General features: G+C 47.3%; 1 protein-coding gene, 1 non-coding gene and 1 pseudogene across 6 annotated transcripts; 2 read left to right on the forward strand and 1 right to left on the reverse strand.

The window, feature by feature from the left end:
- Positions 1–19,300: 19,300 nt before the first annotated feature.
- On the reverse strand, positions 19,301–20,654 carry LOC131505077 (epidermal growth factor-like protein 7; annotated as a pseudogene).
- Positions 20,655–25,801: 5,147 nt separating this feature from the next.
- On the forward strand, positions 25,802–25,908 carry LOC131505791 (U6 spliceosomal RNA). Its single transcript, XR_009258565.1, has one exon. It is a non-coding gene; the product is annotated as a U6 spliceosomal RNA (small nuclear RNA).
- Positions 25,909–29,122: 3,214 nt separating this feature from the next.
- Positions 29,123–55,649, forward strand: RNF19B (ring finger protein 19B). Of its 5 annotated transcripts, XM_058718179.1 has the most exons (12): positions 29,127–29,558; positions 29,635–29,724; positions 30,017–31,122; positions 40,229–40,434; positions 41,827–41,971; positions 43,409–43,571; positions 44,019–44,133; positions 45,173–45,313; positions 46,268–46,475; positions 48,943–49,074; positions 49,881–50,379; positions 51,651–55,649. In XM_058718179.1, exons 3-11 carry the CDS (start codon positions 30,491–30,493, stop codon positions 50,341–50,343), a joined length of 2,205 nt encoding a protein of 734 aa, XP_058574162.1. In that variant the 5' UTR covers positions 29,127–29,558; positions 29,635–29,724; positions 30,017–30,490; the 3' UTR covers positions 50,344–50,379; positions 51,651–55,649. The 5 variants fall into 5 exon arrangements, with proteins under 5 accessions (XP_058574165.1, XP_058574164.1, XP_058574162.1 ...); XM_058718182.1 differs by lacking the exon at positions 51,651–55,649 and having other exon boundaries at positions 29,123–29,558; positions 49,831–49,965; XM_058718178.1 differs by lacking the exon at positions 51,651–55,649 and having other exon boundaries at positions 49,881–50,708.
- Positions 55,650–61,871: the final 6,222 nt, after the last annotated feature.

Raw genomic sequence — 61,871 nt, forward strand, 5'->3', positions numbered from 1 at the left:
AATGAGGGGGCACCTGGCTGGTTTAGTCAGTAGAACATCTATCTGACTCTTGATCTCAGGGTCGTGAGTTCAAACCCCACATTGGGCATGGAGCCTACTTAAAAAATAATAAAATAAAAGCAAAGATTTAAAAAATGAGGCATAAGGCAGCTAAGTACCTTGCTTAACTTTGTAGGTAGGGGAGCCTGGATACGCCCCCTGGCTGGCACACTTTCAGGGCCTGTGCTATTAGTCACTGTGCCACATGGGTTCTTGTTATCACAGTAATAATAACGATGCCACGCTAATGAATGTTGAGTGCATATGACATGCTGGGCTCTGCTCTGTGTACTTCAGACTGTTAACTCAGTTTTAATCGGGTTGGCAAGGAGGACACGGTGCAGCTGAAAGGCCAGGCCCAGAGCCCACAGTCCAGTGGAGACACTGTTCTAGGCCTCGCTGTGTCTGAATCACCCAGTGGGAAGTGGCCTAGTCACCTCCCCAAATTGCTGACAGCCACCTTTTGGCAGGGGCAGCCAGACAGAGCCTCGTGCTACAGTTGGCTGAGAGCCCGGCCAGAAGGGCTGAGCCAGTGTGGAATGAGCAGCTGCAGGGCCTGGGCCCCTGGGGCCTCCGGGCACCCTGGCTTGACGCCCGAACACTGTACGAGGCTGCTACAGCCCAGAGCTGGGGACTGAGCAGCAGGACCCCTGGGTTTGGAGCCGAGCTTGGTCACTGATGTGCTGCGGGATGTTGGGCAAATCCCTACCCCTTCATGAACCTCAGTTTCCTAGCGGGTAAACGAATAAGGTTGCCCTTGTCCTTGGTCCTTGATCTTCTTCCCACATAATGCCTAATGGTGAGGTACTGTAGATACCACAAAGTAGTCTCTCCTGCCAAGAAACCCAGGCCCTGGTTACTCAGGACCTTCCTTGGTGTCAGACCCTGTGCTGCTGTGCACTGGGGCTGCAGTGAGGAGCTGAGCTGATCCCTGCCTTCAAGCATTTCCCAGTCAGTTATGAGGTTGGGGACAGACAGGAAGCCAATCCCAGCCCAGTGTGGTGGGTACTGTACTGCATAGAGAGAAAAATACCCAAGCGGCTCTGGGGCCCAAGGCAGGAGCAGCTAACTCCGCGTGTGGTGGCCTGCAAGGCTTCCGAACAGGAAGAGCACGGAGTCGAACGTGTCTTGCACCTTCCAGGCAGAGAAGGGATGTGCACTGCCATTGAGGGGACAATGTATGCAAAGCCCTGGTGGGGGAACAGACCAGGTCTGTTGAGGAATTCGTGTGCTCCCCATGGCAGATGCTGGTGGGGGAGTGGGTGTCGGCGCAAGGAGACGAGCTGAAGGGGCAGGCGAGAGGCAGCAAGGGGCTGAGTGGAGCACCAGGCGCCAAGCCACATCTGAAGGTTCTTAGACTAGAAAGAGCAGGGCGCCCCCCCCCCCCCACGGGCCTCACAGGCATCTGGGGGCAGCAGGGTGCCAAGCCTCTGGAATCTCAGCTTGCTCACACCACCTCCTCCCTTCCCCCAATGCCAAAGCCATCTTGCCTCCTGGTAAGGGCACTCCCTCCCTCTAGTCTCAGAGAAAGACCTTCACAGGGCAGCCCATCCACCCAGACACTTCACGCTTGGGGCCTCATCCTTGACCTTCTGGGTTTCTCCAGCAGCCCAGTGAGGCAGCTAAGACTCAAAGAACCTGCCACATGATACAGAAATAGTTATTGAACGCCTATGGGTCAGACCCCGTGTCGACCTCTGGAGAACAGGTCAGACAGGATTCCTGCAAGGAGCCCACCGGCTGGCTGGGAGGACAGACACTAAACATGTCAGCATGCCAGTAATGAGCTATTTGTGATTATTTGGGTTGTTTAGAAAAATATAGGTAGCTGGAGAGCTTTATAACAGGAAGCTCACCTCTCTGGGCAGATGGGAGAGGCATTATTCCTAAGGAAGTGATGTTGCAGTTCAACCCTGACATGTGGAGGAGCGACTTCCTCAGTGGAGCAGTGGAGGGGAAGAGTGTTCGCAAGCCCAGGATGATTTGTCCGAGGTCATCTGTCTGTAGGGGGATCTGACTCCCGGCCCATCACCTCACAGCCCCTTCCCGTCAATAATTTTCTCCCATCCTTCAAATGTCAACAGCAAAGAATGTCCATATCTTTGATCTTTTTTTTTTTTTTTAATTTTTTTTTAATGTTTATTTATTTTTGAGACAGAGAGAGACAGAGCATGAACAGGGGAGGGTCAGAGAGAGGGAGACACAGAATCTGAAACAGGCTCCAGGCTCTGAGCTGTCAGCACAGAGCCCGACACGGGGCTCGAACTCACGAGCCTTCGAGCTGTGAGATCATGACCTGAGCCGAAGTCGGCCGCTTAACTGACTGAGCCACCAGGCGCTTCTGCATATCTTTGATCTTACTGGATCCTCTGTGAGGTGGGGCCCACAGTCCCCACTCAAAGGCAAACTGAGACCTTAGGCAGTCCAAATTACTTGCCCATGTCCACACAGCAAGTCAGAACCAGCACCAGAACCCACATTTCTGGACTCTGAGCTACATGGTAAAATCACCACTGTCTTTCTCGGCTTTGCCTTGGGCCAGGCTATCCCTGGGATGACAGACACCCAAGGGACTTTCCTGGAAAAGGACTTCTTGGAGGGACAGAAGAATGGCTCAAGAGAGATTTTTGACTTGGGGACGGCCCTGTGCGGAGCCTGAGGGTGCCTAGGAACCCAAGCAGATTTCCCAGCCTTGCTGGCAGCCCAGAGCTCAGAGCAGATACCTGGACTGTAGTTCTTTTTGGCCTTGAGGGTGCAAAAGCAGGACTGTTATTGAATGAAATGGAGCACGAGCCCCACACAAAGTTCATACAGTCCTCTCCAGGGGATGTGGGCACCACCATTAAAAGGCCTATATACTGTAGGAAGCTCTAAGCCCTTGAACACTGGGCCCTCAAGCCCTGAACTGGGATGGGTCTCTCTGGGTCCTTATGGAGAGGATTTTTGGGTTCTGATGAGCAGGTCTTTGGATACTCTGGCCCCAGGGGAGGGTTTCTCACAATAACAGATGAGTTACGAGAAAGACAGGAAGAGCTAGAGTGTCTGAGTCAATCTGAGTGCACGTATTTCCTGTGTCTGTCAAGTTCCTCGGTGCCACTCCTTCCCCAGAGCACTCACCCCCATGACTATCTTGTGCCCTCCACATTGGCCTTCCAAGCATCACTTTGTGGAGCTAAAGATTAAAGCTGGAGAAGTGAGGAGAGCTGCCCAGGACCGCACAGAGAGGGACACATCTGGAATCAGATCTGACCCTCTCCTCTGGTCTCTATCTGCCCTTGTACCCTCTGCTAGCCCACCCTCCCCAATCCAGCCTTGCCTTTCTAGCCTGTGCTGAGCTGCAAGCCTGAGAAGCCAGAGAACCAACCCCTGCTCTCCTCCCCCCACCTACCCGCCCCCATCCAAGTTTTCCTTTCTGAAAAAGCCCTGTCTGGGAATGAACTGGGGGCTCTTATCCTGGCTCTGCCTCCTTCCCCATGTTGCTGTGAGTTTCAGTGAAATCGTGCATCTATAAAAGTACTTCATAAACTGAAAAACACTGCAGCAACTCAAAGGGAAGCCACCCTTTCATGCACAGAGACAAGAAGCTCACAGTCTGTGGAGACAGACATGCAGACCCACAACCCCAACATGGCACGAATAATGCTACAGCCCAGAGGTGTGCCAGGCACCGCAAGACAACTCCTAAGGGAGTCAGGGAAGGCCCTGAGAGGACGCCTCAGAGATGGCCCCTGAGGGATGTGTGGGAGTTTACCAGGTAGATAAAAGATGAGACAAGGCATGTGTTCCACAGGACGGAGCAGCAGCTGGTGCAAAGACGGGGTGGAAAGGGAACGGTGTCCGGCCAGCGCTTCCAGTTGGTGGTGGGGACACGCGTCTTGGCAAGGCAGCCCAGGGCAGGGTGGAGGAGAGCGTGGACATGCTTGCAAAGAAGATTCGGAGCTGTTCTCCACAAACAGTGGGACTTCTAGAGGAAGGAGTGGTACTTGTGCAAGGAATCGTGGCTTCCATTTTTTACAGATTTCAAAACAGAGGCTCAGAGCGAGCCAGCAAACTGCCCAAAGCCTCTGTATTCGCATAGGGCCAGTCCAAGTCTGGGTTCCCTGTGAGCCGGTCAAGTTGACACATAAAATTAACTATAGCAGCCTCATGGCTAAAAAGTGGCAGGGCTGGGGTTCGAACCCAGGCCTGGGACTTATGAACACTGCTGCAGCAGGCACTGGGCACAGAGAGATCCAGGCTCTCCTTTCCTAGCCTGGGCTCCAGCCCCATGCCAGCTGGAGAGAAGCAGACAGTCACCAGCCAGGGTAGGCTGTGGGCCAGTCAGATAGACCAGCAGGGCTTCGGGAGGAACCAACCAGCAGCTTCTCTGTTGTAGGCCAAGCTTTACAACGGCTTTACAACACCTTGGGAGGAGAGGTGAGGGCAAGGGAGCGGGGCCTCCAAGAAAATGCCTGGCAGGAGCAGGGAAAGCCTCCTCAGTCAGGCATCTGAGCAGCCCGCCTCTGTCTCCCTCATCCTCCTATGGCCTGGCCTGGAGAGTTGTCGCTTCCAAGATTGTTGGAACTAGAAAAGCCCCCAGCCATGCTTTTTTCGAATCAATTCCACACCGTTAAGCAAATGACAAAACACAGGTCCAGAAAGGGAGAAGGCTTCCCCAGGGTCACGCAGCCAGTCCGGTTCTCTTCGACCCATGTTTGTAGGCCTCACTATGTTCTACTGGGTAGGGGGCTTAAAACGTAAAGAAATTGAATAGTTGACTCCAGGAGTGTGGTTATGTGACCCTCTCCCCACCAGCCAGGGGGCCCTAAGGATAGACTGACCTACCTCCGTGCCTCCAATGACAACACAGGGCCCAGCATAGGGAAGGTGTGTGCCTATTCAGTAATGTCCCCACATGTTCCACAAGGTCCTGGGGTACATAGGATGGACTCCCAGAGAACAGAGTCTTCATGACGTGGGCTAGTATAAATGTGGTGGTGAGGAAAAGGAGGATAATATGCCCCAGGTTCCAGGCTTCCGCTCCTGGGTATGTGGGGATAGCCTTGTCTAATTTCGAGAACAGTAAGAAGAGCAGATCTTGATAACAAATACAGTTGGGACCCTGAAATCACAAGTAAAGGGCTGGGGGAGGAAGGTTTGCTTGAGGAAGTTATTGGTGTATGTTGGAGAGTGAGGAGAATTAGATCTGAGCAGGAGAGGGTTTTGAATGGAGCCTGAGGTTGGTGCTTGATCCCATCTGGGCAGAGAGCCCCTGGAGGTCTTTCAGGGGCATGGATCCCAAAGGTCACTTCCAGCCAGCACCATGGGAACAGCACACCCCAGATTCAAGGTGTGCTTTACAACGGCTGTAAAGGAGGTGGGGGGAGATGAAGTTGGGCTGTGCCTCCATCTGTCCTGTTCACCCCATTTGAACTCAGTAACCCTGAGAGTGGGGAGGGCTAAACAGCCCATTAGCAGAAGGAGAAACTAAAACGTTTCTTCTTTTTTTTTTTTTTTTTTCTTTAATGTTTTATTTATGGGGCTCCTGGGTGGCTCAGTCGGTTAAGCGTCCGACTTTGGCTCAGGTCGCGATCTCACGGTCCGTGAGTTCGAGCCCCGCGTCGGGCTCTGGGCTGATGGCTCAGAGCCTGGAGCCTGCTTCCGATTCTGCGTCTCCCTCTCTCTCTGCCCCTCCCCCATTCATGCTCTGTCTCAAAAATAAAATAAACTTAATGTTTTATTTATTTTTGAGAGACAGAGACAGACTGTGAGCGAGGGAGGGGCAGAGAGAAAGGGAGACACAGAACCCTAAGCAGGCTCAAAGGCTCCGAGCTGTCAGCACAGAGCCAGACAAGGGGCTAGAACCCATAAGCTGTGAGATCATGACCTGAGCTGAAGCTGGACATTTAACCGACTGAGACACCCAGGCATCCCGAAATGAAGACGTTTCTAAGATGGGGAGGTGAAGTGGCTTGCCCAGGGTCACAGCTAGGAAGCAGAATCACAGTACCCAAGATGCTTGGAGCCCATCCCCCTCCTGTTTTATAGAGAAGGAACGAGAGACCTAAAAGGGAATGTCCCCGTTCTGCTGATGAGGAAGTAGAAACACAGGAAGGCCAGGTCTTCTCCAAGCTGTTCAGTGAATAGTGATCAAGCCCTCCAACTATCCTGGGTGTCTTTTCATCTGTCCACGGGGCTGGGCCTTTCTACTGTCCCCAACCCCAGAGTTGACAAAAATACTTGGCCACAGGATCTTGGGTTCACGATCACGCCACTGCAGAACCAGATACGACCCACTGTCGCTCAGCACTGAGATCCAGAGAGGGGAAACAACCTCCCATGTCACCGCACAAGCCCGGATCTAACTCCCAAGGCCATTTCCCTGGGCCGTCTTTGGAGGAGCACAATAGAGGCGTGGCTAGTGGGCCAGCCTCTAGGAGACCCTGGGAAACTGCTCTGAAGAGAGAGAGGCTCTGAGGCCCAGAGAAGGCAAGTGGGCTGGGCTGCGGCTCCTCAAGCTGAGGCTTTGCTGCCGCCCCATGAAGCACCGGGGGAACACCTGGTACTTTCTGACCGCGGTGGGGGCCGGCTGGGGTCACAGCGCCCGCCACAAGAACGCACCCAGCTCAGGGAGCTTTTTCAGCCGATCCCCACGAAGTTGCGCCACCACCCCCCGTCTCACCACAAGCATTTCCTTCTCTAAAAACTCCCTTCTCGGCAGGCCTGAGGCCAGCACGGAGGACGCACACTAGCTTCTTGGTGTGGCTGGCACACCAGCTCAGGAATGTCCCCGGGGGCCCTCTTACCCCGCCTCGCCACAATTCAAGGGCTGGGGGGCAAGGGGCGGGGTGCTGGCCTCAGGAAGGGCTGGGCTTCCGAGAGTGAGAGTAACCGGCTCCCACCGCTTGCAAGCAGTTTACATGCAACGGCGCCCTGGGCCCTCATTGCGGTCCTGGGGGCGTGACACGGTTACGGTGGACAGCCGCCGGCTTACAAATAAGGAAATTGAAGGCAGGGAAGGAGCCAGGGGCAAGGCGGCTCTTTTCCCCCACGCGTCTGACTCAGCTCTCCGCTCCTCCTAAGGGTCTATCTACTCAGTGGTGTCAGGTATCAGGTTTCGATTTTGCTTTCGCATTCGGAGATTTTTTTGGAGGGAGGTTGCCTGGGAAAGACTTAAAAGACTAATCACGCCAAAGCGGGAAGGGTTTCCCGGGATGGGGAAACGGGAGCGGGAACGGAGACCTGGGTCGGCGAAGGTTCCACAGCACGTGAACTGGCTGGCTGGGGCAGACTTGGCCCGGCTGCAGCCTCCCACCCACCCCTAAAGCCTCAGTTTCTCAGCCCTCTAGGCTGGGGCTCCTCCAGAGCGCACGCCTCGGGTGGGGCCGCAGAGTGTGGGAGCTGCGTGTGCCGGAACGGGTTTGGCTGTGTGGGTGCACAGATTCCGGCCCCGCCTCCCCCAGCCCCGTCTGCCCCCCCCCCCCGACACCCGCCCCCCCATCTCGAAAGGCCCCGCCCCCAGAGACGCTCCCGCTGTGAGGGGCAGGGTGTCGCCGCAGCCGGGGCCAGGCTGGAGCCCCGCGCCCCACCTGAAGAGACCCACCCAAGAGAAGGGGTTTCGCTCCCCCCTCCGAGAAAAGAGGGTTGGGCTGCTGGACGACGCCTACGGGCTCCTGACTCATTCATACCTTTTTCCATTCACGCGTTCGGCCTCCCCATGTTTATTCATCCATTCTCTAACATTCTTATCCATCCCCTTCTTTTTTTTTTTTTTAATTCTTTGTTTTTTAATTTAATTTGAGAGAGAGAGTGCATGAGCTGGGGGAGAAGGGTAGAGGGAGAGAGAGAATCATAATGTTTATTTTTGAGAGAGAGAGAGAGAGAGAGAGAGCGAGCAGGGGAGGGGCAGAGAGACAGGGGAACACAGAACCCGAAGCAGGGGAACTGACAGTGCGGAGCCTGACCCCAGCTCGAACTCATGAACTCATGTGCAGTGAGATCATGACCTGAGCCAGAATCGGGCGCTTAACCGACTGGGTGCGCTTAACCAACTGTGCCACCCAGGCGCAGAGAGAGAGAGAGAGAGAGAGAGAGAGAGAGAGAGAGAGAGAGAATCTTAAGCAGACTCCATGCTCAGCGCAGAGCCCGAGGTGGGGCTCGATTCAGGGACTGTGGGATCGTGACCTGAGACAAAACCAGGAGTCCCATGCTCAACAGACTGAGCCACCCAGGTGCCCTTTATCCAGCCCCTTCTAATTCTCTCATTTGATGTATCCTGACAGCGACTCTGGGGCATGCCTTCTGCTGGACCCTGCCCTAGGGACACAGAAATGAACAAGGCGAACATAGTCTCTGCCCTGGAGGAGTTTAAGAGTATAGGGAGTACAGCATTGTGTGTCTGACGCTATAGCAGAAGGATGGTCGCGGGACAGCCACAAGACAAAGGGAGTGAGAGGTATGGGAGCTGCGGGGGGAAGACTAGAAAGGAAAGAGGCAACTGACCTGGATCTGGAAGGGAACAGCAGTTGGCCAGGTGAACAGTTAATAATAGTAACAACCCCAATATAAGCTCTTTGCAGGCTCTTACTGTATGCTTTATTTCCATTAATTTTCATGTTGACCACAATCCTGGAGGATAGATATTAATACCTCCATCTTACAGACAAGGAAGCTGAGACTCTAATAGGTTTAATAAATTGTCCAAAGTGATACAACCAATAAATACAGGAGCCAAAATTTGAACCAGGTCTATCTCCAAATCCAATGCTAAGTTTAGACCTAAATTTAAGTTTAAACATACAGGATGTTAACTGTAAAGTCCTGGAGGCTATGCCCCAAATACTAGCAATGGTAGTCTCTGGGAGATGAGTTGGCATTGTTATACACTGACATACGTTTGAATTATATGTTTCTAGCATATATAGACATATCTATATATGCTAGAATTCACAATTATCCCCAGGTACACTAGTTTTGTTTTCTCCAATTCTTTTTCTTCCCCCAGAAATGAAAGTTGCTTAAGTGTGGGGTTTTTTTTCTTGATTGCAAAAATATAGGATCATTTTAAAAAATCAGTCCATATTTGGGGCGTCTGGGTGGCTCAGTCAGTTAACCATCTGCCTTCGGCTCAGGTCATGATCTCACAGTTCGTGGGTTCGAGCCCCGCGTCGGGCTCTGTGCTGACAGCTCAGCGCCTGGAGCCTGTTTCAGATTCTGTGTCTCCCTCTTTCTCTGCCCCTCCCCTGTTCATGCTCTGTCTCTGTCTCAAGAATAAGTAAACATAAAAAAAAAATTTTTTTTTTAAATCAGTCCATATAAAAATGACCATCACCAGTGATTTTTTTCCCCTTTCTCTTTCCTAAATTACTGCATCAAGGATGTATTATTCCTGTCATTCAAAAGCAAATGTTATTTTTAAGAAATAAACTGCACGTGGGGCACCTGGGTGGCTCAGTCGGTTAAGCGTCTGACTTCGGCTCAGGTCACGATCTCACGCTTCGTGAGTTCGAGCCCCACATCTGTGCTGTCAGCACAGAGCCTGGAGCCTGCTTTGGATTCTGTGTCTCCGTCTCTCTCTGCTCCTCCCCTGCTCTCTGTCTCTTCTCAAAAATAAATAAACATTTAAAAAAATTTTTAAATAAATAAATAAATAAATAAATGAAATTTAAAAATAAAAAAAAAAGAAATAAACTGCACGTGTCAAGGACTGGGGTGACCCAACCAACCAGACCTCAGGCAGTTCCTAAGAAAAAGGCCTGGGGGTTTTGGTCAACCTCAGAGCAGAGTGAGTCAGCAGGGTGAAGTAACTGCCAAAGCTAGACAGACAAGTAGAAACATAGGTTCCATATGGGAGTAGGAAACTTCCCCTGCACCCTCATCTGAGGCTCAGACATGCTAGAGATCCCCTAAGCACCGCTGAGGGGTACCTTGGAGAGGAGACACCCGGAGGAAGGTCTCTACGGCACGTGCACAGTGGGTATGCAGGTATGGGAAGGGCTTGACCAGGCGGCTTAACGTGTCTGGAGAAATAGTGAGCAAGGACAGGCGGGAAGACCGCCTCATTGTAGGGCAGCTGTGTGGGTGATAGGTTGCATTAGGAGACCTCCCTAACACGTACAGTGTTTGTAGGATATGAAGGGGGAGGGATACATGCCCAACTCAACATCTCAGAGGGAACGTGCTGGAACTATCAATAGTAAGCACTGGGTGGCTCAGTCAGTTAAGCTTCTGACTTTGGCTCAGGTCATGATCTCACAGTTCATGGGTTTGAGCCCCACGTCCGGCCCTGTGCTGACAGCTCAGAGCCTGGAGCCTGCTTTGGATTTTGTGTCTTCCTCTCTCTCTGCCCCTCTGCCACTCATGCTCTGTCTCTCTCTCTCCCTCAAAAATAAATAAACATTTGGGGCGCCTGGGTGGCGCAGTCGGTTAAGCGTCCGACTTCAGCCAGGTCACGATCTCGCGGTCCGTGAGTTCGAGCCCCGCGTCGGGCTCTGGGCTGATGGCTCGGAGCCTGGAGCCTGTTTCCGATTCTGTGTCTCCCTCTCTCTCTGCCCCTCCTCCGTTCATGCTCTGTCTCTCTCTGTCCCAAAACTAAAAATAAAAAAAATTAAAAAAAAATAAATAAATAAACATTTAAAAAAAGCAAAAACCAATAATGAGAACCATTTGTTGAGTGCTTATTGTATGCCAGGCTCCTTACACCTAGCACATTATATGTAATACAATATATAGCATATTAACTATGTTAAGTGTATCTATAACATATGGTATGTTATACAGTACATAATATAATTATATATAGACATATATATAGGCAAGGCATAAAGGCATATATATAAATGGCTTTCAAGCTTAAGCTACACTAGAATTCTCTGGAAGGAATGTTGCAACATAGATTTCCGGGCCCCATTTGAAGAGTCTCTGATTCCATATATCAGGGGTGGGTCTAACTGACAGGTAATATTAATGGAGCTCGTCTTGGAACCACACTTTGAAAACCACATTACATTATACATTATCTTATTTATTTGTCACAACTACCTTACAATGGAGGTTCTGTTATTATACCCATTTTACAGATCAAAAAACAAGCAAAACAATATATATCATCTGAGTCTTCTCCCAGAGGTAAAATTACTGGGGTTTTGGGGTGGTTTTTTTATGTTTGTTTGTTTGTTTGTTTGTTTGTTTTTGTGAGAGACAGATCACGAGCAGGAAAAGGGCAGAGAGGGAGACACAGAATCCGAAGCAGGTTCCAGGCTCTGAGTTGTCAGCACAGAACCCGATGTAGGGCTCGAACCCATGAACTGCAAGATCCTGACCTGAGCCCAAGTCAGACACTCAACCAACTGAGCCACCCGGGCACCCCTAAAATTATTGTTGACAGCTAGTAAGTGGCAAAACCTAGGTTTGAATCCAGGCCTTCCAGATTCCAGATAAGTTCATGCTTAACCAAAACAGTTCTTCTGTTCAATTCATTGATAAATAGAAACCAAGATTCTGTCGTTTGGTAACAAACTTATAAACTGTTTATTCATGATATAAAATAAGAATAAAAATTGCGATGCCTGGAAGAGGCTGGAGCAGGAGTTAGCAGTATTCTGGGGGCAGAACAACAGCAATGCCTTGCGGGGGGTGGGGGGGTGATGCCACACTGGAGGGGCTTTGGGCTATACTCTGCCCAGATTTTCTCAGTTCTTGCAGCTCTAGGATCTCATGTGTGGGCTCTCTGCTGGGGCAGTATTCTTCCCTTTCTTATGATGCAATTCACCAAACATGTGTTGAGTGTCTTGCTCAATGGAGCAAGTCAGGCTGAATAACGGCCAACCAAAGATATCAGATCCTAATCCCCAGAACCTGTGAACATGACCTTATATGGCAAAAGTGACTTTGCAGATGTGGTTAAATTAAGGATCTTGAAAATGAGGAGACCACCCTGGATTATCAGGGTGGGGCCGTTGTAATCACAGGGCCCTTGCGAGAGAGAAGGCAATGTGTGACGACAAGCACAGAGAGAGATGTCTGAAGCTGCTGTGCTGCTGGCTTTGATGATGGAGGAAGGGCCAGAGCCAAGGAATGCAGCCCTAGAAGCTAAACAGCCCAGAAAACAGATTCTTCCTAAGGGTCTCCAGAAGAAATGCGAAGCTCTGCCATCACCTTGATTATAGACCCTGTATGACCCGTTTTGGACTTCTGACCTCCACCTGTAAGACAGTGAAACTGTCATTGTTTTAAGCCAGTCAATTTATGGTAGTTTGTTACTGAAGAAATAGGAAATTGATTCAGACGTAATTGCCCCTGGTCTTTGCATAAGTTTCCACACAAATCCACACACATTAACACTCACACTGCTGCTGGCCTTATGTATGCAGGGGAGCGAGTACAAATCGATGTTTAAGTGGCTTCCAGCCTTGGGGAGCATCTATAGTCACCTAGACCCACACAGACCACTGCTGGTCTTATTTCCACAAGTGAGCAAATGTGATTCATTCCCTTGACTGTGCCCAGCATGGTGCTGGATATGGGTACAGAGAGATGGACCCAAACAGATCCTCGTGGGGTTTCTGGTCTAGGAGTGGGAGAGGGGGTTAGAAATCCAATACCCTCTCACATGGTGAGGGTTGTCTCTGAAGGAGGTTTACCTCTATAAAGTCAGCCCTCAGGTGGAAAGGGCATAGCATTCAAAATTATATTTAAAAGCCCTTAAAGTGCCTATAATGCACACTGAATCTTTTGCATACTTGGGTCTGAGACCTGGGCTGAAAGAGGTAATTAAAGCCATCTTGAGATACTGGGACATTAATGCTTCTCTCCCCTTAAGAAAAAGACTCTACCTTTAGGGACGAATTGAGGTGGAGCAGAGAATTCAGGAGTGCTCCTGGCAGCTGCAGGGATGATTCCAATCTGTTTTTCTATTAAGCGTCGTCATCCTAGTGCGTGTTAAAAGATTAGTTTGTGGGGCACCTGGGTGGCTCGGTTAAGCGTCCGCCTTCGGCGCAGGTCATTTCATGGTTTGTGGGTTCGAGCCCCGCACCAGGCTCTGTACTGACAGCTCAGAGCCTGGAACCTGCTTCGGATTCTGTGTCTCCCTCTCTCTCTGCCCCTCCCTGCTCATTCTCTCTCTTTCTCTCAAAAAAAAAGATTAGTTTGCTTTTGTGAGGATAATATCAAATTCTGGAGATGCACCTGGAGGTCAGTGGCTGCAAGGTGAGTTCTGAAGTTGGTGTTAGTTAACTGTGCCTCTGATGCGAGCCCACAGGGCAAACCGGTGTCCGTGCAATTATGGAAAAGAGCTGGACTCACTAGCCTCTATGGTTAGGAGACCGTGGGGGTTCACAGAGCCCTTCCCAGAGGAAGTTACATTAAACTGACATCTGAAGGGCAGGTGGGCATTAACCAGCCAAGGCAGCTGAGAGGGAGAATGTCCTGGGCACACAAACCACCACAGCGAGTGATTAGAGATGACACCTCCACGGTAGGCCCCAGAGAGTGACACAACATGGCCAGACGTCTTGCTGCCTAGAGGAACGCTAGGACGCTCAGCCCTAACCTTGAAGCCTCAGGATATCCTGGTCTTTCAAACCCCAGGCACTGTTCTACTTCCTAGGAAATGCTGGGGATTCCTTAAGATGGGATTTGTTGTTTATGCCTAAGGCACTTTCTGTTTTCTGGAATGGTGAGGTGAAGCTTTGGCGAAAGTGTTCCTAGAATCTGCTCTCATATTGGCTTGCTATGTGACCTTGGGCCAGTCGCCAGTCCAGACCTGTGGCCCTTGATTTGTCCATCTATAAAGTGGGGCTTGGGGCAGGCTGAGCCTTTCCTGCTCCCTCCCCCAGAGGGACTGTGATTCGAACCCCCAGACCATGGCACTGGCTCGGAGCGTGAGTCCCGACTCCGTCATTTACTGGGAACTTGGGCAAGTCATTTCACCTCTCTGAAGCTTCATTTCTTCATCTGTAAAACACAGGCCTTTGTTCCCATCCCCCTTGGACTGCATGAGGATTAAATGAGATCACGGACATAAAGCATGTGTTGCTGGGCTCGGCAACTGCTGTCATTTTTTGTAATGGTTGTGAAATGGAACGTGTTGACTCTGCTGATGGCTGCAAAACACACCACCCTCAGGGTTTACCATCCATGCAATCTCTGCAAACAGCATCAGAAGGTCCTCTGATGGGTGTTCAGGGAAACGCCCAGAGCTGGGTGGCTTCATTTTGGCAGGAACGGAGGAAACTCCCTACTCTGGGTAGGCGGTAGCTTCACTGACTCTGCCTAACTTGCGAGTCCAAAGATGGTTCCCAGACTGAGCTGCAAGAGTGGGCCTGGGATGGAGTCTGGCTGGCCTGAATTTGCTTGGGGCGGGGGAGGGCGGGGAGAAAGGAAACATCCCTTGCCCTCGGCTGGTAACCAGAGCCAGGGCAGGCTAGCACAGGACAGACACTGCTCTCCCCCATGACTGGCCCTGCCATCACTGATTCCAGCTATCTAGCGTCTACTCATATTGTGGCTAACACAGTCTGACCGCTCTTTAAACAAGGGATGGGAAACGGAGTCCCAGAGAGGGGCAGGGACTTGCCCTGCAAGTCAGAACCAGAATCAAGGTCTCCAGGCATCAGATCCAAGAATCTCTGACAGCATCAAGGCAGCCTCCTTGACTGTCAGAGTGAAGGAGTAGCTAGTTGTTGCCTGGCAACTGCAGCAGGCCCAGATGTTTTCCTTCTCCACATTTCCATGGGAATCAGGCCACCCAGTGACAGTTGGGCTCAGACCTCAGAGACAAAATGTTTCTGGCTTTCAGGGCAACAGGGAGGAGGGCTTCTCCTGTTGAAGTACAGACCCAGGCAAGAAACAGTCCCCCTCCAGGTACTGGGACTCCTTCCAGGCAGCCCAGACCTGTCTATCTTTCTGGCTTAGGGACAGACTCCCATCATTCCTTCTGTCTAGGCAGAGCTGAGCCGTGGGCTGTCTTCACAGACAGCAGCAAGTGCTGGAGGAGAAAATCGTGCCAGAGCAATGTGGAGAGAGAGCAGCGTGGAGTCCCACGTGAGCCCTGGCTCTGCCACTCGTTGGCTACGCAACCTTAGTCAAGTCACTTCACCTCTCTGAGTTGGTTCTCTCATCTGCAAAATAGGATTATTAATAACTACCTCTCAGGTCTGTATAAGGAGTGAATGAAATAAGAAAGGTAAAGTACCAGGCATAGAAGTAGGTACTCAATATTGATATCTGTAGCAGTTAGCTTGCTCGATTATAAACAAGAGTCCACTCTAGACTGTCAGGCAGAAAAGGGCCAGAGAATCACTCTGGGAGGCTATACAGCAAGGGACCATTGCTTGAATGCTACTCCACTGAATGCTGCTTCAGTAGAGACAGCACAGATGTGGCAGCATGCACGAGGGATGCTGCAGGCACCCCGTGCGCTTCTCACTCTCCTTTGGGGATCTGGTACAGGAGGAAAGAAGGAGAACACCAATATCCAACACATATATGAGCACTAAACACCTGGTACCGCTTACAAGTCTTGGGGAGAGATACTATTATGATGCCAGTTTCTAGGTTTGGAAACTGAGGCACAGAGAGACTTCCCTAACTTGCCTGAGATCACCCAGCTAGGAAGTAGTGAAACCTGGAATGGCCATGCAGCCCAGCTCCAGAGCCTATGCTCTTAACTATTACCTCTGCCCTACTGTTCTGAACTGGAACTCAGAGTGAGGTATCCCGAGAAATAGTGTTATACGTGATGGGGAGCTTCTATCATAAATATGACTAGGTGGATGGATGAATGGATTTAACTCATTAACTCAACTAGAATTAAGCACCTTTCTATGTTCTCTGTGATGAGCACGGAACAAGACTAACACGTCCTCTGCTTATAAGGAGCTTAGCGCTAGTGAGGAAACAAGAAGTAGGCAAACGCCCAAATAAATAAAACAATCACAAATTAAGAGAGATGATGGGGGTGCCTGGGTGGCTCAGTCAGTTAAGCATCTCTTTGTTTCAGCTCAGGTCATGATCTCACAGTTTGTGAGTTCGAGCCCCAGGTTGGGTTCCACACTGACAGTGTGAAACCTGCTTGAGATTCTCTCTCCCTCTCGCTCTGCTGCTCCCTCGCCCCCCACTTGTGCTCTCTCTCTCTCTCTCTCTCTCAAAATAAATAAACTTTAAAGAAAGAGACGAAGGACACACAAAGCATGGTATGAGGAAGAATGACTGGGGCATTATTGGGGGTATGAGGACTCTCTCCCTGGCTCCTTCTGTTCCAGCCATGTTGGCCTTCATGCCAACCAGAAGGTTTCAACCTTCTTTGAAACCACCAGGCACACTTAGAGCTTTTGCATTGGCCGTGGCTTCTGCTTAGAAAAGATTGTCCCTGGTTATCTACATGGCTAACTCCCTCATCTCCTTAACGCTTTACATAAATCCCATCTTCTCGGTGAGGTCCCTGACACCACTGTTTAACATTGGATCACCTCTCCACCCCTACACCCATCTGCACTTATGCTAACGGTACTTAGCCCTTATACCTTCTAACAAAACTTAACTGTGTTTACAGTTTATCTGCTTCCCCTTGTAGAATATAAGCACTAAGAGAGCAGGGATCCTTCTTCCGTTCACTGAATGGTGTGTGGCACATAGTGTAGTGAGTGTAGGTGCTCAAAAATATTTGTTGAATGAATGTAAATAACACCCCCGAGGTCACGCAGCTGGGAAGCAGCATGGCTGTGATTTGAATCGAATTTTTTTGTTTTGGTTTTTGTTCCAAAGCTATAGAATCTTCTTTCTAGGGCTGTTATGAGGCTCAAGTGAGTTCGCATGTGTCAGTCACTTAGCAGAGTGCCTGGTACAAAGGTCAATGTACCATGAACCTGAGCTATCATCATAATCACCATTATTATTATTATTATTATTATTATTAATGCTCCCCTCTCCTCCTGGGTCATTTTCCTTTTTATTTTTATTTTTTAATGTTTATTTATTTTTTAGGGAGAGAGCAGGGGAGGGGCAGAGAGAGAGAGGGGAACAGAGGATCTGAAGTGGGCTCCATGCTGACAGCAGAGAGCCCCATACAGGGCTCCAACCATGAGATCATGACCTGAGCCCAGGTCTGACACCTAACTGACTGAGTCACTCAGGCACCCACTGGGCTCATTTTTCTAAATTCCATAATAGTTCAGTCAGCTTTTTGGGGTGGAACTTCAGACCTAATTTTGGCAGACACACTGACATGAGCCCCAGGAAAGAAAAACCCCCCACATCTCTTGCCAGCTCAGGTAGCAGGGAGCCAGGCCCCTGCAGGACCCAATCCTCTATGTGGCCCCACCCACTTTGTAACTGACCTGAAATTGTTCTCCCACAAGTGCAAACAACATAGGCTTCCTGTGTTTTAAGAAAGGGGAAGTCCAGTCAGCAATTTACCTTGAGTCATTTGTTTCCAGAAGGAAGCCTCCGCAACTGGCAAAAGGTAGGAGGAGGAGGAGGACTGCCAGAAAAGAGAAAGGAGGCCTGGCTTCTAGGAGTGCACCCACTTCTCAGCTGACTACAATGAGCAAGCCCTCTCTCTGTCCTTAATTTTCTCACATGGAAAATGGGACAATGATCTTCAATTCACCTGCTTCTCTGCACAGTACTAGCATGGATGTGGGAGCACATGTGAGTGTGTGTGTGTGTGTGTGCGCGCACGTGTGAAGCGCTGGGAATATGAAAGCACTATGCCATTGGGAGGGCTTGCAGTGGCCTCTAAGTCCAGAATTAAAAATACACAGATCTGTGTTCAAATCCTGCCTCTATCACTTTCTAGCCGTGTGCCCCTGGGCAAGGAATGGAACCTCTCTGAATCTTGGTTTCTTTTCATATAAAATGGATCCTTGGTTTCCTCAGCTGTAAAACGACAGCTTAACTCCTAATCTGGCTTTGAGGGTTAAATGAACTATGCACATCAAGAGCCAGGAAGGACCTAGGCTCAGAGCAAGCTCTCAGGAACAGTGGTTCTTGTTTTTAATCCTCGATGACCTCTCACTTCCTCCCCTCTGCCCTCTATGCTGTCTTGTTCAGCTCTGGCTGTGCTCAGGACAAAACCCCTTGTCAGATTGCTTCTAATAGACCCTCTCCCACACCTGTGAGGCCACACAGAATTGTTAAAATGGAGGATAATTTTATTTTTATTTTTACTGATTACACAAATAGTCCATGGCAAAAAAAAAAAAAAAAAAAAAAAAAGTTTTAAGCAAATAAGTAAAAAGAAGAAAATAGAGATTACATGTAACTTTACCCAGAGATAATCACTATCAATGGTTGGGCGAAATTTTCTTCCTGATTTCTTTTTAATACATGTATCACAGGATTTTAAATGCAAGTTTCCTGTCACTTTGCATTTAGAGCGGAGGCAACAAATGCCAAGGACCACCCAGACAGGGCATGCCAGAAGGATGGAGAAACTGGTTCTACCCGAATTAACCCATCACCTACCTCTTGTCACCATGGAGTGTGTTTGTGTTAGAGAGAGAGAGAGAGAGAGAAACTGAAATAGACACAGACACAGAGATACAGAGACAGAAGAGAGGCTGGTTGTGGGGGGATTTCTTTTGGACAGGGCTGTTGATTATTGTCTGGTCCCCACTGCAACAATCCCCTCTACCCAGAGAGGAGGGATGAAGGTGTGCCTCCTCCTCACTTTAGGGTGGAGGGATTTAGAGACCGTTTGGCAAGTTTGTGCCTCAGGGGTCCATGGGCCAGAGAAAGGCAAGGCTAAGGCAACAGCCCCTCTTCTATCACCTCCATTCCCCCAGCAGAGAGATGATCATGCTGACTGAATTGTGTCTGCTGAGTTGTCTGCCTCCCCAACTTGACCTGTATCCCCTGCCCCTGCAGGAGGCATAGCACCTAGCTGATGCTTGATAAATGTTCTGGTGAACAGAGGAAAGACTGTTGGAGCCACACAGATCCAAGTTCAAATCCTGCCTCTGCCACTTTCCAGCTGTGCTCCCTTTGGGGAAGTCACATCATCTCTGTAACCTCATTTCCTCACTTGTAAAATGAAAATAACTGAGTGTGTGTTCTTTTTTTTTTTTTTTCAACGTTTTTTATTTATTTTTGGGACAGAGAGAGACAGAGCATGAACGGGGGAGGGGCAGAGAGAGAGGGAGACACAGAATCGGAAACAGGCTCCAGGCTCCGAGCCATCAGCCCAGAGCCCGACGCGGGGCTCGAACTCACGGACCGCGAGATCGTGACCTGGCTGAAGTCGGACGCTTAACCGACTGCGCCACCCAGGCGCCCCCTGAGTGTGTGTTCTTAATAACACAGAGCTTTATTTTCCCCTGAGCCGTCATTTTATTCTGACACAGATCAGAGGTGCCCCCCGACAGGACCTTCGTACCTTCCCTCAGCCATGGGCCCACTGGTGGGGGTGCAGGGGTGCCGGCAAGCACAGTGGGCATGGGCTGTCAGTAGCCAGAGCCGGGGACCTGGGCCAAGCCTGTTCTAGCTCCTTCTTGTGGGAACAGAACCCCATCTGCTCCTCTAGGAAGATCTGTTCACTCAGAGGGTCGATGCGGTCCAGCTGCTGGAAGGGGTGAGCCAGGAAGCTGCTGGGGTCAGGCCACCTGTGCTCCAGGGCCCTCAAGGCCAGGCTGTACAGTGGGGCCAGCAACAGCTATAGCTTCTGCTCCAGCACATCCACCCTTGACCGAAGCCGCCGCACCTCCTCCTCTACCGCACTGTCCGTTCCTGTTGTGGGGTTCAGGGCTACCCTGGGGGTCCCTCTCTTGGGCAAACAGAGCACACCATCTGCTGATGGGCCGTGCCCTTCCCGACACTGGCAGCAGTAACTACCCATGGTGTTGACACACCACGGGGGACAGGTGCCCCCTCCAGCACTGCATTCATCCACGTCTGTCTGGCAGGTGTCGCCCTGCCATCCTGCAGGGCGGTGACAGCAGCCTGGCTGGACACAGTTCCCCCCGTTCTGCCACAGTGGCTGGCATATCGCTGCTCCACGGGCCCTGGGGAGACTGCTGGTCCTCTTCCAGCCAGGGCAGCAGGCATGGCGAAGCCTGGCGGAGGCTGGCCCAGGGCCGCGGTGGTAGGCAGTCCTGTAGATGGTCCAGTAGGTGCTGCAGGCTCAGAACTGTCACAGGTGGTGGGGCGCCTGGGTGGCTCAGTCGGCTAAGCGTCCGACTTCGGCTCAGGTCACGATCTCGCGGTCCGTGAGTTCAAGCCCCGCGTCAGGCTCTGTGCTGACAGCTCGGAGCCTGGAGCCTGTTTCAGATTCTGTGTCTCCCTCTCTCTGACCCTCCCCCGCTCATGCTCTGTCTCTCTCTGTCTCAAAAATAAATAAACATTAAAAAAAAAATTAAAAAAAAAAGAACTGTCACAGGTGGTGAGGAAGGGTTGGTACATTCGCTACACAAAAGTCTCGACTCGGGGCCCTTGGGAGCCCCGATGGCACACACCCTGTGGCCAGGCCGGTAGACATGCTCAGTGCCACCCACTGCCAGCACCGAGAACGACAGCGGAAGTAGCTCCCTGGAGTCACACAGGCCCCATGTTTGCAGGTGGGATGGCCTTCTCCTCAGGGCGGCTGCTCCAGCCAAGAGCACACTGAAAACCAGAGTGTTTATTGAAATGAGATCAAGCATTGGCACATAGTAGGTCTCCCAACAATGATGAACGTATAAAGACACAGCAGTCTTGGAAATTGCACACTGGCAGGCCCTCCTGAGAATTTCCCGTCTGAGCTGATGCAGTGCTGGAACTTCCGGATCTTGGTTTCCTTCCCTGCTCCTTCCTCAGTCACCACCACCATCATCATCATTAGCAGCAGCAACAGCTGCCGGTCGTATGGCAATTTCCAGAAATTCTATGACTTGGTCTCATGTAAATCCACCAATAATCCTGTGAGGTCTGTATATAATTCCTATTCCACAGAAGGCATCTAGGCCTAGAGAGGGTGTATGACTGGCTCAAGGACACAGGGATTTGAGGCTTGAGGGCACTGCTTTTGACCTTCCTTAAATGAACTGATTTACTATGTATTCAGTACCCACTGTGTGCCAGGCACGTCAATTAGCAGCATGGCTCCTGTCCCCTCACAGATGAGTCGAGAGGACAGGCATGCAAGGCAAAATGGTACTTATAACTCTGCACGGCAAGTGCTGCCCATGAAAACCCCAGACAAGAGGACAATTTCTTTTTTTGTGGGGGGGGGGGGCAATCAGTTGGAGAGCAGATCCAGTCCACTTTTTTTTTTTTTTAAATCTCTGTGGCTTTGGGCAAGTCCCTTCACTTCTCTGGGCCTTGATTTCTTCATCTGTAAAATGGGGACTATGAGGAATGCCTCATATAGGAGATTATGACTCTCTCACACAATCACTGCAGAGATAACAGACATAATGCATATGTGTGGCACAGGGGCACAAGCAAGAACTTGGTGAATTGTAGCTGGTTCTTCATTATTGCAACCTAGATGTGAGCCAGGGGCCGCCTGACCCCTTGAGATCCTCACAAGATGAGCCCAAGCACCCACTGCAAAACCCTCTTCAAGATTACTGCAAATTCCTGGGACACTTGATCTCTCCTGACCCAGCGCCTGCTTCAGCCTGTACTGTCTTTGGTCAACATTATACCAAAATAGATGTAAAACTTGGCCCCCTCCACTATTTCCACAACACCCCAATCTAGGCAGCCTCAGTGAGTATGGGAGGCTTTTTTTGAAGGTTTCCAGGGATGGGAGACCGAGAAGGGCATCACATCATAGTTACAAAAAACCTCAGGGTGAACTAAAAATAACTTGGTTCCCTAGATGGCCTCAGCCTTCTCTTATGCTTCCTTTTCCATTGTCCCCAGCCCTTCAGCCTTGGGACAGCTGCCATAGTTTGCCTATTGTCTCCAATTCCCTCTTCCTAAGGAGCTCTCCAATTTCCATTCCGGGCATTATCCCACCGTGGGAAGCCTTAGAGATTGGAAGCCTTGGCTCTCCCTCCTATCTCTCCCTCACCCAGCCACCCACGACACCCCCATGAGTAAAGCACCACAGGGTGCCTTCCCCGCCTTCTCATAGCCCCCACAGGAAGGGAAAAAATGTTTGCAATCATTCCTGGTAGTTGATGCTGGTGGGTGGGTGACCCTGGCTAGCTGCTGGCTGCAGACCTGCCTCCCCCATTTTTAAGACCCAGTCCTCCAGTTTCTGGTAGATTCTCTTGAGTGCTCGGTAGCTTAAAACATCCAGTGTCATTTTAGGAAAAAATTCAAATCCTAGTCCACTTTCTTGTTGCCTCCACGGCAGCTGTGTCTCAGAGCTTCAAGAACAAACTTTCACCTTCAACAGTTTTTCAGTGTTTTCCCAACCAAAGCCATCCTCTTCTCTAGGACAGGAAGTCACATGCTGAGGATCTGTGAGCTGCAACTGGCCTGCAGGGATGTTCTTAAGAAATCAAATCAACACTTAAAAATTCAAAGATTAAACATGAAAATCTGGATTTGTGGCATTTCATGTAAACTCGTAATATCTGTCATCGTAGGACCCACATTCCTCCCAAGGAGCATGTTGGCCTGAATGGAGAGCAGAGTCTCTGCCCTTTAGTCAGGTTTTTCTTGTGCTGTCACCCACTGGCCTTATTTCTCCTGCTTGATCCCTGTAGGCTTTCAACTTTGTGACCTTTGCTAAAGGGCATTTCGGCACCGGTTTCCACCCTCCACTGCGTTATTACAATCAAATTGGGCCTATAAATGTGCTAGGTTCGTAAAGGGTACCCTAGGCAGAAGATACGGCAACAGTGGTCACTTAAGTATGCAATCGGTGACTGTTCCTGGAAGGGCAAGGGGTCCGGAGGAACCGGGTCTCTGGGCTAGGGGGCTGTAAAGGGTTAAACTGGGGCTTGGTTCTGTAGGGCCTTAATGCTCTCTTACAGGACACTGGGAGCCAGTGTGGGGTTTAGAGCAGGGACACAGCATGGGGTGTGCATATGAGAAAAGGGGCTGGGCAGCTCGTGAACGGGATGGACTGAAACCCTCCCATCCCTCTGAATGTCCCCCCAGAAAGCCCAGCGAGAGGCTGAGGCCGTGATCCAGGAGGGCCCGGGACGCTGCGGCCAGGAGCGGCGGTGGGAATGGCTAGGACGATGGCAAGGGAGGGACTCTGGAGACAGCCTTGCGCGGGAACGGGTACGCCTGACCTTGACGGAAAACGCTGCAGGCGCCGCGGCCGCAACGCGTTCGTCTATCCCCCCCTCCCCTCCCCTGCGCCGCAGCGGACTGCGGCGGAATCCCGGCCCCTCGCCTCCGCGCCCTCCCGCGCCGCTGCGGCACGCGAGGGGCGGGGGCGGCGGGGTGGCGGGGATGCCCGTCTTCCCTGGAAGGCCGGAGAAGGGGGTGGGGGAAGGAGGCCGGTCACGTGGCGCCGCCACCAGGCGCAGCCCGATTGGCGGTTCCGCAGCCCTGCCTGCCCGACTGCTCGGATTTCCAGGCACGGAGCAGCCCCTCCTGCGTGTCCGGGCTCGCAGGGGATGCTCTGGCCCAGCGACGAGCAGGGTAGGGCGGGGCCCGGGCTCTCTGTCCTGTTAACCGCTGCCAGGTCCCTGGCTTCTCGCCGAGATCCTCACTGCAGCTTGGGAGGTCTGATTATTGTCTCAGTGAACACATCCCTTCTCTGCGTCTCTCCTGCCTTCCCCTATCTGTCCCTTTTCCTACCGGGCTACCTGGAGGCCAGCTTTGCGAGGACTGGCTGAAGCAGGTTTGTGTTACTTGCCACAATGTTGCAGCTTTGGGCGAATCAGTTAACCTGGCTGGAAGTGGGGAAGATTCAAATAGAAATCCCACAGACACTCTTCCTCTCTCTTTGCTCCTCCCCTGCTCAGGCTTTGTCTCTCTCTCTCTCTCTCAAATAATAAATAAACATTAAAAAAAAATTTTTTTAAAGGGCGTGCCTGGGTTGCTCAGTTGGTTGAGCCTCCGACTTCGGCTCAGGTCATGGTCTCGGGGGTTCGTGAGTTCGATCCCCGCGTCAAGCTCTGTGCTGACAGCCCAGAGCCTGGAGCCTGCTTTGGATTCTGTGTCTTCCTCTCTCTCTCTGCTCCTCCCCTGCTCACGCTTTGTCTCTCTCTCTCTCAAAAATAATAAGGAAACATTAAACAAAAAATTTAGAAATCCCACAGACACCTCAAGTCCCGCACATCTAAACCGACCGCAGTCTCTCCCGAACTGCTCCTTTGTTTCGCCATCTGTTTTAAGCAAAAACCCAATAGCCACATCCATCTTGCTATCCCCCATCAAATTTATGACCGAAACCTATTAAATTTACCTCCAAAATATTTCTTAAACCTCAGAACCGGGTATTTTCCCTTAGGATTTATCCCAGTTTATACTGTATGTTTATTTGTGTGATTGTTGTTGAACAGTAAGCTCCATGAGAACAAGGACCTTGTCGTTTTGCTCATCACTGTATCACCAACACAGTACCGGCACGTACTAGGTGCTTCATAAATTTTTATTAAATGAATAGATGCACGGCAAGTCCCGTGCTAGGTACTAGCCGTGGAAGGGACAACAGAATTTAAGGTGAGACACACAGTTCTATCCTCAAGAAGTCATCTGTGTAACAAACGTGCCCTGGGGCCTTCTCTATGTTAGGCCAGTGCACAAGACGAGTAAGACACCATTTCCACCTTTCATCTAGGGGGACCACACATGACCAACCTAAACAACAATAAGACTCTGGTATTGGAGGGGTCAGGTGTGGTGGTATATAATGACCTCTAGAGTCAGAAAAGTCCAGGGTTTGGAATCTAATGATCTGGCTTCCCAGGCCAGCTTTGTCTCCTTCTGGCTATGTGACCACAAATCTCCTCTCTCTCAAAGGCTCCATCCTTTCATCTTAAAAATGGGGGATAATAATACTATCTAAGAGACATGAACAAGACAAACGAACACGTTAAGTGCCAGGTTTTACAACAATGTCAGGTATGGGTGGGCAACTATACCTCCTACTTTGCCTGAAAGAGACCAGTTGACACCTGTTGAACCAGGGCAGTTAATTAATAACAGCGTTCCTGGGGGCACGTGGGTGGCTCAGTTGGTTGAGCTTCTGACTTTGGCTCAGGTCATGATCTCATGGTTCTTGAGTTGGAGCCCCACGTCAGGCTCTGTGCTAAAATCTCAGAGCCCGGAGGCTGCTTCAGATTCTCTGTCTTCCTCTCTGCCCCTCCCCCACTCACGCTCTGTCTCTCTCAAAAATAATTAAACATTAAAAAAAGTAATAGTAATAGCATTCCTGAGGCTCCTGGGAGGCTCAGTTGGTTAAGTATCTGACTTTGGCTCAGGTCACGATCTCATGGTTTGTGAGTTCAAGCCCCACATCGGGCTGTCTGCTGTCAGCACAGAGTCTGATTCGGATCCTCCGTTCCCCTCTCTCTCTAACCCTCCCTGCCCCTGAGTGCATGCACTCTCTCTCTCAAAAATGAATAAACATTAAATAAGAAAAAATAATAGTGTCCCCGTTCGTTCTCAAAAGTGTCCTGGGCTTGGACAGTAAATTATATGGTCATCCTAGTAACAGGTGTGATACTAGAGTTATCTACACTGTGCCCTGGGGACACAAAGGTGGGAGGGTGGTGGGGCTGACTGTAGAAAGGGGGGCTGTGACCATGGAAATGAGCCTGGAAGTATGCATGCCATTACACCAAGTGAAGAGAGACGGGAAGGGCGTAAGAGGCAGAGGGACCAGCATCTGCAAAGGAAGCAAAACTTGGTAATTCTGGGTATGCCTAGATAGCATCCAGAAGGCCAAATGGTGCTCGTTTTGGCAGCATATATACTAAAATTGGAACGGCACAGAGAAGATTAGATGGCCCCTTGCACAAGGATGTCACACAAATTCGTGAAGCCTCCCATATTTTTAAGGGGCGCTTGGCCGGCTCAGTCGGTAGAGCCTGTGGCTGTTGCTCTCCAGGTTGTGAGTTCCAGCCCCATGTTGGGTGTAGAGATTACTTAGGAAAAAAAGGCCAAATAGCTCAATTCTAAGAGGCATGGAAGGAGATGAGGCTGACAGTGGGAACTGTAGAAGGGACTGGCATGAGTTGGTGGCTTTACAAAAGAGTCTAACTGAGGAGCTGGGGCCAAAGTCCAGACAAGAGAAATAATGAGGCCTGAAGCCAAGAGAGGTTCTAGAAACACTTTAGAGGTTAACTGGACTTGGGGGGTTGGAGGACAGGTCAGGGGCAGGAGAACGTCTAGGGGAATGGAGAGGCCACTCATTGAAGGAGGTGGGGAGGAAGGGCCAGGAAACCCAGGAGACAGGAGGTGACCCAGACTGGACTGCCTAAAGTAGGGGTCATAAGAACTAGGGGTCACTTCTGAGGCGAGGGGAAGGAGCTGGGGCCCAGTTGGTATTCAGGTGACATCTGAATAAAAATTACCTTTCAAAGCAACCTTGAAAGGCAAGAGAAAGCTCAAAAATAGAGGCTCAAGAAAAGAAAGAGCTGATTTTGCAGACCAACCTCATTGTACATATCGCTCTCCTTGATCAAAATGTTCCCACAATGCCCTGCTGCATAACAGAATAAAAGCTGAGGTCCTCAGCCTGGTCTTCAAAGCCTCTAGTGACCTGGCCCCAACCTATCTCTGGTGAACGTTTCATATTTCACCTGGTCACTTTTGGCCCCTCCCTTCTTCTGAAAACAAGAATTGCTCTTCCCCTGGCCTAACATATGGTCCAGGTGGGAACTATCAGTCATGGCATCCCGTTCCCTATGATCAAGGGTGTGAGTGAGCATGTGACCAAGCCTGGTCAGTCAGAATCCTCCTGCAGGATTTTGGGGATTTGGAACAAAGGGAAGAGAATTTCTCATCTCTCTGGTGAGGGAGCTAGAAGGCATGAGCTGGGGATTGCTGTTGGGCACAGTTCCAGCCTAGAGAGGAAAATGGTCTGAAAAGCCACAGTAGGGAGATGAGAGGGTTATTGTTTAATAGGTACAGGGTTTCAGTTGGAGAGATAAAAAAGTTCTGGAGATGCATGGTAACAAAAGTTGCACAAACAATGTGAATATACTTCATGTCACTAACTGCACACAGAAAACTGGTAAAAATGCAGGGCAGCTCGGTGGCTTAGTCCATGAAGTGTCCGACTTTGGCTCAGGTCATGATCTCACGGTTTGAGAGTCCGAGCCCCGCATCGGGCTCTCTGCTGTCATCTTGAAGCCCCCTTCAGATCCTCTGTCTCCCTCTCTCTCTCTTCCCCTCCACCATGCTTGCTTGCTCTCTCTCTCTCAAAAATGAACACTAAAAAAATTGGTAAAAATGACAGATTTTATGTAAGGTATACTTTACCACAGTTAAAAGGAGGAGGAAGAGGAAGAGAAGGAGGGGGAGGAGCTTCCAGGCAGAGAAGCAAAGATGAATGATGGGAGGAGTGCAGGTGGTTCCCTGGCTGCAGTTGGTCCTTGGGCCCCTTTGCTGCAGTGCTTGTCTCAAAGGATTGCCTGAGTCAACCTCCTCTTTTAGGATCAGCTAGTTCATGTTGGGTTTCTCTTCCTTGCATCCAATGGAGTCATAACACAGAGGCTTTCCATTCTCTCTTCTCTCTCGCATCCTTTCAGACATTCTCCACTCTTGTCACATGCTGCTGTCCACACTCGTCAGACTGATCCTGTGTTTGTACTCCTATGCCTTTCCTCCAGACTCCCTCTGCCCTTTCCCCTACTGACAAGTGTCAACTCCCTACTCGTCATTTGAGACCCAGCTCAAAGGGCTCTTCCTCGGAAAGCCATCCCTGACTACCCCGAGCAAGGCTTGCCATTGCCCTCCTCTGGCCTGTCCATGTCTTTGTCACCTAGTATCCCAATGACCTGCTTTCCTGTCTGCAACCCTCATTAGGCTCTGTTTTTCATCTCCATGATCCTAGTGCCTGACAAACAGCCTAGCGCAAGGAATCATAAATGTTTACTGAATGAGTGAAAAATGAGTAAGAATCCTTCTTTCTCTCGTGCCATCCCCCTGAGTCACTACTCAGTCTCCACCAAGTGGAGACACAGGAAAAAAAAAAAAAAAAAAAGTAGGAGGAATTGCTTTAGTCCCTCGATTCAAGGGTGATGGATCCAGGAGGGAAGAAAACCCAGTAGGAAAGGAATGGGGCCATTGCAAAGTTCAATGGCATTTATGAGAGGTCAGCTTTCTGCCAAAGCACTGATGGTGGCAGCTTTGAGCTGAGGCAGAGTTTGTTTGGACGCCAGTGCCAAGACAAGCAAACATTCAGTGTTGAGCTTTTCAGCAAGCTTGGATTCTGACAGCTGTGTGGGGAGAAACAACTAAAAGCCGTCTGGGTCTGCCCGGAATCAGGAGTCCCTGTCTCCTTCAGACACAATCTGACCCAAGGAACAAGGCAGCCTCTTCTCTACCCTTCATCCCCACCACAGGCACACACCTCCTTGAAGGGACCCTGCCACTGATCAGGACATTTGGCACTGAGGACAGAGTAAAAAACAACTCTAGGGAGCTGTGGCTTTGATAATATGGCTTACTAAATAGTCCATGGCTTCCCCCCTACAATTCCCAGCCTGCCTTGCCATTAGATTCGGCTTGTGTGACAAGGTCCGGTTAAGAGTCTGTATGGAAGTAATGAGTGTCATTTCCAGGCTGAAGTCTTTCATTGCCAGTACATTACCTTCTATGTAGCAACCTTTCCCTTATTGAGGCAATCCTGAAAGCCTTGTATTGAGATTGTAGCAGTGGCCTGGTTCTCTGAGTTACCCAGTGGAGCAGAGGATCCATATGCTGGAGAGCACCTTGAGCCACATCAGGCTTTGCATGAGTGACAAAAATAAACCTTTGTTGGGTTAAGCCATTGAGCCATTCGGGTTCTTTGTTACCATAGCAGAGCCTAGCCTATTCTGACGAATATATAGAAATTAATTGTCGTTTTAGCCATCCAGGAGCAAACCTCCTTACTTGAGGAGAAACATGCCCCCTCCTTATGGTATTGGTCACTTCTCTCTTCTTTCCTGACTTCTCAGCAGCAGTTGTCACAATTGACAATCGAAACATTTCCTCTTGGTGTCTGTGACATCACGCCTGTCTGGTTTTTCTCCTCTCACAGTCCCTGCTTCTCAGTTTCCTTTGCTGGCTCCTCTTCCACTGTTTTACCTCAAAACTTTGAAGTTTCTTAGGGCTTATTCCTGGGGACCTTTCTCATGGTTGTAAAGGCCACCCATGAGAAAGACAGCTGGTACCTTCCAGAATTCATTCTACCATTCTCTATCAATCACAGAGCCTCTATTTTTAGCCGGGCACATTGCGCCTAGTTAAAAGGCGACATTTCTCATCGTAGCTCATTATTTTGGCCAATGAGATGCCAGCAAAAATGCGTGGGACTTCCAGCGCAGTCTCTTAAAAAGAAAAGGGTGCACTTTTCCCCCTCTCTCCTGCATGCTTCCAAAGGTGGAGCGCAGTGAGGTAAACTTAAGATTGGAAACCAAGCGCTGAGCGTAGCAGAGCAGCTCAAAACTGCCTACCTTTGGACTTCTTTTTTGTGAAGAAAGAAATCAATTTCTATCGTAAGTTATTATTTTTTTTCTTTTGTCATTTGCAACTGAACCTCATCCTAACTGATTGTTCCTGTCGCTGTCGTAGTTGCATGCTCACATCCCACCAGGAAGCCTGCGTACAGCAGAGGACAGACACCTCCAGGGGGAAAGAAACGCTGGGCCTCCTTCCGCAATTGTAAGTAACCAAGTACCAGGAGGATAGGATGGGAGGCGGGCCTAGGAATACAGTTTATTAGCTCACAGAGAGCACTGAATGCTAGATTAAGGAATTCGGACTTTATTCTGCAAATCCCTTGCGGACAGGACGCCCTGTCTGTCTTATCTAGTAATGCTTCCACTTTGTAGATGCTTAATGAATGACTATATTCTTTATTAATTAATGCTGTTAACTTAAACGACAGAAGAATTGTTGCGAGGTGGACCAGTTGGGAATCACCACCTGATCCACCCCTGTCCGGGTTTTACAGGTGAAGTAACCTAAGTATCTTTTGCTGGAAGTGGCAATCAGCCTATTCGCGACGAAAGGCAAACCGAAAACTCCCATCTCGAGGATGAAGGCGGTAGGGGGTATAGAATTGGGGAACGGGGCCAAGAAAAGCAGTTGGATGTGTGGCTCCTCAAGATGGCTGCCCCGAACCCCATGACCGGGAGGAAGCGGAGCTCCGCCCCAGCGCGCCGGGCCCCACCCCACTCGGCCCCGCCCAGCGCCACCCGCCTCCGGGGGGGGGGCGGTGCGGGTTGTGAGGTGTCTCAGCGAAGCGCCTGCGCAGTGGGCAGCGGCGCGCGGGGCGGAGGCTTTATAATCACTTCGACGCGGCCGCTCGGCTTCTACCTCGGGGAGGGCGGCCAAGGCGGCGGCGGTCGCCGCGCCGGTTGAGGGGGCGCTGAGGCGGGAGCAGTGGTGGCGCTGGGCGCCCCTCGCTCCTGGGCCTCTGGGGGCCATGGGCTCCGAGAAGGACTCCGAGTCGCCGCGCTCTACATCTCTACACGCGGCCGCGCCCGACCCCAAGTGCCGCAGCGGCGGCCGGCGCCGGCGCCTCACCTTCCACAGTGTCTTCTCCGCCTCGGCCCGCGGCCGCCGCGCCCGGGCCAAGCCGCAGGCCGAGCCGCCGCCCCCGGCCGCGCCGCCGCCGCCCGCCCCGGTCCCGGCCGCGGCCCAGGCCCCGCCGCCCGAGGCGCTGCCCGCCGAGCCGGCCGCCGAGGCGGAGGCGGAGGCCGCGGCGGCGGCCGGGCCCGGGTTCGACGATGAGGAGGCGGCGGAGGGCGGCGGCACCGGCCCGGAGGAGGTGGAGTGCCCGCTCTGCCTGGTGCGGCTGCCGCCCGAGCGGGCCCCTCGTCTCCTCAGCTGCCCGCACCGCTCGTGCCGGGACTGCCTCCGCCACTACCTGCGCCTGGAGATCAGCGAGAGCCGGGTGCCCATCAGCTGCCCCGAGTGCAGCGAGCGACTCAACCCTCACGACATCCGCCTGCTGCTCGCCGACCCGCCGCTCATGCACAAGTACGAGGAGTTCATGCTGCGCCGCTACCTGGCCTCGGACCCCGACTGCCGCTGGTGCCCGGCCCCGGACTGCGGGTGAGCGCGGGGGCGTGGCCGCCCGGGCAGGGGCTGCGGCGGAGGGGGACCCGGGGACCGGGCCCCACCCCGCGTGTGGCCGGCCGGGAGAGGCGGTCGGCGGCGCCCAGGGTGCGTGTGTGTGGCCCAGCACCGAGGGAGCGGAGAGGGATGAACAGCGGGAGGAAGGAGAAGGCGGCAACTGCGGCGGGTTGGTAACCGGCCACCATCGGCAAGCCCAAACCCGTGGGGGACGGCACCCACCACCCCGCCCTACCCGAGGGCTTGAGGTGGGGGCTGAGCGGTCCTCGAGGGCAAGGGAGCTGTCCATCAAGTCAGAAGGCCTGGAGAGGCTTTTAGGTCGGGTGAACGCCCCTCCGTCCAGAGGTGTAGGGGGCAAGTCTTAATGAGGGCTGGGAGGGAATGACTGGCAAAGGATGGAATGAGAATATCATTCTGAGGGGCTCGCAGCAGTCGGAGGGGTGTGTCCCTTTGGCCATGGGCAGACTTAGCAGCATTGCAGGAGAAGGTGTGTTCTGACCACCGCTGCTGAAAGTTGGAATGGAGGTGATGGAAATGGCACCAAGGGGGAAAGGACAGCTCACTGGCAGCTCTGGGGCACCCGGGGCATCGTGTGCCTTCTGTGCTAAGCTGTTGGGAGGCCCGCTGTGGTTTTACACTGCTGCCTTGGGCAGAGTGAGGGGTGGACGGGCCCTTTCTTTGTCCAGAGAAGCAACGGGGCACTGGGAAGAAGGATGCCCAGAGGTTGATACGGTAGGAGAAAATGTGTTACCCGGCCCCTCTGATCGTGAGTTCTTGATGACAGTCTTTTTCATGCACCGTATATCCTGAATTTTTAAGGTCAGTGAGAAAATATGCAGTCTTTACAGGGACAGAATTCCAGCAGATTTTGCTATCTAAAGTATTCAGTGGAGACCACTCTCCCCCCCCTCTTGAAAAAAAAAAATCTGTGTGTTACTGTCAGTACAAACCATGAATGGTTGCATGCAGCAAAGAAGAGCTTATCTAAGTGGTTGGGAGTCAGACTGTGCCATTTACCAATTCTGTGACCTTGGGCAGATCATTTTATTCTTGTGTATTATGCTTTGGGGGCAAAAAGATGCTAGGGACTCCTTGCAGTGTGTGAATGTAATGCCAGTAAAAAGCTGCATGGTCCTTTGCTTCAAAGGAGTTAAGAAGGGCTTTTAATTGTAGCCGGTACATCAAGGCTGTTTTAAGATTTCCCCGATGCTATTTGTCTCCTTCGAAAGAAGCTGTCTTAAGAGTGTCTAGAAGAGTTAACTTCTTTCTATTTTGCCAGACTTGTTTAGAGATGGGTGTGTTATTTAACCTCACTGAGATGGAGTTTCTAAATTACTTTGAAGGGTTGTAGTCAGAGGTATGGTGTTTGTCTATGGTAGATCACTTTCGCTTTCAATTAATAAGTGTCGGAGGGAACCTTGTAGGCTCTTATTTCTGGTGGTCTGGTGATCTTAATGGCCTTTAGAAGTTAATATACATATGATATGCAGGCATCATACATACTGTTGATCTATTTTCTGAACTAAAAGAACATTAGGAGAGCATTGCATGGTTAATTTTGGAATAATATATTAAACTACTTTTTTGAAATGTGTTTCCTTGAATTTTAACTGAGAAATGTGGCATCACTGATTATCTTTCTGGAAAAACTCCCTTTTTGTTTTTCTATGAAATCAGTCACTGTCTTTGCTCACATCAATAAAAATGGACAGGAATTAACTTACCATCTTGATGGTAAACTGTAAGCCTTTACTGAAAGCTATTAAGGAATTAAGACCATTTCTTATTTCAGCCAAGTATTGGATTAGTATCATCCAGAGTTTTTTTAATTAGTTAAGAGAATTATAAAAATTATATAACTATATTTTTAAGTGTGTTATGTGTGGGTTTAAAGAAGGTAGAGTTTGGAGAAAGCAAGCAAGCTGGCAGCTGAGTATACATGTGCCAGGCATACATAATTGAATTTGATTCTTACAACATTGTAAGATAGATTTGATCTAGTTTTACAGATGAGAAAAATGAAATTTAAATAAATTGAGTGACTTGTTGAGGGTCATATAACTAGTGGGTGGTGGAACCAAGCTTGAAACACTTAACTCCAACCAAGGCCAATATTCTTTCCTCTTAGCTTTTTTCTTTTCAAAAGCATGAGATTGTTGGCATTATTGGGGATGCTACTGTTTGGATCATTTTGTCAAATGTTGTAGCCTAAGGACAACATTGAAAGAGCCAAGGATGCTAAAATCTAGTTTCTCTTCTGATTCTTTTTGTGAAGAGCCACTTATCTGCTTTTTCTTACCTGAAATAGGCCTAATCCTTTCCTGACTTGAGAGGCTTATTAATTAATGTTTACAAAGTGTTTTGAGGTGTGCAGTTGGAGGTGTGAGATAAATAGAGAGTAACTTTAAAATTCTGTCACTTCCCGGGGCGCCTGGGTGGCTCAGTCGGTTGAGCGTCCGACTTCACTCGGGTCACGATCTCACGGTCCGTGAGTTCGAGCCCCGCATCAGGCTCTGTGCTAACAGCACAGAGCCTACAGCCTGCTTCAGATTCTGTGTCTCCCTCTCTCTCTGGCCCTCCCCCCGTTCATGCTCTGTCTCTCTCTGTCTCAAAAATAAATAAATGTTAAAACAAAATTAAAAAAAAAAAAAATTCTGTCACTTCCCAAACAAGTGTCTGAGTTCCCTGGGGATGTGGCCAATGATTTTGCCACCTCTTTTTATTTTAATTTATTAAAAAAAAATTTTTTTTTAACGTTTATTTATTTTTGAGAGAGAGAGAGCATCAGCGGGAAAAGGGCAGAAGGAGGGAGACAGAGGATCCAAAGCAGACTCTGTGCAGTGAGCACAGAGCCCAATGCAGGGCTTGAACTCACAAACAGTGAGATCATGACCTGAGCCGAAATCAAGAGTCAGGCAGCCACTTAACTGACTGAGCCACCCAGGTGCCCCACCACCTCTTTTTAATGCCAGGAGAAAAATAGCTTATTTTGTTTTGTTTCAATCAAATGGTTCTATTCTTCTATGTCTGTTAAAATTCTTGATGAGCAGTTAGAGAAGCATAATCCCCAGTTCTCTTCTTGAACCTGACCACCTTTACTCATAAATCAACTTCTTGCAGCCAGATTTATCAAGTCCTCCCTTTGCTCTGTGTGTGTATATGTGTGTGTATTTGAAGGAGGCATGTAATTGATCTTACAGAGTTCTGATCGTTAGGTTCACTGTGATTATAATGAGAACACTCTATATTAAAAGATTATTTGTTTACGGGGCGCCTGGCTGACTTCAGTCTGAAGAGCGTGTGACTCTTGGGGTCATGAGTTCGAGCCCCTTGTGGGTTGTGGAGATTACTTAAATAAACCTTAAAAATTATTTGTTTACAAGGTATTTGTAGAGCAGAGCAAAGAGTCATGAATTTTTCTTTTCCCATACTTGAATATGATTTTATTTTAATCATAAATAAGAGGACCAGTTTCAGTGGGGAAACATTTACATTATTATTTAATATTATTAAGTACAGCATTACCAAGTACATTTAAAACATACTTTCTAATAGGTAAAATTAACTCAAAATACAAATAACTGATCTTTTTATAGTTCTTTATGGTAAATTTATTTTATAGAGGAGAAACCAGCCCAGAGAAGTTTAAGTGTGGGCTTCAATGTCTCAGTGCTAATAAGTGGTGCAGTTGATTATAACTGCTTAGAGTCTCTGCTTAAGCATGAGGTCTTTTCAGAAACCCCCACCTCATGTAAATATATAATGTTTTCCTGTCAAGTACTGTGTTGCCAGTCTTCAAACCCTTTCAGAATCTCTGGAAGACTGAGGGGTGAGCAGAGGAGGCAAAGAAAATTCCTGGTGTACAACAGTAGACCTTCTGTACGAATGAATAGGAGATAAGGCTGTCTTGACCTAAATTCTTTGTGCAGGTCCACCACTCCAACCTCTCATTGCTGGTTCTCTCTCAGTCCCCCCTCCTACCTGACCCCAACAGGTAGTATCAGCTGTTGGTCTTCCTGGAGAACTGGACTGGACCATCCTGTAAATAGGAACCTTCTGTTCATCTCTAGCACAATTGTGAGCAAGACAAAATTCTCAGTCAATGAGGGAGGATTTTCTTTTCCTCTCTGCAACCTTCCTGGACATCTTTTATCTCTCTCTTTTGGTCTGTGTGTGTGTGTGTGTGTGTGTGTGTGTGTGTGTGTGTCTTTCTGGTATGACATGTAAAAAACTGAGATAAAGTTGATCTGGACGTTTTCTCTTAATTGATGTCTGTACCTTCTATTTCACAACTCTTAAGTCTCTTAAGCCTCTTAAGCCCCCCATCCCTCGCTTGTCCATCTGCATCATCCTCCAGCTCCATATATCTTTCCCATATTTGCCAAAGTACTCATTCTAAAGTGGAACATCTTATATCACTCCTCTGCTTAGAACTGTTCATACCTGGGGCACCTGGGTGGCTCAGTCGGTTAAGTATCTGACTCTCGGTTTCGATTCAGGTCATGATCTCAAGGTTTCATGGGTTTGAGCCCCAAATTGGGCTCTGTGCTGCCAGCACAGAACCTGCTTGGGATTCTCTATCTCCCTTTCTCTCTGCCCCTCTCCCAGTCACACTATCTCTGTCTCTCTCAAAATAAATAAACTTAAAAAAAAAAAAAAAAAACCTGTTCATACCTGACATATAAGATGACTTCTTATGTCTTTAAGAAGTGATTATTTATATGATCTACCCTTATAATGCAAGCCTCATTATAGTCTTCTGCCATCTTTTCATGTTATTTTCTGTTTTTCACCTACAACAGTATTTTCCAATGTATATTATACGTATTACTGGAAAGGAAAACGTTTTGTGATCAAATAAGCTTGGGAAATACTGGCTTGAGCAAAAAAAAAAAAAAAAAAAAAAATTTCTGAGCTTTCTGGACCCTTTAAACATGCTAATATACACTGTAAATTTTGCTAATGCTAATAAACAGTGTAAATCTTCAATCTGGTGTAATTTCCCCAAACTTAGACCAACAGGAAACTCCTTTAACAGCTACTCTGTCTTCTGTTAGTGTCCTTATTTAACAGTGAATCTTGTACTCTGAATAGATTAAGAGCTCCTCTAGACTAGGATATCTGTATTCCAACTTTTTCCATAACACTGCGAACAAAATTTTTCAGTTAGATCTCAGAACAATGGGATATTGAATTTAGATAGTTGAAGATAGATAAAGATAATGAATAGCACAGTTTTTGGAAAAGAAGCAGATAATGAGGGGGAGGGTAAGAAGAGGACAGATGGTCATTAAGTAGACACTTTTGAGAATTATAAAGTGTTGAACCTTAGGTAAATATTGGGTATTACAAAAAGGACTTAGACATGGTCCTCTTGATAGGGAGTTTGGCCTGTTAGAAGGGATGATAGGTAAGTAGGTAGGTAGGTAGAGAGATAGAAAGAAAGAGGAAAAAAAGGAAAAGGAAGAAAGGAAGAAGAAAGAAAGAAAATGCAGTGTAATACATCCTAAAGAAAATGCAAATCCTCTTAGAGGATAGATGAAAGATTTTGTATGAGGGTGTCAAGAAAGGGGTGCCTAGGTGGCTGACTCAGTTAAGCATCTGACTTCGGCTCAGGTCATGATCTTGCAGTTCATGGGTTTGAGCCCCACATCAGGCTCTGTGTTGATAGTGTGAAACCTGCTTCAGATCCTCTGTCTTCCTCTCTCTCTGCCCCTCCCCTGCTTGTGCTCTCTCTCTCTCTCAAAATATATATAAACATTAAAAATTTTTTATTAAAAAAAAGACTTCGCAGAGCAGGTAATATTTGATCTGGGCCTTGAAGAGTAGGAGTAGTAATTCCTACAAGGCAAATAAAGATGCAAGTAGAGAAAAAAGCATCTTAAATCAGAGGGTTATGAGCAAATACATAGAGGTATAAAAATGCAGTGCTAAGTCTGGAGGCTAGTTTGGTCAGCTTCTGGATGCACAATATGGAGAGCATGATCTGGAAGGTAACTAGAGATCAGTCTGAAAATATAGACTGGATTCAAGTTGATAGCCCTATCTAAGCCGTGCAAAGTTTAGGTTTGAAAGACTTTTTTTCGTTGAAGGATTTTAAGTAAAAGAGTAACATCATGATAGATAACTTTCTGGAATTGGAATTTGGATTGGAGTGGAGAATAAGGAGACTAGATAGTAGACTCTTAGAGTTGTCTGGCCAAGAGGTGACATGAGTTTGAACCAAGGGGGTGGGAATAGAGGGGGGAGAGATAGTAAGAGTACAGCTCATGACAACTTGGTGCATATCTGCTACCCTTACACATGCTCAGGGTCCATTTGTAAATGAAGTTACATGGCCTGGAGCTACAAAGTGCAGACATAATATAGGAACACATTTCTTTAACTACTAGGGTATGTGGAACGTAATCAAATAATAATGGGATTTTTTTTCTCCAGGGCTGAAGTTAGGTAATACTGTGGTCTAGCCTGTCACACATATTTCTGAAGACTTAGGAAGTGAATAAAATTGGTAAATTTGTATGAAATTAAGGAGAGGGAGAAGGATACGTCTGTTTTCTTAGCAGCATGTAATTTCCAACACCTATTTAGCTGCTGCTTCTCCCTCCCCACCCCCCATTTAGCTTCTAATTAGCAAGCCTGAGTGCTTGGTTACTCTAAGAGCAGGGTGGGAGAGAGGCTCCAGTGTGGGACATGGAAGAGAAAGAACAAGATCATCAAGGTGGATTTGGTCTCAAGGATGAAGTTTTTTTCAACTACCTGTGGAAGAAGATTACCTTATTCAGAATTTAGGAGTTTACTCCTAAAATGGGCTTAGACAAAGTTTTAGGACTAAGTTATAGTACCTGGCATATAATAAACCAGTAGATACATGGATAAAGTTTAAAGATTGCTTTAGGACAGAGTAATGGTCCATGAGAAGAGTTAGAATGGCCTGGGGAAAGTAAAGAACTTAAGCAGGAGAGGGTCTCTATCATTCGTTGAACACAAGCATTTTAAGCATGAACCAGTATACTATACCCTGAAGATTAAAAAAAAAAGGATGATACTTTTCCTTGAGTCTAGTCTGGTTGGGGAAGCATATGTATAAACAAATAATTAGAACATAATGTGATAAGTAATATGAAATAATCGTACATAGACATAAAGTAGGCAACCAGCCGCCTAAAGAGATTAAGTGGATTTTATAGGAAGATGAAATTTGAGCCGGTTCTTAAATGGATAAAGTATTTGCCAGGGCAAGAAGAAGAAAGGAAAGAACATTTCTAGGCAGAAGGAGTAGATTATGCAAAGGCTATGAAGTAGGATAAAATGTGCTGTATTTTTATATCATACCTTTCAGGGCAAGATCTCAAATGCAGTTTAAGGGTATGTGTAGTTCCACTTAAATGTGGCAAGCACCTATACCTCCATTTTTGGGGTAGAGGTTAAGGCTTGGAGATTTAAATTAGCTCAGTGTCATGCAGTATGAGTCAGGGACAAGGAGCCCAGACCAGGCGCCCAAAAACAGGAATGCCAAGTCTCGTGCCCTGAGTAATTCTGTGTCATGGTAATAGATTGCTGTGTGTTCGTGAGTATTTGGGGTTATTTTACTTCCTTAGAACCAAATTCTACACCCAAAATTGACATTATCAATCTTGTCAAATGTCCTTTAAAGAAAAAATAAAAGATTCTGTTAATAAATATTTACTCCCACCATGTGAGGTAGGAATGGATCAGGAAATGATCAAGGCTTCCTGACTGTGTAATTTGTATCATCAGAAGTTGACTACTTTTCAGAGGCCATCCAGTACCTTTCCTATAACCCAGAATAGTAAGGAAGTCACTTTCTTCAGGAGAAACATTGTTTATCTGTAGTAGTTATTTTGCAGCGAGGTGGGGTAAATTTGCTCAGAACTCCTACAGGATATGAATCATTTGCATTCATACATTGACCCCTTTGCTGTTTCTGAGAAGAAATTTAATACAGACTATATTATGTAACATAGATGATATGTCATCAATACCTTCAATGTCATTCTCAAATCAACTTGCAGAATCTATAATAAACCTGAGAACTTAAGTTGCTGTTATGAACATCTAATGTACATTCAAATAAACAGTAGAAGAAACCCAAGAAAACTTCTATTAGCCTTCCATAAAAGTTGTTTAAGGTCTTTGGCAATTGGAGGAGAAAGTGGAATAGGGGACAGCAAAGCCCAATGGCAACACTTAAGCCTATAGTCATTGACCTGTTAATATTTTGGATTGTGAGACAGAATTCTTGGAAAATAAACATGAATTATAAGAAACAGTTGATGTTGGTGCAGATAGATTCTGAATTGCCCATCTTTACTCAGAATGTGTATCAGAAGAGAGAAGGAAGGAGAGGGAGATAATAACCTTATTCTGTATTAATTAGTAAGGTAGAAGAATGATATTCTTGGACTCTGGAGCCTGTCAAGGAAGTAGATATTTCAAGGTATAGATTTGAGTAAAAAAAAAAAAGAAGAAGAAGAAGAAGTTTGAAAGATAAAATGAGCTTTCAATAGGAGAAGCTGGTCATGAATCCATCTGTGGCTCTTGTCTCAGGCTGTGTGTGGTCAGACCAGCTTCACTGTGGAACTTAAAAATAAAAAAGTATACTTTAGTTTTTGCTATAGCTTGTTTTACAAATGTTCTGTCCTTTAATGTAAACAAATTCTAATCTCTCTAAATATAGTAAACCATCAAAAGGATATAGTTTTGTACCCTGTAATTTATGAAACTTGCTGTGGGAAACTGCTTTTAAAGCAGCTTGAACTGTGACTGAATATGTGCTAGAATTCAGGCTACCTATGGTATTTTCCCCTATTTTTTCACAAATAAGTGATTTGTGTTTTTTTAGAATCTCAAGAAGAAATTTACTTTCCACACAGAATATGTTTTACAGTTTGTTCGGCATGCTTGTGTGTATATGTCATGTGTTACATGTGAACTCTTTTCTCTCTATATCATGTGTAGTGACGAGGAGAGTCAGTGTTACCCCACTGACACTGATGAATAATGTCTGTCTTGTTCCGATCTTTCTTACCTTACTGATCTCTCTTCCTGTGTCCTTACCCAGTTATGCTGTTATTGCCTATGGCTGTGCCAGCTGCCCAAAGCTGACCTGTGAGAGGGAAGGCTGCCAAACGGAGTTCTGCTACCACTGCAAGCAAATATGGCATCCAAATCAGACATGCGATATGGCCCGTCAGCAGAGGGCACAGACTTTGCGAGTACGGACCAAGCACACTTCAGGTCTCAGTTATGGGCAAGAATCTGGACCAGGTATAAGTTGGCATTTTCTCATTTTTCTCTTTATTTGATATTTCATAACATGAGCCTAAAGCTAGCAGAGATTATCTTAATGTATAACCAAGTGTTTCCTGGGATCAGAGAGCAGAACATATTTGGTAATACCTTCAACGTTGTATTTGATACGTAGCTTCTCTCTCTGATAACTATAGGTTTTCCAACCTATAAATTGGTAAAATTGGAATGCAACAAAATTGAATTCTCTAGTTTCTACCTTCTAAATTTTTTTTTACATTTATTTATTTTTGAGAGACAGAGAGACAGAATACAAGTGGGAGAGGGGCAGAGAGAGAAGGAGACACAGAATCTGAAACAGGCTCCAGGCTCTGAGCTGTCAGCACAGAGCCCGACGCGGGGCTTGAACTCATGAACCACAAGATCGTGACATGAGCAGAAGTCAGACGCTCAACCGACTGAGCCACCCAGGCGCCCCTCTAGTTTCTACCTTCTTAGTAATACGTCTCATATTGGAAAGTAATTAGGTCCTTCTGCTAAGGACTTTTTCGAAACCTTCATTGTAAGCAGAAAGACATTTAATTAGTATTAAACCTCTATTATTTTCCTACCAGCTTTAAATGCACCACTGCTTTTGGAAGTAGGGTACAGAGTTAAGGAAAGGAAATAATATTAGTATGGATTAATGATTAACCTTAAAAGGAGGAACCTTGGCAAGTCAGAGTAAACCTACTTAAAAATTTCACTGGGTTTATTACCTTTTATAAATGTATTTTATTTCACTGATGTCATTTGGGAGAGGCTGGTAGGAAAGATTTTACCATTTACTTTTTCCTGGCACAGCATAATCTCCTAAATTGTCATTTTAATAGGATAGTTCCTAGCTTGCTGTGAAAATTACTAGGTGTGTGCTACATAGCATACCCACTTATATTTAGGTTTTGAATTTGAAAGTATCATGGGAAGGGTCTGTGGGTTGTGTTAACAGCAAATCACAATGATACTTACGGAGACTGAGAAACGAGTTTCTTGAGCTAAAGTTTTTTTGCAGACTGTTCCTCCTGCAGGACTCTGCTTTGAATTCTGCCAGCCTATTGGCTGATGAAATTCCATTTTTCTTGGAACGATCTTTCTCTCTTGGGAAGTATTCTTGCTCAGAGTGTGGCTTAAGTGCTGTGTAAGATGCCAGTTTGGGGGATAGGCAGCTCAATACGAGACAGGATCCATTTTATGAAAATTCCTGAGGTCTAGACATAGCCAGCCTTCCAGTGAAGTGGGTTGCACAATTTGGAATTCTTAGTTGAGAGTTTTTGACTGCCTCCTCACTTTTTATATATATTCCTAGGAATAATAAATCAAACTAGGTTTAACTAGGGATATTTTTCTACCCGATTTTCCTTCCCCTCTTAGCAGATGACATCAAGCCATGCCCACGATGCAGTGCTTACATTATCAAGATGAATGATGGGAGCTGTAATCATATGACCTGTGCAGTGTGTGGCTGTGAATTCTGTTGGCTTTGTATGAAAGAGATCTCAGACTTGCATTACCTCAGGTGAGAAGGCAAATGTGTCCATTGCTTTATAATCTTGTTCTTTTACTGATTGAGGGGAAAAAGGAGGTCAAAGAGACATAGTTGTCTGTCCTCGCATTACAGAGTAAGGAAGCTATAAAAAGTTCTTCTGAAGTACTCCTGTGACCATGTTTTTTTCGAGTTCAGCAACTTCCAGGGACTGTTTTCATTACCTTCCAGATAGAGTTCAGTTTCCCTAGCATGGCTTTAAGTCTTTCCACAATTTGGTCATCATCTAATTTTCTCGCTTTTTCCGTGTTGCTTTTATACATGCTATATATTACAGGTAACTTGGGCTTGCTGTTCCCTGTGTCTGCTCTGTGCTGTCTTATTGTTCATGTTCTTTCATAATTGTTTATGTTCTTGCCTCTGCTCAGAATGCTTTCTGATCACATCGCCCTCCCAGCAATCTCTTTTTATCTCAACCTGTTCAGTTTTTATTCACCTTTCAGAGGTCACTTAAATGCCATTTTGTCTGTGATGCCTTCCCCAGCTTTTTCTGCCTCATTCTTCTATATTGGCATTCGTTAAATGTTTCTTAATAAACATCACTACTTTTGCTTCATATACAAGTCTAATTTTGCTAAACTGCAATAAGTTTATTAAGGTCGGACTTACCTTTTTACAGTTTCTTGCATGTAATGACTTCCTAAAGGATTCTAAAGGATTCAGGCTGAATACTAAAATATTGTCCTGAAGGAGTTAATATTTACCAACTTAACATTCATTGTGTGCATGAAGCATTTTCATTTCCAATATGGCAGACATTGAGTACTGACACTATACCGATTATCAGTGACACGAGTGTGTAAGACATGATCCCTACTTTCAAAATTGCTTATCCTGTCTAGTCAAGAAGACGGGACAAAGGGAGTGAGCAAAAATGGTTGAACACCTAAGGATTGGGTATAAAAGTAGCCAAACTCGGAATATGAAACTGACATAAAGGGTGTGACAAAGTCTTTTTATATCCTTTCCCAGAAACATAGTTTACACTATCTATTGGATATGGGTAGGACAGATGCCAAGAAAACTATGCAAATCAGTGTTTATTAGCTGCCGGGCACAGTGCTTTTGGATGCGATATCGAGTGTGTAGGTTGTTCAGGATCCCAAGTAGTATATCAGTCAAGGAAGCGGAATCAGTGTTGATAGGTTAAGGAGGACAGAGTTCAACAGAAAAGAAAGGAAAGAGGTTTCAAGTCTGGAAGCGTACCTTTACAAAAAGTAAAGGGCCCAGAGCTCTAGTAATCTGACCTTGTCTTTTGCTCCCCCTCATATGATATATTCATTTCCTGTAACCTCTTGTAACTATTAATCATTCCTGTTGAAAAAGAAGGCTCTTGCTCTTAGTAAGCCCTCTGGTGACAATAGCTGCATTTGTAATATTACCATTAACTTCAGCATGTTTCCTCTGCAGCCCCTCTGGCTGCACATTCTGGGGCAAGAAGCCGTGGAGCCGTAAGAAGAAAATTCTTTGGCAGCTGGGCACACTGATTGGTGCTCCAGTGGGGATATCCCTCATTGCTGGCATTGCCATTCCTGCCATGGTCATCGGCATTCCTGTTTATGTTGGCAGGAAGGTAAGACATGCTGAGTTCTATGTATGTTCCATCCCCAGGTTTGCTGGTAAAGGTTTGAAGGAAATAGGGAGGAGCTTATATTTCAGAGCTTCCTGAAAACCAGCTGGTTCTTGGATAAAAATAACCTTAATTTCTTAAATGGATTTTCATAAACCCCAAGTGATCTGGAAGTTCTTATTAGCATCCTGGGCCTGGTTTGTCTCGGTGACTTAAAGGTGAAATACTTTTCCTCACTCTTCTGAGTTATTTTGTCTCTTCTTGGATTAACTTTTTCTGTATTACTTTATGTCACCCTGGTCTGAGTTAGGTTCAAATTGGAGTAAGATGGCCTCTTGGTGGGTGGGGGATATATTTTAATACAGATAGAATATTCACTTGTCTTTTTTCACCCTAGCAAAAAGATTGATATCCTAACCTGCTGACCTGAATTTTATTTCTTCTTCTTAGATTCACAGCAGATATGAGGGAAGGAAAACCTCCAAACACAAGAGGAATTTGGCTATCACAGGAGGAGTGACTTTGTCAGTCATTGCATCCCCAGTCATTGCTGCAGTTAGTGTGGGTAAGCCAGCCGAGACCACAACTCTTCTCCTTCCCTCCCTCTCTTTTCTTTAGCCGCCCTCCGCCCCCCCTCGCTTTCCAACTATAGCAGTTTAGCCAGCTGGCCAGATGCTTCACCTCGGAGGCTCCTACATTCTATGCCAAACCCACCTTGGGAGTTAACTCTTTTAGGTGCTATCATTGTGATTATCAGCTGCACTAAATTGTCACACTTTGGGATCTTTCATTCTTAAATTAGTGCTTAGAACTCCATCTGGCACATAGAAAAGTTTGAATTAAAGGATATCACTTTAAGACCTAGTTTTTCACCTTTCCTCTCCACTTGCCAGGGAACCCACAAAATAAAATTACTTTTATTTTGATTTGCTTAATGCCTCATAGTATTTTAAGAGGCATGAGGGTTTGTTCTAGAATAAGACTATTATAAGTAACATTTATTACAGCTCTCCATGTGCCAGGAGCAGTTCTGAGTGTTTTGCATGTATTAATTCATTTGATCCTCACAGCAGCACAATTGTAATAGAAAGGTGCAGTAATTTGCCCCAGGTCACTTAGCTGGGACATGAATCAAGGCAGTCTGACTTCAGAGCCTGTGCTCTTAACTAAGCCATTCTGCCTCACACAGCAGTAAGATTTTGGAATTAACACTCTGCAGGGGCGGGGATTCTAAGCCCCCACTTATTTAATGTTTGATTATTGATTGTTTCTTGGATTAGCATGTCAGCAGTGAGTAGAAGAGGGAAAATGAAAGCAACGTGTACTCACTGTGCTGGGCACTGTACATACTTTTCTTGTGGTCAGTGACAACCCTGGGAAGATATGTCCGAGGTTATACAGCTAGTAAATTGGAGCCAGGATTCTAATCCAGGCCTAATTCCAAGTCCGGTCATCGTCTCTTAGTCCCACCTACCTTTTTAGGATAAGCCATCTTCTTTCTGTGGCCCTTTATAAAGTGGTTTGTCTGTGCTCAGGCTGGAAAGGAAAATTTAGGGCGGTTGAAACCTGATGGCCTGCTGACTTGTTTCCTTCTCCTCCCCCAGGTATTGGTGTCCCCATTATGCTGGCTTATGTCTATGGGGTTGTGCCCATTTCTCTCTGTCGTGGAGGCGGCTGTGGAGTTAGCACAGCCAATGGAAAGGGGGTGAAAATTGAGTTTGATGAAGATGATGGTCCAATCACAGGTAAAGGGAGAATTTTAATTTCCCTTTAAATTTATGGGACGGAAGATAAAAATCTGAATTCTGTACATTTTACAGAGAGATTGTCATTGGATTACTTTGGGTAATGAGCTTTGTAGGGGGTAAAGTATTTTTAGCTTTTCATTTCTTTGTTCCAGAGTTATTAGGTTAATTCCTCTGGTACTTGGCTCTGTGTGGCAGGTACAAACTAGTAGGATTCCAAGTAACTCCAAGTATGCTGGTAATAGTAGTGATTATAATAAAGTCTTATACCTGCACAGTACTTTATAATTTTCAGAGGACTTTACACAGTTATTATCTCATCTGGTTTTTATAGCAGCTCTCTGAATAGGGAAGGCAAGGGCTATTATCATCCGCATTTAATGGGAACTTCTTTAAGCTTTTGTCTCAACATCTGTTAAATGGGTTTAAGAGCTTCTGCAGAGCTGGGACTAGAGCAAGTCTTTCGACTTCTTCCCCGCCTCCCCACCCCCCCAACTTCTACTTTGATGTTTTTGCTTTACCATATTAACTAAGCTAGGGCACAGAGAGTCCCACAAGTTTTTTAAGCTTCCTACTAGTCTCAGCACGTGACCTGAACATATTTTGAAATCTTCATGTTTGATTAGATGGCATCTGTGGTATAATAGTGGACTTAGAATCCGAAGTGTAGTTTTGTGTGACCAGCCATGAATGGGACAAGTCATTTACTTCTAAGATTTCACTTCCTCAGCTGAAATTGGGCCTGTTATTGCCGAGTTATTGGGAAGATTAAATATTAACATATGTTCAAGCATTTGACATGTAGTGGCTGCATGTAGTAGCTGTTCATTAAGTGGACATACGAGTATTCTTCTACATGAATGCTCTCCACTCTGAAGAGTCATTACAGGAAAATAACAGACTCTGTTTTGATGCCGTGTTATCTTCAATTGAGATATTTTGTTCCTTCCCCAGTGGCAGATGCCTGGAGAGCCCTTAAGAACCCCAGCATTGGGGAGAGCAGCATTGAAGGTCTGACTAGTGTATTGAGCACCAGCGGAAGCCCTACAGATGGACTTAGTGTTATGCAGGGTCCATACAGCGAAACAGCCAGCTTTGCAGCCCTCTCAGGGGGCACGCTGAGTGGTGGCATTCTTTCCAGTGGCAAGGGAAAATATAGCAGGTAAGCAAATAGATAATTTCTGACAGAACCAGTTGGAATCATAAGAAGTAAAATACCTGTTTTGAGTCATTTCTCTGTGCTGGGCACATCTCATATATCATCTCATTTGATGTGATCACCAGTGGAGCTGGGGGGTTTTGTGTTTTTAACTTCACAATGAGAAAATGGGCTCAGAAATGTTAAGTGAATTACAGAAAGTTCGGTGTTCTTCCCACTGCACCATAGCGACTCCACGTAAAGAGTAATCCTGACTTCAGATCTTCCCTCTACTACATTAAGCTGCCTGCTTCTGGAAGGGAAAGCACACGTTTTCGTGGCAGTCACTAAAGTGCACTCCCTGTTAGGCTTGTCACTGACTTTCAGTTGAACAGCATTCATGCTGTATGTTGTTGGCTTATTGGTGTTGTGATCCTTATTACCTTCTTATTCCTATTTGATAGATAAGGAAAATCAATTCTATGAACATGCGTTGAGACTATGTAAAACTTTATGACTAAAAACGTTTTGACCTGCTCAGTTATTTTACCAGTGAGATAAACCAGAACATATTCAGAGAAGCATAACAGATGTCACATGAGAAGCAGTGAGTTGAGTGCACTGGAGAAGGGAGACCCGTGGATAGGGCAAAACAAGGCGAGGAGGTAGGAGAAATTATTGCCTTCAGATAGCTGAAGGACGTTGAGTTGGAAGAAAGGATTCTGACTCATGCCAAGAGGTAGATTAAGGCAACTTAGCAGAAGTTAGAGGGAAACTAATTTTGTTTCATTATAGAGATTATAGGGAAAATCTATATAAAAATCCAAAGAAGGATTGGATTGGATAACCTTGAAAATACTGAGCTGCCTATCCCTGGAACTATTTAAAGTAAGACCAGATGGCCATTTGGCTATTAGGCCTTTTGGCTAAGGAGTCAAGCAACAGATGACAGATGGATTGGATCCCACACCTGAGTACCTGTCAGTCACCTGGGAGCCTCTTAAAAATAGATTTCAGGGCCCTATCCCAAATGAATAAATTGAATCTCCTGGAGTGGAACCTGGGGATCTATGTTTGGAAAAGGCTCCCCAGGTGATTCTAGCACAGTCACTGTACAAGCTGGCATCTGGGAAGCACCTAATGGATGGTGTTGTGAAAAGTCTCTTCCAATTCTCCGAATCTGTGGAAGAGCCAAAACTAGAACCCAGGTCTGTGATCTGACGCCTCATTCTCTTGGGCCGTGGCACATGCTTGAGGGTATCTGAGGCCAGAGCTACAGAGCAAGGCATAGGCAGCAGGATGGTGGTTGCTCAAATGTGCAGCTGAAGGCTGCTGCTGACCTGTCTGTATCTCATGACTCTGGCCGTCTCTTGTTAGGGGATCCCGCCCCCACATGCCAGAGAATTCACTGCTGGGCTTTCTTAAAACCATCACCCTTGTAAAGAAGCAGACAGACATAATTGGAGACTGACTTGCTGAAACTGCTGCTTAACCAGTCTAGCTGTTCCAGTTCTGTGAAAGCCTTTTATAGGAAGTGCATGAGTCAGGTGGGTTTGACTGTGAAACCTATTAAGAGGAAATACTTAAGGTGAACTGCAAACTGGTGTTCCAGCCAAGAAGGGAAATGGTTATGGGTTCTCAGCTTTGAGACACAATCGGGGAAGCTTGCTGCTCTTGTGGGAGATCGGATCCTCTGTGTCCTTCAGTCTCATCGCCTGGAGGTAATTTGATAGCTAAGTGTTTGAGTTCCCATGTGCAAGACGTAATGTAAATGAGATGTGGTCTCTCCTTTTTTCGGAGCTCACAGATGATTGGAGGAGAGATGCACGAATTGATTTAATAAGTAGGTAGGTGCTGTGGGAGCACTTAACAGGAAATGACTGGTTTGCTGGGAGAATGAGGGGAGATGATACCTCCGTTGTTGTTAAGGACTGCATATGAGTTTGTCACATAAAGAAAGGAAACTTCCAGAGTGAGGGAATGGTATGTGCAAAGTCATGGAATATACAATGTATATAGGTGTGTAAGGAAAGAAAGAATTCAGAGTGATTATGATTTAGGACTGTGGTGAGAGACGAAACTGGAGAGAGAGCTTGGAGGCAGATCGGGAAGACTTTAAATGCCTGTTGGCAGTAGAGAACCAAGAGAGGACTGTTAGAGTGATCGGGTCTTTGTCCACATTGGCACTGATCTGGAAGGTGTTGGACTTGGACTTAGGGCTGCTGGAGAGAGAACCCAACTGCAGTTTTCCAAGGAGGAGATGTTGAGCACCTAAAGTTAAGTAGTAGCAATGGGGATAGAAAGGAGGGGACGATTTCAATAGGTATTCAAGAGAGAAAATATGTGGGCATCTATCTGAGCTATTTGACAATTGGAGAAGATCAGATCAACTCAGTTTGCAAGAGAATAATAGAAGAGATGTGTGCCAGGAAGCAGACTGTCTCAGAATACCCAGGTCTCATATTAACGTGAACGTCCCCTCTTTACACAGGTTAGAAGTTCAAGCCGATGTCCAAAAGGAAATTTTCCCTAAAGACACAGCCAGTCTTGGTGCAATTAGTGACAACGCAAGCACTCGTGCTATGGCCGGTTCCATAATCAGTTCCTACAACCCACAGGACAGGTATGTGAACAGTCAGAGATGCCCAGGAGAGGTTGGAGTTTGTAGTTGGGTATAGGCCTTCAGAAGCTCAACGCCTCCTGTTAGGGCTGCGTGTGCTATCGGATGGGATATATCGTGTGTGCCCTTTGAGTTCACCCGGCAGGTTCTTGGTATAGGAGTGTCTGAGATCTCTTGACTGATTCTTCTTGTTAGCACTTGATTTTTAGAGATTTCTTTCTTTCTCCCTTTTCTTCCTTCCCCCCCCCTCCCCTTTTTTGGGTCTTTTTTGGCTATTGTATAATTATTCACATGAAACTTAAGGAGCTAGGTTGCTGTTCACTGATGTCTGTGGGTCTGTGGTTTCTGCTCTCATGTTGCTCATTGCTTGATGTGACTCCCGTTGCCTATTTCTTTATTTTTGAGGAACTGGTGTAACTGACATGGTGTGATTGCAGCACCCCCTGCTGGAGGGGTTCTGGTTCCTTCCAATCGTGACACGATAGCAAAACACTATGAATCTCCTTTCACTTTCATGTTTTGAGTAAGATAGTGTGAGGGTCCGACCCTCAGCCGAATTTTGAAAGCTCTTTTGTAGTTGTATAAAGAAATTGGCAGAGGTGCGTATGTGTTATAATCCTCGAAAGAGATCTGGTTCTTCACCATCTCACTTGAGAGTTAGGTTAAAGTTTTACGTTTGCCAAGAGTGAGCTCTCGTCTCCTGACTACCTGTGTTTCAGACTTTCTAATTCTGAACCCACAAACTGCTTGTACCAACAGGTATAGCATGACCCGTACGTGACTCAGCAAAGTGGATTTTGTCTCCACAGAGAATGCAACAATATGGAGATCCAAGTGGACATTGAAGCCAAACCAAGCCACTACCAGCTGGTGAGTGGAAGCAGCACAGAGGACTCACTCCACGTTCACGCCCAGATGGCAGAGAATGAAGAAGAAGGTGGTGGCGGTGGCGGCGGTGGCGGCAATGAAGAGGACCCCCCCTGCAGACACCAAAGCTGTGAACAGAAAGACTGCCTGGCCGGCAAGCCTTGGGACATCAGCCTGGCCCAGCCCGAGAGCATCCGCAGTGACCTGGAGAGCTCTGACACGCAGTCGGACGATGTGCCGGACATCACCTCAGATGAGTGTGGCTCCCCTCGCTCCCAGACGGCAGCCTGCCCCTCCACTCCCAGAGCCCAAGGTGCACCGAGCCCAAGTGCCCATATGAACCTCTCTGCCCCAGCCGAGGGGAAGACTGTCTTGAAGCCAGAAGGTGCAGAAGGCAGAGTATGAAGTGGAATGAATGCTCCTGTTCTGAGAAGCACACTTGTAACTGCATCTTTTGGAATTTTTTTGTTGGGGGGGGGGGGGCGGGAATTTATGTATTTTATTTCAAATATTCTCTGGTCACAGGTTTTCCCCAGGGAAATTCTGAGAAATTTGCTATTTCTTACCAGATAAAACATGGAAATTTTTGCCCTTCGTCCCACCCCCCAACCCCTTCCCTCCTTGTTTTAGTTTTAATTTATTGGTTAAACTGAAAGTGGCAATCCGTGAGGTGTGTCAAAGAGTGTACAGATGTATGTGTGTATATTGTACGTATGCTAACATATTACTGAAAGAAACACATTTTAATAAAGATTTCTGTCGTCATTCAACTCCTCTCATTTTCCTTGGCTTGGGACAGTCCTACAGAGCCAAGTGTTTGATCGAATAGACCAGTCTCAAGACGGGAGTTTTCCTAATCCCAGGGAAGAAGCACTGTGTTCTAGTTAGACTGCAGTGGAGTCCCCTATACACCAACGACTCCAAGCCTGACAGGAAGCGAAGCTTGGCTTGTTTGGGACTCCGGGGTCAGACTGCAGAATTAGCTGAGTCAGCTGTATGGAGAAGCTGTAGATTAAAATGAACCTCGTTTGTCCTCTGGAGGCAGCCTGCAGTTTTCCTGTTCAAGCTTTACTTCTTTTCCGCACCGTAGCCGCCAGTAGGAATGTGCTTCAGAGGAGAGAAGGGGTGGCTGTGCCAGTGGCTCTTCAGAGAGTCCCAGTGAATGATGTGGGGTTACAGGCTGGGGACCGAGTATTCTAACTGGAGGAGGAAAGGTACTGGTTTTGCATAATCACCGAGCAATAACCCCGAATGTTTGTTACATTCCCGGGTACGCATTCCCCGTTCCAAAAGGCTTTCTTAGTTTTGCCAATGTAGTTTGAGTAAGAGGGACTAAGGAATGTGACTAAAACTCGTAATGAAAGGAGATAGGAGACATGCCATCAGGATCTCAACATTTGATTTTATCTGCTCTTATAAATTTGTCAGAATCGAGCTATGTTAGTACTACTTGGGGTTTTGGCCTTAGAAATGAGAGCTCATACATAGTGTAGCAGCAAAACTAAAAGATTCATGAAACCTGATGTAAGATTCTAAACCTGGCAGTAACTTACTTTGTGACCTGTGAGTCAGTTTTTCTCTCATGCTCTTAATTTCCCCAACTCTTACACAATATTTAAGGAACTTCTTTAGCACCTTAGCCCTGGGCCCAGAGGAAGAATTGAAAACACCCTTTCCCTAAGGACCAGATGGCTTTCTGTTTCCTTCCACAGATGCACCTGCTCCTTGTCTTCCTGGCCTGTGCTTTACCACAATGAGGATGATGAGTCTGGACAACAGACAACTTGGAAGACTCTTAACTCTTGGGCACTGCAGCCAGACTGAGCACATGATGCTCATTTCCCTGCACCTGAGACAGGAAATGCTCTTAGCGGACTTTGAGTCTCTGTAAGAAAGTGCCCTGGAGGGTGTCTTTGTGTCAAAAAGGGAAACTGTTGGAAAAGGGGGCAAACAGTCTGCAAATCTGTGAAATGCAAATTATCAGCTCAAGATTGCAGTTCTCTTGAAGCCTTACCAGGACAGCAGTTAACTTTGATAAACTCGAAGAAGTCTTTGGGAGGGGCAAGAATTGGCAGCCAGACCTGTGTTCTTATCTAAGCTCCACTTCTTCCTGCTGTGACACTTGGACAGTTGCCTCTGAGTCTGCTGTCACTCAACCAGAATGGGGAAAATAATCGTTAATTACGGGGTCGCAAAGATTGACATGGTGTACTGAAATGCTTTTGGTAAAGACCCATGTTTTTTTCTCCTGCAGGAATAAGAATAAGTTAAGGGAGATTATGGGGGTCATCTAAGAAAAGCCCAGAACTCTAGACCAGAGGCTATGAAAGCTAAGCTTATTCTAATCCTTTGCAACACTGCTTTGTATAGCCTAGACGTTAGCTGATGAAAAGGCCCTTCGGCACCACCTGGAGGAGAACATGAGTAATGCGTTGGAAAAGTTGGTTCTCCCTTTAGAAAATGGGGAAAGTTTAACTTCCTCTTTGTACAGCATTCGTTCGTTTTGAAATGCCTACTACATTTCAAGTGTAGCATGCAACAACGAAGAAAACACAAAATTGTTGTCCCCGTGGAATGTACACTCTAGTGGGGGAAAGACGATCAGATAGATGATCTGGATGAGGATAAGTGCACTGGAGAAAACAAAGTAGAAAGAGTAAAGAGAGTGGTCGATGGAGCCACTTCAGATGGTAGTATAGGCGTCTTTCATAAAGGAACATTTGATCAGAATCCTAAGGGGAGTGAGAAAGAACCAAATGGTTCTTTCTATCTAGGGGAAGAACATAGCAGGCATTGGGAACAAAATACAAAGGCCCTTTGGTGGAGCATCCTTAGCCTGTTTAAAAAACACACACACAGCTTAGAGACCTATTTGGCTGGAATATGTGGACCAAGGAGGTTGAAGAGATGGCTGGGGGTGAGATTGTATAGGTTAGCAAAACAACTCTGAAGACCAGGAAAATTGTAAGTTTCTCTGAGTCCAGGAAGAGAGGTAATCTTCAAAGTCAGACAGATGGGATGCTTGCAGTCGGCTTTCAAATGGGCTAAAACTGGGAGAGGGTGTGTCACCAGTCCCACTTGAATGGGCTCATGTAAAGAAACTCGTGGATATGGTAAATGCGTACTCATTCATTCTGGCCCTTTCTAATACACTTTCTTGTACCCAGAGGCTGGAAAGCTAAAAGCGATGTGTTTTAAACTTCCTTAAACCAAGGTTCTCAATATAATTTAAATTTTGCCAATTAAATGTATAAATAAGATGTGGAAGGAAGAAGTGATTGTGGGGCCATCTTCAGCTACTTTGTTGCTACTGCAAGGATCTAAAGACCTTGGGTTTCTCTTCAGTGGTGCCCGATATCCGCCCGTAGTTTTGTGAGTGTTGAAGGGCTTCCTGATCATAAAGAACAGTGATGTGTGTTCTTGTAGTCAGCCTGTGGTGGCCTGATGATTCCTCATCTTGATGGTGGCAGAGGGAATGCTACCAGGGTAGGCCTGGAGATCCAGTCTAGAGCCCACTGCTCAGGCTTTCCGGTTCTTACAAGCACCTAATTTACTTGCGTCGAATCCTTTGCTACTTCAAATAGGTAGAAGGGTTTTGTGTCTTGCAACTACTAAACTCCAATCACCCTGTTTGTTTCCGAAAGTGGTTATAGGCAGTAGGCCCTCAAAGGTGGCACTCTTAGATTAGTTATGACTGTTGGATTTGAAGGAAATGAGGATAAATTGCCATTGGAAAATGGTAGACAAAGATTACTTACATTTGTGTTTCGGTTGAAACGAAAAGTCTCTTGGAGGACGTCGGCAGATCAAATGGCTGCCACTACAGACCGTCATGTAAGAAATGAGGGCCTAGATGGTGGTGGCGATGCTAAAGAAGTAAAGGAGAAAAAAAGCGAAAAACCCAAAGACCCCAGAACTTTACATTTTCAGCTCCAGGCATGTATAGGAGAGCCCCAGAAGAATTTTGTCTCTTGTAACTGCAAGGCCGATGTACATGAAAATCAGAAGGAGATTCTGGGTTACAGAATTACAGCATGAGTTAAATTCATAGCCTTACCATGTCTCTTATGTGAAAATTAGAACCTTGTTTGGGAGAGAATGGGACCCTGAAATGAGAAATGGGGACATTTGAGTGGATTTAGGTAAGTCCCAGTGTTCTGAATCCAGATTCCACTTAGTGTCTCTTACCAGCAGAAACAGCCTTTCTTCCCCTCACTAATATGGCTGGTCCTGTCTTACTTGGAGACCTTGGGTAGTTGCCTTGAAAGGGAATGCCAATACTCATGTCCAACCCACTACCCCATGTTGCCACCAGATCTGTAACTAGAGTTAGATCCCGATGTGCTTCTGGAAGGGCAAACACAAAGTCTGATCGGAGGGAAGGCTTACAGAAGAATGGTAAGACTTGGTTAATTTGAATCAGCAGAAACCTGGGTTTTAAAGGTTTAAATTAGACCAGGAAGAAAAGAACAAAATTTTATTTCATTTGGGTTGAATTTATGGATATGGAAATTCTAGAGATTCTGGATTCAGTATATTGGCTTTAGCAGCTACGAGTGGCTCTTAGCTGGTTGGTTAGATGAGACCTGGACTGCACACGGTGTACATTCAAATTGAAACTCCTAGAACTCCTTAGCATAGCAGAAGATAAGTCCAAAAACATGAAGATAGAAATGTTGATGCAGATTTGTCATATGTGTGACTTAATCTAATTTTGCCCTCTAGAATTGCTCAGAGGAGGTTCCTTTCACCAAGGAATTGGAAAGTATGTAGATAAGAGGAACACCTTATCTTGGAGAGTGCTGTGGTTTATATCCTCCATAGGCTGGGGATGAAGCTAAGAGATGCTGCCGTTGAAATGGAATCCCTGACGTCAGTAGGAATGATGGGGTCCCGGAGTGGAGGAGCCAAGGGGCAGTACCAAGGCAACAGAGCCGGAGTGATGAAATAGAACGTTCCAAGGTCCTATTTGGTTGGTATAACCCAAATCAAGACTCCAGATCTGGCAAAAAGAGACCTGTTTTGAGTCACCAAAATGGAAAGTTACGAACTCTCACTAAATTCTCGGGGACCAAGGTCCTTGAATAAAGGGGTGCGGAGTACCCTGGAGGTAGCACCCAACCATATAACCATCACTGTAATTGCAAATCTTTCAGTGTTCCCCAAGGGAATCTTAAGCCGCTTATCTATGTTCCTGTGCTTAGGGGAATGGAAATACCCGGGCCTTTAGGGAATACTTAGAAACTAGCCCTATGCTAACAGTAATCCCCAAAAAGGTCTGTGTTCCACTAGTTGGAATTGAGGTTTGTGGGGTATTAAGGGTTTGGAGGGGTGTCCTCCAAAATGTATGTGTTGGAACCCTAACCTCTCATACCTCAGAACCTGATCTTATTGGAAATAGGGCTGTTGCAGATATAATTGCATAAAATGAGGTCATGCTGGAGGAGGTAGGCCCCTAATCCGATATGATGCGTGTCGCGTGAAAAGGAAGAATTTGGACACGGAGACCCAAAAACAGAACGTCATGTGAAGATGAAGCCAGAGATCGGGATGATGCAGCAGAAGCAAAGGAACTGCAAAGATTGCCAGCAAACCACCAGAAACTAGGGGAGAGGCCTGGAAGAGATTCTCCCTCAGCCCTCAGAGGAGCCAAGCCTGCCCACACCTTGATCTCAGACTTCTAGCCCAATAAAATTGTGTTGTTTAAACCACCTAGTTTGTGGTACTTGTTATAGCATATCTAGCAAATGAATATATGGGGATCAAAGAATTTTTTAATGTCTATTTTGAGAGAGAGAGAGAGAGAGAGAGAGAGAGGCAGAGAGAGAATCTCAAGCAGGCTCTGTGCTTGACAGCACAGAGCCGGACGTGGGGCTTGACCTCACAAACCATGAGACCATGACCTGGGTCAAAATCAAGACCCAGACACTTAACTGACTCAGCCACCCAGGCGCCCCAGGGATCAAGCCATTTAAAAGGAATGTTGGCCTGGGTCTATCTCACATATTCGTCCTGTGGTTACTTCCCAGTTCGAGTGGTCACAGTTGTTCTAGACGTCCTTGGCAACTGGCAGAATCTTTCACAACGACCTGTACAGTTAAAGCTGTTGTGGTGAGAAGAGTAAAAGAAAGCCCCTGGAACCGTCCCTCCCTACCAGAATAATTCAAGAGCAGTAGTGCACCCCTGAGGGCATGACAGATACTGCTGCCGCGTCAAAGACTGAGAAATCCAGGAGTGCTGATTGATCTCTATCTCACCCCCATTTAAAATTATTTGTTTGCCCTGTACAGGACTTGCAGCTGTTATTTCAGATGTAATCTCTTCATGAAGCAAGTCAGCACCTGCCCCAGCACCTGCAGCCATGCACCTGTTGACCTGGAAGATGCTTTCTTCTCTTCTAGCCCTAGGAGCAGAAAACGTCAAAAGTAGAACACTTTTCACTTATCAGGGCCAACAGTACATCTTACTGTCCTACATCTGGGTCATATCACCTCACCAGCTCTGTTGAAATCCAATCTGTAGACACTTAAGTCATCTCGTTTCCCAGAACACCTCTCTACATGGGATGAAATCATGTTTCTGGGCCGAATAGGAAGTAGCAGGTGTCTAAATGCCTCGGTAAAGCACATGTGTTCTAGAGGCTGGGAGATAATCCCCGTGGGGATTAAGGGCACTTCCTCCTCCATGAAGTTTTTAGGAAGCCAGAGCAATAGTGTGGAGCATGGTAGGATGTCTACAGTGAAAGATAAGCTATTGCACTCACTGCACGCCTGCCACCACTCAGAAACCCTGAGAATTTGACCTCTTTTGATATGGGAGGTAATAGGCCACGTTTGGTTATGCTGCGCTGACCTGTCTGCCAAGTATCTCACACGGCTACCAACTCCAATGGGCCAAGAAAAAAAGAATGCTCCCCAGTTGGTATAGGCTGCAGTGTAAGCAGCGTGGGTTTTATGATTCAGCGGATCCAATGGTGGGCAAAGCCCCTTGGCAAGTGAGGATAGTGTATACATACACGCCAGCAAACTTCCATAAGAGAATCACAGTGCAGGGCCTAATGATGTTGGAGTCAAGTTGTGCGAATTTTGGCAAGGCCTATTCTTTTTAGAAGCTGGTATTGGCTTACTACTGAGCCTTGCTCCGTCGTCTGGGGAGATGAGCTGCACATTTCGTAGCAGATCAGCTCCCTCCCATCACAGAGGACACGGGGATTTTCCTCAATGGAAAATCAAGATCTGGCTTGTTTCCATGAATGTCAAGCCTAAAATATTCACAAACTTAAAATAAAATTTAAATTATTACAAAACCAAAGACATCCCCCCTTCCCATTATTCTAAAAAAAGTTCTTTTAAATGTTTGTTTATTTTTGAGAGAGAGAGAGACACACACACAGAATGTGAGCGGGAGAGGGTCAGAGAGAGAGGGAGACGCAGCATCCGAAGCAGGCTCCAGGCTCCGAGCTGTCAGCACAGTGCCTGATGCTGGGCTCGAACTCACGAACAGTGAGATCAGACCTGAGCCGAAGTCGGACACTTAACCGACTGAGTCACCCAGCTGCCCGCCCTCCCCGTTATTCTAAATTTGCTTGTACTCTCACAAGCATGGTGGTTAAGAGGATAGACTCCAGAGCCAGAATGCCTGGATGGGAATTTCTAACTCTACCTTTTAAGTAGCTTATGACTTTGGGCAAATGATTTAACCTCTCTGTCTCAGCTTCATCATTTGGGACTGTGAGGATTACATGAATACTGAGAATAGTGCCCAGACTGTAGTAAGTGCTTTATGTATTAGCTAATATTTTCATTTATCCTCATCATCCATGAACTTACCGAATGCCTTATTCATTGTGTAGTATTCTGCACACCGCCTCTCATCAAGTGAGCTAAGTAAGCTAAGGCCAATGGGCCTGTTCGTGACATGCCATTTTGCTAGAGCTGGTGGGCAATCAAGCTATAATAATAATAAACTCCTGGAAAGTCTGAATTGGAAGCACCTCTGAAGATCAATGACCCAACCCCTTCACTTGTCAAATGAAGAAGGGAATTGAGACACGATAAGGACAATACACCGTCCATGAAGCCGAGTGCCCACGGTTCCCTCAGCCTCCTCCCAAGGCCCGTGGACCTGAGCTGGTCTTGCCTCATGGAATCACTGCGATCTAGGTCATGTAAATCCGATGAAGCCAGCCCTGCCGACCTTCCTGCAGCTGATTGGACACAGGATTTGGGCCCAAGCCAAGTGCCGCTGTGAACAGCCTAGATGTGCTGGAGGCCAACTGCCTGTGTGAGACAAGACTGCCTGACATGGGAGACAGAAGCATTAGAAGCACACCCAGAGCTCGTCACCACATCATCGTTCCTGTTCCCCAGGGACCTGCGTGGGCTGCCGGGATGGCTTCCCTGCCCACCGTACTTCCTCACTGCCCTTTCCACTGCCCCCATTCCTGTCAGTCATCCGAGCACGGCTCTTCCTTGCACACCTGAAGAGGCTCATGAGCATACCCAAACATGGCCACTGGTTTTCTGGGGGGTCACAGCCAGATTAAAAAAAAAAAAAAGCAGGGGGTGCCTGAATGGTCAGCTGGTTGAACGTCTGACTTCTGCTCAGGTCACGATCTCGCGGTTTGTGAGTTCAAGCCTCGCATCGGGCTCGCCGCTATCAGCGTGGAGCCTGCTTGGGATTCGGTCTCTCTCCCTCTCACTGCCCCTCCCTACTTGTGTTCTCTTTCTCAAAAATAAACAAAAAAACATACGGAGGAGGAAGAAGCAAGCCACAGACCCAGATCTGGAATTCCAGACCTCACACTCTTTCCACTCTGACATGGCCGTGTCACGTGCGGTATGAGAGAGAAAGGGCTTCATGGGTGCAGGGACCAGAGGAGGCTGCCGGCGCTGTGCAGTTGAACTCTGAGGCTTGCGGTGTTACCAGAGGGATCCAGCAAGGGCAGGACCACTGCCCCACCTCTTAGCCTGTGCTGGAGATGCTGCTTAACTTTACTTCTTTGCGTCTGCCTTTGTGAGTGGCTTGGGGTATAGTTCTAGATGCAGATGCTGCTTTGGCGTTCCTCAGGCACCTGCCTTGGAGGAAATTCATCCATCGCTCGCTAGGTGTGGACAAAGGCTCTGCTCGGACTCTATGCCTGGGCAGACACAGACAGACACGGGCCGTGGAGCTGGGAAATCACCAATGACAAAATGGCATTTGAAACCACAGATGTGAATGACGGGAGAGTTGGCTTTCTCTTCTCGTAAACCTTTCACCGACACGTGCAGAGAAAGGAGCGACCAGAAAAGGGGCGAGGGGAACCCAGGAACGAGCAAGACAGCGGAAGCCAAGCGGGGTCCGAAATTCCCAAGAATTTCGGGAAGGAAAGCACGGTTAGCGGACATGTGAGGTCAAGCTGGCCGAGAAGTGAGTTCGTCACATGAGAAGCGATTGCTGACTTGAGAGAGAGCCATCTCGGAAGACAGCAGCAGTAGAAAATGGAGTTCATTTAGTTGAGGTGTGAGTGGATGGTGAAGAGTGGAGACGGTAGACGGATCTCTCCTAAGAAAGGGAGATTTTTTTTTTTTTTTTTTTTTTTTTTTGTAGTAGGAGAGACTCATGCACGTCTGGACCCTCGGGAGAAAATACGGAGAGAGACGAAGCGATTTAACGGTGCTCTAGAAACCAGAGGGACGAAATCAAGGGCAGGCAGAAGGGTTGGCTGCGGACACAAGAAGGGGCCCTCCCCTCGCAGCTTGGAGGGACATGAAGACAGCCGCGAGATTTAGTGTCCTTCCCAAAGGGGCTAATCTTTGCTAGGAGAAGGCATACGATGCCTCCAACAGAACAGATGGTTGATAAATACCAATCCTTCCTCCCCTCCCCGGCTGGGTGGTTCCAGTCCTCTGAAGTCACACACGACGTCACTCAGGGTGTTATGTTACAAGGCCAAGGAACACAGCTAGAGCTGGAGAAATTCAAGGCAATCCCAAACTTTTCTGGAATTTCGGAGAACTAGAGGCTGCTTTCTCCTGAGGTTCCTAAGCTGGAAGGACAGAAGTGAGTGTGGATCTTCCACTATGTGGACAGACTTCCTGACACTGAAGCCACACAGCAGAAGGCAGAGCTGAGAAGCGGAGGGCAAGAGACAGGGACACCATTTGAAGCCACCAGACGACATCATTTTAGGGCTGGGATCTAACCATGCCTGAAGTCCCTGAAATTTCCCATGCCGTAATCCAACAAATTCTTTCTCCCTATCCAAAGCCCGCTTCTGTTAAGATTCTGTCACCTGCAACTGAAGAGTTTCTGACTAATACAGGAAGTGGGGTGTTACTGGTCGTGATTCCTAACAGACGGCATTGGCAGGGGGGAGGTAGGGTACAGAGAGTGAGGATCTCCCCATCCCTGGCTGGGAGGTCGGCACTCCCTGCCATGCAGGTGCACAGCCAGGGTCTCTTGGAGCTCAGACCATATACCTAACACAGGTAGGAGCTCGGGGACTTGTAGAAATCTGTCAGAAGGTTGTCTGTTTTGGCTGTTTTCCCAAGCCTTTAGTTCGGAGTCAAAGACACAAATTTTGCAGACAGAATAATGAATAATAAAAACTAATGTTTCTTTTTTTAAAAAATGTTAAGTTTATTTATTTACTTTGAGAGAGAGAGAGCATGTGCAGGTGGGGAAGGGGCAGAGGGGCGGGGGAGAGAGAGAGAGAGAGAGAGAGAGAGAGAGAGAGAATCCCAAGCAGGTTCCACATCACCAGTGCAGAGCCCAATGTGGGGCTCGAACTCACAAACCACGAGACTATGACCTGAACCGACGTTGGACGCTCAACTGACTGAGCCACCCGGGCGCCCCAAAAAGCTAATATTTCTGAAGCACTCATCCTGTGCTGGGCTCTAAGAGCTTTACCCATATTGATCCACTGACCCTTCACAATAACACAAAGAAGTAGGTACTGTTGTTATTCCCGATTTTACATTTGAAGAATCGAGACACAGCACCATTCACCCAACGTCACAAAGCTAGACAGGGAGCTGCAACGATTGCTTGAAGCCGTGCAGCCTGGCCCCTGACCTTGTGTGCCTACAGCTTTGCCAAGAGAGACTTCCTGGAGCCAGCAGTCCGAGCTGACACAGTCTGAAGGTCACGAGCTTTGCAGGATTGAAAAAGCTCATCTCTTCATGTCAAAGTTAAAGTGAGCGGAAACAGGGGCGCCTGGGTGGCTCTGTCAGTTAAGCGGCCGCCTTCAGGTCAGGTCATGAATTTGAGCCCCGCATCGGGCTCTGTGCTGACAGCTCAGAGCCTGGAGCCTGCTTCAAATTCTGTGTCTCCCTCTCTCTTTGCCCCTCCCCTGTTCACGTTCTGTCTCTCTCTCTCAAAAATAAACTTTGAAAAAAAAAAGTTTTTTGAGTGGAAACAAAGGCAGGAAGGCAGGAAACGCAGCCCCACCCAAGCCCTTCCTGCCTGTCCCCACTAACAGGAGACTTAGCCTATGCAAAGAGCTTTCCACTGGGATTGATCCTAGTGGTCAGAGTTGCTCCAAAGCAGTGAGGATGGAAACCCTAGGCTGAGCACTGGGAGGTCCCACAGCTGAGAGACACCCCCACACACACCGGTCTGGATTCAGAGACCATAATTCACAATTCTTCTGACTTGGTTATTAACCCCTAGAGTTATCCAAATATGAATAGTCAGAAACCTTCTGCATCTTATAAGGGAGTGGTTTTGCAAAAAACAAACCAAATCAAAACAAATCCTGGCACAAGAAAGCTTGCAACTGATCAACCCCTAGGGCATTGTCTCAGTTCCAAACAATATAAACAGGACATCTTCACAATCCTTCTAAGATGTGGCCTGAAAGTTACAACAAATAGGGGAGACCAGCCAACACGGCAGAGCAGACAGACCAGCTTCACTCTCCCAAGGCAGGGCATCCTTGCTGTTCT

Source organism: Neofelis nebulosa, chromosome 2, assembly GCF_028018385.1.
Source record: "Neofelis nebulosa isolate mNeoNeb1 chromosome 2, mNeoNeb1.pri, whole genome shotgun sequence".
Taxonomy (NCBI): Eukaryota; Metazoa; Chordata; class Mammalia; order Carnivora; family Felidae; genus Neofelis; species Neofelis nebulosa.

Bases quoted from the DNA above. Each gene is read 5' to 3' on its own strand.
- RNF19B (XM_058718179.1), top strand. From the start codon at position 30,491: ATGGGCTCCGAGAAGGACTCCGAGTCGCCGCGCTCTACATCTCTACAC. The intron at 46,476-48,942 runs GTAAGCAAATAG...CTCTTTACACAG, and splicing joins GGCAAGGGAAAATATAGCAG to GTTAGAAGTTCAAGCCGATG. The intron at 49,075-49,880 runs GTATGTGAACAG...TTGTCTCCACAG, and splicing joins TCCTACAACCCACAGGACAG to AGAATGCAACAATATGGAGA.